Here is a 59,377-nt window from a genome sequence, read left to right on the forward strand (position 1 = left end):
CGTATAGTTTGAAATAAAAACTTCAACCTCCTGTATATTGCAAGTTATAGCATACATATGTGGTTATAATTATAGTTTGTTTATTTATCATACCACATTGAACTGTTAAAAAAATGAAATAAATCAACTAATATTGTTCAGAGTTAAAGCATTCTGCTCACGATCTGATCTTAACGATTACCATATGTTTGATTTTGGATAGTCAGAGAATATTTGATTTAATGTACATGTAGCAAAGTGTTTTATAAACAATGAATAATACTAGTAACAGATACTTCGTAGAAAGTCTCAAAAATGTATGTTGGACCACACCTTTATTTGCATACGACGTAGTCGCCTTGAATTAGATAGACTATGCGATATGCATGATCGACTGTGCTGCAGTGGGTTAGTGAGAGTGAATTACACTAGGGGAGGCGGGGAGGATAGGGAGGGGGAGGTGCATGAGGCGGGGGGATTTGCAGACAGGGTGGGCGATGGTGTGGGGCCAGACGGGAGAAGCTCGACGCACCTCGTTTCCGCACCGACGTCCTAACAGACATACATACAAACGTGCATTACATGCGGGGTGTGATTGCAATTTACAATGCCGTCAGTAATAGTAACTTTAGCTCGGTCGCGTGTTATTCCGCATTTCAAAGACACCGCGTCAGGGGAAACAACTTTTGACATGTCTGAGAAGCCTTGCATGATTATTCAAGTAGAAAAGGGACCAGATTTTTTGGAAAAAATATCTTTTAAACCAATCTTCAGAAGCATGAGATGTGCTTTTTACAATTTACCTTGTTTTAAAGTGAGTACCAAAATCGCAAAGTGGATAGCCGTCTCAATTTTGGAGTTCTGAATTCAAAAATGACATGCAGACACAAAGTGTCGAGTGACTGAGTTTCAATTGTCACTGCAGTGGGTTATAGGGTACCAATAGTAGGCACCTGCACTTTATACATGTTTGTTTGTTTCGTGGTAGTTAGATCATTTGATTAAAAAGTCTAACCTTTTATTAGTAAAATTCGTTAATACATTTTGAACAACCAAAGCATAAATATCTAAATCATTGATAACAGTAATATTATACTTGTGACAAAAAAATGGAAACTTTGCGTAAGTGGAATATGATACTCAATATTATGTAAAACCTCCACCTTTTAGAATAACAGCGCAAATAAGTTAAGTTGTGATTAAGTATACAGAAGAACGCCTTCATTACAATATTGTATTTGTAATCGAGTTAGATAGCGTGTCCCTGACCGTGCGGGCCTTGGGCGCGGCCGTCGACTCCCGCCACTTCTGCGGCCCTGGTACATCTCGTTACTACATTAAAATAACATATTAGCTTGGAATCGTACGCATCCCGCTATTAAATCAATACGAGACGGACAACTACGCTAAATTGTATTGATAAACTTTGAGGTCACAGTTCCTTTCCGATAGATATAGAAAATATCAGATAATAGTAAGAAAATAGAACATACTGTACAATACACAAAGCAACTTTAGCTGTTCGCTAAACAGCTGGATTTAATTAAGTTTCGCCACGTAGACACAAAACAACGGTGTGAATAAGCTTAAACTTATCATAAATAAAAAAAAATATTCAATTTATGTCAAAAACAACTTATTTAAAAGTGTCTAAAGATGGTTTATATTCAAATTAACGTTAACAGCAATTAAAAAACTCCTATAACTTACCAAGTTCATTAACTTGATTAGAAATTAAGATATCTTACAGTATAGGTACGTTAAAAGGTCTTATAATTATAACAATTTTGTATCTATAAAAGATTGTGCTTAGTTTGAAAACCTTGGATTAGGTATACATCTATTTTCCAATCGTCCCATCGATTCATCTTGCGTTCTGAACTAAGGCATTGTGAAATATGGTGGCATCGAACCGCCTCCTCCTGTGACTCACTACCTTGTTTATTAAAGAGGCTACGTCTCCGACCTACATAGTTAGGCGCCTTGCAACCTATATAGAATAACTTACATTCCTCCACATAATGCAGATTTCTATATGATTAAATTAAAATGACAACTTTGTAGTTCTATACCTAGTACAGCTAAAATTTAAAAATCTGTCCGTCAAATGTCAGTTGTCTTGCATCTTAATGGTACGAGAAACATATTACATACTTAAGTATATTATTAAATGACCTTCTAAGGACGTCTGACGACATCTGAGTATTACTTTAATACCAAATCCTTCAATGTTCATACTTTTATTTTGCCTACATTTCAAACGAGTTTTAAGTAAGAAGCGTCGTTAGCGTCATGTCATGATTCAGGTTTCGGAATATTGAATAATCTTACATCAGAGCTCATTTCTGTGCAGTTCATCGTATTACGATATTATTTATGTGTATGTCGAATAACCTTTAATAAATATTTGACATTGGAGGTGGAGAGTAAAGGCCGAGGTGCATGGCGCGGGCGGGGTGCGGCGGGGTCAAGCGCCGCGCGCGGGTCGTCGCCCGGCTCGGCTGCACTCCGCATCTGTATGCGGGGCCAGCAAACGGCAAAAATCTTGCAAGCCCGCACCCGCTGAATCTGAATTAATATAACGACAATTCCATTATCCCCAACTCTTATTTGGTTCCAATAGAAGAGAGCAAACGTTTTAGTGATCAGAAATCACTTATAGCGCTACTGTCAGACGATATTAACGCTAGATATTTTCATACTAAAATCAGTTGATCAGGGCACATGACTTGGCGTAAAGATTAATTTGAGTTGAATCAAACATATAAAATATTTTATTCTTAGATGTTGAAAGAACGTAACGTTGAGTACAATGTATCAGTAGATACAGGAATCGAAAGTTCTCTATGACCGGAATATGGAGTAATAAAAGTCTTGCAGTGAGGGAGGTAAGTGAAATAGCTCTGATATTAAACGTGCTTCGTAATTTTACTGGCCGTGTTATTATCGTTTTATAGTTAATAATATAGTAGTGCGCCTTCCGGAAAACTTGATCACGGGCTTGTAACTGTTAGCTTTAAAGCTGCATTTACCAATTGCTTGGCTAGACAGAACTCACGTTTAAGCTTTCTTTGCACTTCCTGTCGCTTCTGTGTTCCTGGTATGCTATATGAACCTTCTTTCCGAGAAATACTATATATAATAAATAGATCTTGTTTGTTATTAAATGAGAATGAGAGATTTTAAGTTTAAAGAGGATTTTTTTAACAAGTTTAACACATTTGATGGGTAGACTTTCCAGAAGGTTCTTAATATTTTTACTTTTTATAATTTACGTAAAACATAACGTTTTCTCTTTAATTTTAAAAGAAAACAAAACAATTACTTTAAAATAAATTGTAATGAAAAAAAAGTTCTTACTTCTTGTATAATCTGGTATGACTCATAGTAAATATGTAGGTCGAGCTATTTGGCTTAGAAGATGGGTACGGAATTCCCTGAATATATTGATCTAAAACACGTCATGGCTTTGGCTATGGACAGATAATTTCAGGGAAATCCAGTTTCGCCATGTGTAATGTGTGAAAAGCGATATTTAAAAATACTGATAACATTTTAATTTAATACCAGCGTTAGGTTAGAATTTTTTAATAAAATGATCTACCTCCTTTCATTCAAGTTGATGATTATTTTATAGTCATGTTTTGTCATCTTAGGCATAAACTTAAACATGTATGAAACGCAGTTGGCTATTATTGTTGCCTTATATCATCCCACTGCAGTGGCAATTGAAAGTCACTCGACACAACGTTAATTACGTCTCATCAGTGAAAACCTAATTTAGGGTACGATAATGTGTTTAAACATTTGTGTCAATAAGCCCAAAAAAATAAAAAGATATAATAAACGACATAAATGATAGTAAATAGTCTATGTGAATATACCCAGATATGTTCATTTATAATTAAAGTGAACGACGTGTGATCAGGCTAGTTCTACAGGGAGTAGATCGCGCGCTTTCGTAGCGGTCTCGTAGCGGGGCGCTACGAACGTTCTCTTGCGGGTCAGTGGCACTGTGCGGCCACTGCACTCGCCTTGCTTAGATACTTCTAACGCTGCAGTTTTTTTTTTATATTGCCAACATTCCCACCGAGCCGAGTTCAAACGACTCTTATATGTATTAACTTACAATAACACGTTTATAGAAACTTGAGTAAATTTGTACTTACTTGCATTTTAAAAAACGCAAAATCACTATTTTCTCCAATTTAAGGTTTAGCGGTTTTTATTCTAAGGTTCCTCACAAATAAAAAAAATATTCAAATACCTATGTCAATTTTTCATTCAAATATTTTTGTTGTTGTAAATTAAAAAGTCGACTTCTTAATTGGATAGTACTGCGATTATGAGCTGTAATGTAAATCTACAAAATACTTGGAAATTACACTAAATGATCTCAAATATCAGTCTTCGTTCGATTCTGATTCAGTTTGTTTGAATAAATTTTCGTTTTCTGAGTTATATTCTACATAATTAATCAATATTTCACATACATAAATATTTATAGAATTTAACAGAAAAATTATCGCAATCACGTCGTAGAAAAATACATGTAGTGTATAAGAGACAGATGCCTTGAAAACGTCTAGAAGCAATCATGAATCACTTTCGCAAACGAATGCGCACGCGCATTTGAATTGCATCTAAAGTGCAATGTCCTGTTGAACTTCACGCTACTAATTGTGTCGACAATATGCGCTACATCTGTACATAATCTGATTAAATAAATCTAATGATTACATTCATAACAATCTTCTAATGTCGGAACGGCTCCATATTTAAGTTCAAGTTCATCCAGCCACAGTAACATGATGCCCGATAAAAATAAACGACAGAAAAAATTATCCACTTATGTATGTATCGTTTATGTGACATTGTTCGACGTCGAGCAAGTTTTATTCGATCGAGTCCCATAAGGCGTATTTTTCCATCGGGAGTGGTACGAGTTCGCATTAATATTTTTTTGCGTTATCACGTTACAGGTAGGTCGTTAGTGCGTCGAGCGATGCACATGCGACTGGTATCTAAGCGGCCGCTCTGAAATAGTCGGGACGGGATCTATTTCCCGGGCAGCTGCGTGCGTTCGTTGCCCCGGCGCAGGGCGTTAGAAGTGCAACGATCTCTGCAATTATCGTCGCCCGCGCGCAACACTAAACTTGAACTGCAGGCCTACGACGTGCGCTTGCGCCGTGCACCGACCACCGTGCACCTCACCTTCACTGGTTAGAAAGCAACAACGATAGCGACACACGTCGATGCGCCACGTAACCGCCTCTACTAGTGCTAAGTAAAAGTGAGAGCATTATCTACTTTCGATGCAGTTTCATAATTACTAATGTAAACACAATAATGGCACGCTTTTAAATCAACAGACTGCATTTGTATGTCAAATGCACAAGAAACAGAAATACAAATAGGAGACAATATTCACTTACGTTTTATCTTTTAGTGATGGTGACATTAAAAAACAAAAGTGAGTAGCCTGTGTTCTTACAGACTATCATTCACGTCTATGCCAAATTTCATCGCGATCTGTTCAGCCGTTTAGGCTACAAGCTCTAGCAGACATCCATCCATCTTAACTTTCGCATTCATAATATTAGTAAGATTATGAATTATGTATGTCATGTCATAATCGCCGCAAGGGTAGAAGAATCAATTTACACTATACGTATTTGTTACTCACAGACTTTTGTGTGTCCAAAAAATTCTTGAATCATGTTTATCACAGTTGTGATTGAATATTTTGTCAACTATAATATGTGATAGTTTTACAACTGTAGATTATTGTCTTAAAGAAAAATATTTTATTATATAGGCCGTGTTATGACTTGTGAATGAATTCGGGTTGTGGTTGCATGTTTGCAGCCGTGAATGTAGCAGTACAGGGCGGACGATGGTTTACAAAACTATCTTTCTTTACTATAAATATGAATAAATATATAAAAAGGAATGAAAACCGGGCCAAAAATGATGCCTTGTTAATTTGTTGCCACAATTAATTTTATGTTTCCTGTTATTTTATTAACTAAACAACGTCGTCTATGATCAGGATTACGTAAAAACACAGTTTATTATTTTCTTCTATTATGAGAATACTAAAATAAAAATATTTAAACATAACAAAAAGTAAATGTTGTTTGATCTGATTATATTGGAACACAGTTGGAGAACGAACAAAAGAAATTAATGTATGTATACTAAAATGCTGTATTGTCACCAACGTGCATTCATTATCTGAACGTGGGAAGTGCAAAGAACGAAATGTTATTGAATGACCTTTCCGAAATAATAATCAAAAGCGAGTCATATGACGTACTGACTGATAATTCACACTGCAAAATGCACTTGCATATCATACCTCCTACGCTAACATACTGCCCTGGTAGCTCGTTGCATTAAAGTGCATTCTGTGCAACTGGACATTTTAGTCCTCTTGTACCGTGGTACATTGTACCATTTTTAAAACTAATTTACAGAAAATACGCAGTTTTGTTAATTTTATAAATAAAATTAAATAATGAGAACTACTAAGCATGTAATTAAGTATGTTTTGTTTTGTTAATAGAACAAAATTTTTTAAAATGTAAGAAAATCCTACTTCAAAATACAAGCTAGTTGTCAAACAAGTCAACTGTGTGTAATTTCACTACAAAACTACCAGGCGAGCTGAATCGACGAGGAGATTGCACGTAAGAAAATGCGCTTGGCATTCACATGCAGTTAGACAAAAATACAATTTACTCTCATGTGAAAAAGGGACGGCTTGCGACTTGTGTATGTGTGAGTACAAGCGGCAGTGACGTCTGTTGCCTGTGTATTTATAGTGAGGACATATTCATTGGTCACGAACTTTGTGGTAGTGAACTCATTACGATACTGTTTTCAAAAACATGATAGTATAGTAAATTTATTGTTTGGTTTAAGTGATATTACATCTTTTGATTAAGAATCAAAAGATCTGTAAAGTGAAGGAAATTTCTAAAGACTTAATTTAACAATACACTTGCATTTTGAAATACAGGATAGAATTATAAGAGAGAAGCTATCACGGTTCCTTGATACTTTGTCCCGGACATAATTTTGATGTTTCCGCTTGACATTACACACCTGTGTAATGACCCGTTGGCCACAGCAATGCGCGGCGTGACGCAGGTCGTTTGTTGAGGCGTCACAGAACGAGACCGCTTCGCAGTTTCTGTTACTCTGGTACCAAAGGTTCGATACTATCGAACCCTTTTCTGGTCCTTAAATTGTAATTTTTAAAAGAAGCAATTTTAAACTGTTTAATATTTTTTTGCCTTAAAACAACTACTGTCTGTACAAACGTGATAGAATAATTTAGTTTATTGCTGTGTATACTATCTAATACTTATTCCGGAATATTTCAAGCTTGTTGGTACAAAATTAAAATTACTTCAAAAAGCCCTGTGTTTATTTAATAAAAAACAAAACCGACTTCCAAACAAAATACACTAAATACAAAACATACACTAAAAACAAAACATTCTCAAAAAAACAGTACACTAAAAAGTAACGAAATAATTCCTTGAAAATAGTAAACCTACCTTATTGTAACTGTTATGTCTATATTGTACAATTATTATTACTTTGATGTCGGTGTCAGCCGAGGTATGCAGTGATATTTCTACGTAAGGATTTCAACATTTTTACCATAACAATTGACAATTGAAAGTATAATAACAATTAAGTAATTAATCTAAATTGACTTTTAGTACTAAGGCTTTTTAATAAAAAATAAATTTTTAACACTATGCTTTGATTACTGACATTTAACAAAGAAGTTTGTTTACGCTTTTTTATATTGAAATATATCAGGAAGTTGTTACAATGTGATACTTTTTACGATTTAAGTAGGTTAACACGAGCTGCACTTAAAATATTTTTCTGTATTTTTTTAATGTCAAGTTCATGAATGTGGAACAAACCTACAATAAAAACGATCTTTGGGCAAAATTAAAAAAAGAAGTTAGTAACGCCACAGGTCTTCTAAATTCATAAAGTTTTTTAATTTTATAGCCACAAAAAAGGTCTTATTTTTTTTTTGTTGAACTATGCACATAACTTTTGTATTACATTGTTAAAACTGAACTTCAGTTTTTACTTTAGAAATTGCACGGTGCGTTGTCATTTTGTTATCCCGTTAGGGCGTGGTCGATCCTCATTCTTGGCGACCTATTCGTATACATACAACACTTTAATAATATAATGCTTAATGCACTATTTATGTTATTTATATGAACTACGTAGTAATTTATAAATATACATTTTTTTACACAAACCATTAACAAACATATTAGAAACATAACTTCTTTAATATTCATAGATTTAACATGAATAAAATCGTTATGCCGACTTATGTTAGATTAGCATAAATCTACGAAAATATATGTCTACATTATAAACCTAGTTTTAGAATCAGAGTGCGGTGAGGGAGGGAGGGTATCAGCGTCGGCCGTGACAGTTCCGGGTGCATCCCGGCTGCTCCCGGCGCGGTGCGGCATCGATCGGCCGTGACCATGGCAACGCGCGCGGTGCGTGGGTCAGGGCCGAGATCAGCCGCGCACCACCACTCGATACCAAACGATACACAACTACGTCTATATTATTACTGCTCGCTCTATATTTAACACAATATGTATTTATCTGGCTTGGGATATATTAAATCGTACATTTTAATTCAAAGTACCTAATAGTTCACAGTACTTGTATTTCCCATTGGTATTAACCTTTTTATGGAAGGTTCCTTAAAATAGCTATTATAAAGGGATTACTTAATTAATTTGTTCTCCCTGAAGCGTAAAGATTGCTCTAACTAAAGATCGTTTGCAAATCGTGCAAAAGTTACCGTTAGGTTTCAAACATATTTTTGATTTTATTTCAGGCGAGTTTTCATTTTACCAATATTTTAACGATCGTCGTAGTTATATGTCGAACTAGTGAGCGATTCCTTATCAATGACCTTCAGAAAATATGTTACCGGAAAATATGCAAATACAATCTCTTGTTTTAAAATTTTTATTTTCATATCTAAGTAACTATGAATTGGAAATTTGTAAAGGGAATAATTGTTACTGTAGTCTAAGGCTTATTAAAAAATTAAATACATGATGTGACATGACAAGACAGTCCAACGAGAAATCTTTCAAAGCATTTTTGTCACCGACGGGGAGGCAGGCTGTGAACCATTGTACTTTTGGCTTACTGGACCAGATAAATTTGTCGTACTATAAACAAACTGTGAGGATTGTATTTAATAGGTGTGATGACGCGGTGTGGCCGTGAGATCAATAGACGTAATTCCTGGCGGACCTTCGCGTGTGATAACAATTTACGAAAATAAGACGTTTCTGCGCAATAAGCCTACATTATTTGTAGGACGAATGTATTAGGTCAATGACAATAAGTATTGAACACTTACTTAAAAAAAAATCTATCACCTGAAAAAAAAACGAAATTAATAATGTTTTTTGATGTATTAAGTTTACTATATGTCTTTGACTTTTATTTCGATGGCTTAATATGAAATGGACTTTTAAAATCAAAATATATGTTGGTTAAAACTAATCGTAACGTGTGGCAGAGTATTCTCACGGAAAGCTTAGTACAAATATTTTTTTCATATTATTCAAGGTTATATAAAGTAAATGTTAAATGCGGTAAATGTGGTGTTAATATAAGGCTTAGTTTGACGGTTGTCGTGTTATTATTATAGGTTTAATCAAGCCCTGAATCTGGCTTTGAATTACGAATGTCCGTGACCTCTACGCGGTCACAGTCGAGGGTAGCTCGGGGTTGTGCCGGGGAGAGGGTCGGTCGCGCTCGCTGCTCAACATCGATATTGTTGCCATACCTACTACTCAATTTAATATTCAGTAAATGTAAAATGCATTCGAATTAAATTGTATCGTTTACCTAATTATTGCGTTCCAATTGTTAAAACTGATTCCGCAATTAACCTTACAAATAATAACCTACAAAACAAACATTTACTATTTTTTGTTTTATTTATTCACTTGACTTCCGTAGTTTATTGACAGATTATTATATGTGTGGGCAGATGATCGAATAACGTCATTTAAGTATAAAAAACTGTTGGGGTAATTCCGCTTTTTAAGGATTTCTTGTTTGATTTTATCAGAGTTTTGTATAGAACACTTCGATGAGTGAACAAGCGAAGTGTGCGGTCATAAAAGGAGTTAATTGCTTGTTATGAAACAGTTTAAGCATAGCAAACGTTGCGAATGACGCGCCGCGACCTCTAGCAAGGTTGCTGGTAGACACTTCCCTGTGTATTCAATCGCTTATAGCACTGCTTGTACGAGATATATTTGCACTGTTTATGTTACACCGTATCATACCACGTATGCGGAAGTTATACGGAAATGTATTCGCAAATTTCCGTTTATACATCAAAAAGCCTCGTAATAGCTGTTCTGGTTATATTATTTAAGATTTTGTGCTCTAAAATGAGTGATACGCACCCTAAATATAACTTCCCTACTAGATTTGCGATGTATTAAAAGAGGGCTATCTTAAGGGTGGATGTAAAGACAAGTGCGCATGCGTAGAGCAATAGAGTATGGAAAAATCGGAACCAGTTACTTCACCTATCTGCGAACCCCTTTGAGGAACGGACAATCTTATATTTTCTTAAATTTATTGATTCTTTTAAGATTTTAATATGTTTTTGTTTGTAATAAATTAATGTTAAAATGCATTATCTGTGAAATTTCATAAAAAAGCAACGAAACACAAAAAACAGTTAATGATTTGTAGAGCTTGAAAAGACTATAGAAATTACGTTAAAGTAAATTTGAAATAACTCTTGCGAAGGAATAAATCGGTAGTTTATTCTAAACAATTTCCCTTTAGTAAACTGTGAACATGTCGTAAATAAAATAATTGTTAGATTAAAAAATCTCCGCTAATTATTGACACGTGACTTTCGATTTTAATTGACCGCTCCTTTATCACTATCGAAATGTCCTACTAATATCGGACGATTTACTTTTAGATAATTGATATGTCAATGACAACTTTGTATTCCTAATAATACATTTTAAATAAGGATTATTTGTTTAAGAATTTTTAGATAAGAAATCGATAAATGTTGACATAATAAAGAGACGTTTCTGAATTTCGTATCTTTTTTATAAGTATCGATAAATAATTATGATTTTTTTTGGGAGATTAAACAGTAATCCAATTTGTTAATACATACTAGTATTTTACAGTATAGTTTTCATTAATTTCATTATTTTATTTCATTTACATTTGTGTTTCATTCTTAACTTTTTCATAAACGTAATAATCTTAAATTCTGTAATCGTTTATTGAAAAACGTATCCGATTTATTAAAAATTCGACGCGTAAATTCATTGGTGGTATTATAGTTGTACTATCTTAATATATTTAGATATATATCGCGTAATATATGAATATCAGCAGGAAGTAATTTGCTCTTACAGAAGGTTAAAGTGATAACGCGGTGTAGTCGACAGTTGACTTGGCGTATAAGCGGATTAATCTATACTCACAATGTACATTATTACGCCATCGATAAATAAGTAAAAGCTTTTATGATAAAATATAACCTAGAAACTAATTTTTGATTGTACCATGTATATTTCGGAGAAGAATATTAAGAGTCCGTTCACACTTTTGATTAAAATATCGCGTAACTGTTTAATCTTGCTTTGATTCCTATGATTGAATTGACTGCGAAACAAACGACAAACAACGCAGTTGTGCGATAGTTTAGTGAAAAGTGTCCGCCCGCTCTAACGGATGAGTTTTCAAAGTTGGTCAAATAGTTTATGCGACAAGAGGTCAATTTGTCACGGTCAGAGTATTTTTTTTACTTTATCCGTGTCGTAATGTTTCAGATAAAATATCTAAGACAAGGAAACTGGGCTAGCTCCTCAAATGTGAAAGCATGTACCTTTGCTTCGATATTATTCGTTATATTTGCTTGAAACCCGTTCCCGTTTGGCATCATTAGAAGAAGATTAAAAAGTGATTCCTCCTCTAAGCTGGGTATTACCATAGAGTGGCCGGAGGTTTGTTTATTTTTGTTACAAAGGTCGAGTTAAAACTGTTTATGATCGTGACGACAATTTCCCGACATGATAGTTTGTTTGGCACATTTATCCCCTTTCTCATATTCGTCAGCAATTATAACTACAATAAAATGAATCAGGATTATTATTGTAAGACTGTAAATTCGTGCATTGGCATTAATAAAAAAAAATGACAATCGATTTTTGTCCTATGCAAATTAAAGTCAATTGATTTTATTCGCAGTTATTATTAAGGAAGACAAATGCTAATGTGGACCAGTGGTCACTTCGCTAATTTATCGAAGTCGGGTGGCAGTTTGCAACTTTCTACTTAAAAAAGGTAAACTTGTATTGTTGCAAATATATCTAACGCTTAAATTTGTAACACTCAAACCTGTTTATTTGCATTGTTATGGTAGCAGTTAAAATGTAGGCGTGCCGTTGTTCTGGTGATATATCAACGTTATCACGTGAGTCAGATGGTTCAGTGAGGAACGTGACCTGAGCTCTGCAATCGGGGTGCAAGGGGTCGCGCGCACCTGCGCCCGCGCCGCTGACATTGCCAGATAAGATAGTGCTATTATTTTGTCACTGTTGTCGGTCCAATGTCACAGTGACCTTAATGACATCGAATGACGCGCCGTCATAAGCGTTCGTCGTACTGACCTTGTGATATTTATCTAATCTACAATGCGCGAAAAAATTGTTAGCACGTTTATATTTTCGTATGTACACGATATCGGGTTTGACTTGTAATGTGAGGAAAACTTTGTTTTTTATTTACACCGCTAATAGAAACTAAGAATCAGTGTTTTTTATTACACTGTTTATAATATAAAGATCTCATGAATTTGTTGACTGATATTTTTAGTTTTTTTCTTTAATAGATTCTAATGAGATAAACAGTAAATTACAAAACGTATTGACAATTTTTCTTTGTATCATGATTAAATAAAGTTCATAATCGTTGAAGACGTCGTGAAATTGTCTTCAAGTTTTATCTCTTTCATATATCAATTCTTTTATTCTACCATTTCTTTTAATTACCATCATCATTATGTTTGTATTTCAAAATAAATTGGCAGATATGGTGTTTTCCAAACTGTGCCATTTTTGTAGCCATTGCTACATAGACGACTCTTACCATTTTATAAAACGCTCTGTGCAGGATACTGGCACGTGAGCCTCTGATTGATAGACAATAAAATAATTGATTTGGGAATAGAGATAGAATCGTAGTTATAAGAAAGTTATATTGGTAACTAGAAATACGTAGAAGCTGATATGTTGCTGGTCTTTCAATATTTCGGTTGCAAAGAGGTTTAAAAAAAGTTGTAAAAAAGTGAAATAGTAATAATTTCTAATATCGGTAAATATCAGTCCATCTTTTTTTATAGTGGTTGGCGGCGAATTGCGGTATTCGCCAAAATAGCGAAGTGCTGCCCATAGATATGCCGATGCGACCTACCTTTAATCGATAAAGGATCTGTGTCAAATTAAATCAATTCTACATGGATACATAAGTTTACAATTTGTATATGTATAGATAATCTTTTACGTAATATACACAGATTGCATGTTGATGTTTTTTTTGCTCGGTATTATTTACGTTGATACAGACTATGTTTACATTTGTAGACAACCAATGACCTAACATCGATAACCGGGCACATACAGTTATTTAGCTTTAAACATTATATTAATTTATTAAGTCTAAATTAGAATAAGGATTAATACGTATCATTGACAAGATAAAACTACTAAAACTTTATAAAACATTGTTTTAGTGTGTGTAATATTTGTTTACATTAAAATTTAATAATGGGCCTGAGATCGGAGTAATTTGTATCGTTAGTTAACAAATACGACCTTGATGAGGCGTCGCCATCACCCGGAAATTGCTATGTAACTATAAACGCTGTTACAATTTTCCGAAGCAGGAAGTATAAATCCACGACGGCCAAGGTGAAGTAAAATTGTATTCAATCACCACACCGCGCTATAATTATGACAAACGCATCGCGAAGGTCATCGCACCGCACTCACATACCATGCAAAATTGTAACAGACGACATGGACTCTTATAAGTTGTCAACTTTAGAAAATACCGTTTTTAAATCAGTTAATCATACATTTCTATTTAATTTTTTATGTTGGTAAATATTGTAAACAATTATTTTATAACCACACTTTATTTACCGATATACCTTATGTCAACACAAAAAATACATGAAGGCGTTGCAAGAGCCAAGTTTTAATTGTTTTTAAAGAATACCATAAATTCAAAAAACAAATAAGACTTACCTAAATCTGGAATGGAGCTGGTGGGCTCCTCGAAGGGAGGGGGTTTGTGTAGGCGTGGAGCAGGAGGCGGCGGAGGACGCATGCACTGGATGACGGAGTGCGGCGCCGGCGCTTGCAGCAGCACTGGTGCCCGGAACTCCTTGCCTGGTGGAGCCGGCAGCTCTAGACGCTCCATCCGCCTCGCGTTTACCAGCTCAGCCTCGTACGCCATCTCGCCGGCCTCGCGCTTCGGAGACATTTTCGGGTAACACTGCATATTTATATACCAAGTCTCTATCTTAACAAATGTTCAAACACTTAAGTCAATTTACAAATCGCGCATTAAAAGTACATTTCGGTGTAACGCGGCGCAAAGAGTGGCGGGACGTAGTCGAAGCGCGTGTTTCAGTGCGGCGCGCGCCGCTCCACTCGCGGACCGTTCGCTCGCCGCGGCCAACTTTCTCTCACTGGCGTGGCGGAGGCCGCGGGCGGACGAAAGTGAATCTGCAGCGCCGCCGCCCCCGCCGCGCACCCCATGCCCCCCGCCCGCCCGCGCGTCGCAGGTAGTGCACCGCCGCCGCCCGCCCAGACGACACCGCTGCCTGCACCCGACCCTCGATTTTAACCTTACCCTATGACCTCTGGAGTGCAATGATTCTACAGTACCTGGATTTAAAATTTCAGCCATTTCAACTGTAGTTCACGAAAAAATCTTTTTTTTACCTCTAAAAGTTTTTTGATTCAATTAGTTACATATTTCCTACGTGACAAAAGGGCCTTGAAAAATGTCGTCCTTAGTCAAATTGGTTAGTTCTTGATAAAGGTTTAATGTAATTTGTATTGCGTGACTTAACTACTAGGTAACGGAATATTATAACTATATCTTAGCACTAAACGAATTTATTTGAGAATTAACCTAACTTCTAGGTTTAATTGGTATTCGTGTTTAAGTTTAGGTCAAGTTCCACGTTCTTTTACTTCACCTTGAATAATTTAAACATTATTCTGTAACAGTTGACCGTGCAAACGTAATAGTGAGAATATGATGAGTGTGCAGTATTGCGTAACCTTCACACAGTTCCCGGTCTTCCGCTGTTAGTGCGCATTAAATCACGGACTGCGTGCGCTCCGCTAAGTTCCGAAAACATCGCACGCACTTACGTGACAATATCTATGGCATACCTACCCACATTATAATAATAAACCTTTTCATTGAATCTAAGTTAGCCAAGAAATAACTAAAACGATAAGTTTTAAATGGTATTAGTAGATATGCGAAAGAAAATATATTAACTATGCAAAATTAATAATAAGTTGCCATATTAGAAAAGTAATTAATGTATTAATACCTGAAACATACTTAAATGTTATCAATTGCGAAAACTATATCAAAACAACCCTCTCAAAGTCGGTCAATGTTAATGTCGGTATATCGCCTTGTAAAAAGGCTTATCACTTCCGTGAGACATCGATAGGTGGCGTGCAATCGATTGTCCGTGGGCTTCGGCGTCGGGGCACGCGCGTCGATACCCGCCGATAACCATCTCACAGATAGCACACCTACTGCCACCCTATCTGCTCTGTGCCAAAGTTAACAACTGCTTCTAACAGGAGATAGTGCACGGAATGTTCACAACCAACACGTCTCATTGCACGGATTTTCTTTTTATTCTACGAATTCGAGACACATTTTAATCATTAATCGTACACGTATCTAGATTTATGATTCATATACCTGTCAATATTTATTAAGGTAAAGTTTTAATCTTTGGGTATGAGTTAATTATTGCTCTGATATTTGACATTCAAGTACTTTAAGTAATTTTATTCAAATTATTAATATGCGAACATATTAAAAGCTATGGGTGGTAATTTTTAAGTTGGCGGGTGCGAGTAGGAGGGGGTCGGCAGCGTACAGGGCGTGCGGGGCGTGAGAGGCGCGGGGCGGGCGGTGCAGTCGCAGGGTGCGCCGGGGTCACTGCCACTGCCATCGCACCGCCACCTCACGGCCGACCGCCGATCGCCGACCGTCTATTTTGGCGACAGACACCGATGAACCCGACTATGAACCCCTAACTTCAACCTAGATGAATTTCAAACAATGCTTCCAAGTAACCGACACCCTTTGTTCGACTGAACAGTGGTAATAGCTTTCTAAAGATTGGTTAAATTTTCTGCAAGCAACCATCAACTTCAAGATGTACTTTACGAAACCTACATAAAAATTAGTGTAAGATAATTTAAATTGTAAAAATAGCATGAATACTTTAAATTAATAATATAAAATTGTATTATAACAAATTTTCACATTAATAAGCTTTATGAATTAATACTTCTTTCGAAAAAAATCTCATCTGTAAGACTCTCAAAAACAATGACGAGTTTAATCTAGTTAATCTTTGGGTCAACAAACGTAATTAGTTATTTTGAGAGAAGCAAAACAAAGCGTGATATTCCGTCATCTAGTTACTTCTCATTTAGACTTTTTAACGCAAAGCACAAATATATGATTTTCAAATCTTTTGTAGCACGCCATAGTAATAACTACTTATCTAAAGTTATCTACTAAATAAGTGTACCCCATATTACAACCGTAACCCACAAGTAAGCCTTACTATCTCGTTTTTAAGGAGCGTGAGTAGGTGATTTGTGCCTTTCATTTATATTCATGATCTTAGTACTTCTATCTGCTATGTATGTGCCATTAGTAAAACATTCATCAGACTTCTTCCTAAAATCACAAAACGCATTGCGTAGCTATTGATATTCGTTTATAGCGGCCGTTCGGCAGTGAAAGTCGGATGGCGCGCCGAGGGCACCGGGACACGGCGGGCGCGACGGGAGCGGCAGGCGCGGCGACCGGCGAGGGTGCAAGGAGGCGGCGGAACGCATGCGCGCCTGCACGCTAATGCAGCAGGATACAGCACTCACTCACACCGAACATCGAAATACTGCAATCTATAATTTTTTTAATACCATAATGTGGCAAACAAGCAAGTGGCCAACTAAATCCACTAAAATGACGAAGCGACTGCTGACATACATCCGCAATTGCAGATGCGTTGCCTACTCTTAATCGACGGAGGATATTTGTCCTTCCTATGCATCTCTTCCACCGCCAAATCCACTTTACCTTCCCATCCTTTTCTTATAAGAAAAGGGTGGAAAGGGCAAGGAATTAAAATAAGGCCTTCGGCACGCATTCTCCACATTCAATTTTGTTCTTTGCTTAACAGAAAGATCTGATGTTATGCAAAAAACACCTTTAAAATCAGTACCAAATCCATGCTAAAAGAAATTTCCTCTTATCCTTTGTTATTGAAGAAGAATTATAAATAAAAAGAAATTCATTTTAGAATCAGCGGAATATTCTGTAGTCACGGTATTTTTTCTGTCAAACAAGTCTATTTATTCAACAGGTGCCATTGAAATATAACTTAGTTATATTTTAACTGTTTCTCCACCGTTCATAATTACGTCTTTTATGTTGTTTTTTGGCGATAACACTTTAATACATTTGTTATTATTTTAAATTGAAAAGACTGACGTAACGGATTTTATTTTGTTTTTTGATCTTTCAACTCTGGTCATTATGTGTTTGGTGGTAGACCTTGAAGTAGATGGAATGAATGTAAAAAGTAAATTGAATTTAAATATCTGATATCACATCCTTAATCATTTGATGAACGTATTCCTTGATTTAAGTAGCTATTATGTAGCTTTATAAAATACTTCATGTTTGGAGTTACATGATAAGTACTATTAGGTACTGCATAAAACAATAATGGTAGAATATGTTGCATAACGTTCGGTGTGAGTGCAGCCGCCCGCGCCGTCGCGACTCCAGCCGATCGATATGCACCGGCGAGACATTTATTTTCTTCCCCTGGATACAATATGAGTCTCCTGAACCAAGGATAAACGAAACCTTTTTGAAATATTTCGCTGTGTCACAACACAATTGTGTTATATCAAATAAAAGTTGCAATTAATGTTGTTTTAATTGTAATGTAGATTCCGTCTTTATAAATTCATTGTCAATAATACTGTTTAACATTGTAGTAAACATTGGCAATGAATAATTAAAAACAAACACGTAAAACGTAAATTTACATAGCAACCGGTTACATTCGTTGTTAAAATAATGATTAAAAAGAACCTAAGCATTAACATGCATTTTTTACTTCATAAATACTAGTTAGTACAACAAACTAACTACAATCGCTACAATATTTATGCGTATACTCGTAGTTACTAATCCAATGAGATTCGGATTAAACGACTGAAACGGTTTACTTAGAATCGCTTTGCTACCTTACCTTTTCAATTCTATTATTAAATTGTTAATGAGCCATGTCTGTACTTACGTTCATCGAACCCAAATACTCAGTCTACTTGAGTTCATTTGGAAGTTGCTTTGCTCGTTTCAAATTGAACTTATTGATTAGAAAAGTTCTAGACGTATTGTTTATATCTGTGAGTTTATTGCACTATAGCGTAGACGTTGATCTTAAGTACTAATTGGGAAAAGTCACACATAGATAAAGATGAAATATACATTTACAAGAATAAAAAATTAACCAATGGACAGTGATTTGACATTATTAATCTGCAGGCTGTAATTAGTCTCTGGCTTTTAAATGGTAATAAAACGATATTGCTTAAATGCGTCATGGTATTTTTACAATAGCGATGATCTAAGTGAGTTTAGTTGGTTTGTGAAAACAATAAGTAACAGCATGATCACGTTACCCTTACTTTAGTACTAAAGTATGTCTTAATTTACACTTATTGTACGATATTATTTGTTTCAATTGTATCATTTTGTTCATTTAATTATGTAGGTTAAAATAATATCATTGCATGGCAGTTGAATAATAAAACGGCCATACCGTAGAGTTCAATTTAACCGAAAATATAGTCCGCGAGTGTTTCGACCCCGCGGGCCTTGAAGACTGCAGTAGTGGAATGCCCTTGCAAGGGTATCTCAATGTCGGACTTTAGGTGCAAGTCGTCGCCCTCTTGCGCTGCGCTCCCTTGCCCTCCTCCCTCCTGCGGACCTCACCCCGCGCGCCTCCGCCCCGTATTCACAACACTTTTTCAAGAATGCAATTGTGTAAATAAACAATGGCGTCAACCGCAATCAATGAATTAAAATTATGCGTCTCTTGTGTTCAAAATAAAGAAAATACAATATAACTAATCGAAAACGTAAATAACAATGAAAAAAATATAATTATTTGGAATGTATGTATATGTTACTCCACGTTGTAAAACGTCGATTAAAAAAGATATTTGAGATACGTCAGCAAAAATTTAAAAAACATTCGAGTTTATTACGTAACATAACCAGATACATTAGTTGTTTTCATTGCATGTATTTTCATTTTTTCATCTATCGTGCGGTTGGAAAAGGTTTGAAAATAGGTGCTAACATCAGTGTTACCGTCAAAATATTTCCATCCCACGATGTTTTCTTTGTACGTGGAAAACAGCAAATTTCAATAAAAACTGGCTAGCTTAGTTATATATTACTAGCTTCTACAAGAAATAATGACTTAATTATTTCAATATTGTGTTGGACACTGTTGATTCAGTTTTTACTGCTTTTTTTCTAGTTCGACTCTATTTTTCCAACGAAAATGGACTCATGATTTTATGTCAACTGCGAAACCGTAAATTATCGTAAGTGTTATATTGCTGTTAAAATTGCAAATTCTGAGCACATTACTTAAATTAATATTAAAACAGTAATACAAATTGAAAAGTAAGCAGGTTATGTTAGGTAGGCAGGGTGGAGGATGGGGTCTTGAAGTGGGGGGGGACATTCAGCACGCGTCGAGGCCGGCTGTCGTTGACACGGCCCGAGGACGAGCAATCCAAGGTCGATTTCCCAAAACTGCCTCAATAATGTGCCTTCTCGCTCCTCCTAACTCAGTTTATTTAACGCACCCGCTGCTCATACTTTGAGGAAACTTACGCACCAAGTACATTTAGGTTACTTTGAATTAATTTGTACATAAATGTAACTACACTGATCATAGAAATGGTGGTAATTAAAAAAGAATTAAATAATTAAATATCTGTCTTTTTGGTGACTTGTGAGGAGTAGAAATATTTAGAAAACACAAAAATCTATGTTATTTAAAACCTTTCAAATCAATTCCATGAAAAAAATTATTAACCGCATGCGTGTTAACGGAGGTCAACGAAATTTCGTCCTGAAATTGACATTACATTAAACAGGGCACCGTTTTAAACCTTGAACGGTAAGAGAAACAGGTACTAACCTTGAGATTTAAAGCATGGTTCTCATGGTATGTTTATTTATACTTTCTTTTAATTTTTCGGATTGAGATTAAATATTTCGAGTCAGTTTAAAAAAATTGAATGGATAAACGTTAACTTGCTCTGAAGCATTAAACGACGAGCTCCTGAAAAACAGTGAATCTCAAATTAAATAGTAAACTAAATGGATTCAATAACCGAAAACTCAAAAGGCCCATGTCGTCGGAATTTGTGTTCACAATTCAATGATCAATCAATCATTAAAATGAATAATGTTTATTAGGAAATATTAAGAAAACATCTATTTATAACAATAAGTGGTTCGATAGATGAGACATAAGGAAGGTTCTTCGCACTCAGGGTTCAAGGCGAGCCCAGTGACTATAACTCGTAACCATTATCGCTAACGACCTTACGCGGGGAACACACAACGGACTTCGTACGTATATATTCGTATGTATTTGTAACACATTGTGGTTTTATATATTGTTAAACAATTCAATGTCAATGATAACGTTATAACGAACTCATTTTTTCATTCCAACAGCTGAGTCGATGACTACTTCGAAGGAGTAATTCATTATAATTTGTGAATTTTTCGAAGACAAAGAAACAAGTGATAATCACCTCGTTTCAGGTCAATAGCAAATTCCAGAAAGTGGCTAAGGGGGTTGCGGTAGTCTGGCGCCCCCTGCCGACGTGGGGGTGGCGCGAGGGTTACGGTGCATCGTACGAAAGGGCAACTGCAGATAACGCTGGCGGGAGCCAGACAGTCAACGTCCCGATGCACTCCGGGCGCTACGCCCCTCGCCCCCCGCCTGCCCCCGCGCCCCTCTCTCCCTCGGGAACCCGTATCCGGCGCGGCGCGGCGAGCTCCGCACCACCGTTTTTGCAACGCTCCCATCGGCCGCTCTTGACGAACCTTGATTCGTTCGACTAATGAAAACGATTACCCGCCGCATACTCGAGACAATCAGACACCGAGACACGTATTTTTTCCCACTCAAATCATTTCTACTTCATTCTTATTCTACTTACACATAGAGATAATGCGCCATTTTTATAATACAAATAGGTCATTGACAGTATTTCAATTGTAATGAAACCACAGCCGAAATTAATGGAAATGAGCTGATCCCAAGATATAGACCATGTATGTAATTATGAAGTAAAATAACAAACCTTACTCCAATTTTAAGCTTAGGAAAAAACACAAAATACTTATAACTATGCTATGTTTATTTTTATCAATAGTAAAACATATAGTTAGTTATCCTTGTTTTCTTGTTAGCCAGGTTTTAACATTTGTATTTCTATCATCCTATCGCCTAAGAACTAAGAAAAGTTTATTGCACAGAAGTCCAGTTACGATTGTATTGGATTTACAAAAAAAGCCAAAAATTAAAATACAGTAGAACCTCGATAAGTTAAAGTGCAAGGGAAAAACAAAATATTTTAAGTTATAGAGGTTTTAAGTTATCAAGGGTCTATGTTATAGAGCTTTTGGGCTCTGATAGGAAACATATTATTTTTTGAAGTTATAGAGATTTTTAAGTTACCAAGGTTGGAGTTATCGATGTTCTACTGTAAATTCATATACTAGCTGTTCCCGTGCGGCTTCATCCGCACGATTCCGCATTCACTCATAATTGTTTTTTACAAATTATTCAGCTCCTAAATTAAATAGCGTGAATACTAAAGCCTATAGCGTGTCGTAAGTGTAGGTCAGCTTTTTATAAAAAAAAAATCAAAAACATGCTATAAAGTAATAAAGAAGTGTGTTTTTACCCTTAATTATATTAGTATATATATAGATAAGTATAGATATATTTTGTTATTCGCATTTTATCCATTATTATTTCATGCTCAAGATTATGTTGGGAAAATTGGCTATTTGTAAAATTGAACTCAATGCCATCTCTGAGCCAAGCCTTGCATTATCCTGAATCTCAAAACTCAACCCTTCTCGTATACCTATATACTATGTCTATAACATTGTGTTGGACTGCTGTATTTAAGGACTCTCTAATTTAAGTGTAATTACATTTTTTTAAATGTCTTTTGTCTTTATAACATCACTGTAGAATATAGTAAGAATACGCACACATAAAAATATTTCTGTTTCATGTAGTTTGGATAATTGTAGTCTAAAAGAAGAAAAAAACTAAAACCGTAAAGTAATTCTGTTTATTAGTTCCAAAATATGTGAAGTGTAATTTTTTTATCGTCCGTAATAACATGAATTGATTTAAAAACATGTTTGGAAGTAAACAATCTTAGTTGTTTTTGTGTTTCGGCTTAGCTGTTTTTGTACAGGATATTAAACAATTCCGTGTTACATTCAAAGGTCAGTTGGTCCCTCGTTAAGTCAACTAAAGTTATTATGTTAATTACCACTCGGCAGCAAATTATGGATTGACCTATTTATTGTATCACAAAAAGAAAATGTACAATGATGAACAATACGTTTGATATTTTATTACAATGTTAATTTTGAATATATCACATATTTTATTCATTAACCTTTGATCTCCTTAGAATAAAGCAATTGTTGCACATAAAATCATATTAAAACAAATGCGGAAACGCCGATAAATTAAATAAAACTACCAGAATTACAAATCCGGTCTAGAGGACGGAAATAACGTACATGCTAGTTCAGACTTATTACCAATGAAACTTATTAAATTGTACATTTTAGCAATTTTCCATATAAAATTCTATTAACCTTAAACGGTTATCAAAAGATGTAGATTAATAACAATTTCTTATTTAAATATGTCGCAAAATTAACGGTTAATAAATTATAACATGGGCACAAACCAAACAAAATTACATTGTAAAAGTAAGGAAACCTGAACGCTAGCTATGGGCGATAGCGGGAAGCGCGGCGCGAAGCGGGGCGCAGAGCTTCGCGGAGGCTGCGCGGCGCGTGTCAAGGCCACGTCCTCGACCGTGACCGCCGCGCAGCCCCCGCCAGCCCCGCAGCACCCCGCTACACCCCGCTACGCCCGTACTTCGAGGCATTTATACGATTAATAAAAACCTTTTAAATTATAGTTTTATACTTAAGCTATATTGCTAGTTACAACCTTTTTGAACTGTTACTTTTTTCAAAATGTATTGTAAAAAGTGTCGTGTTAAAAGTGCAAGTTTCGATTATGGTTCAAGAAATCTAAAAAAAAATCAAACTTGCATTTAATAAATGAACAATTCTACGTCTGTAAACAGTACATGCAACAAAGTTCTATCAGCATCTTACAATTACAACCCTCAATGAAAATGAATCGAGACCATATGTACATACATAATGTATCGATTTTTGTGATATTAATACACTCCCTTGACCTAATGACAGTTACAGTAGGCTAGAGGGAAGAATCCCAGGGTCGTATCGAGCCGAGGTCGAGGTTAATTATTTCGTTATGTAAACTACTTACTTATATTTTCAAGACCTGTATTTTTACATTAGATTAATTTATTTAGACACAAAAATAAATTAGCATGTTCGCTTTATCCTCAAACAAAAACATTCTGGCTTGTAATTTACATAATTTTAAATGAATACAATATACTAAATTATTTAGGACTATCGATCCGCCCCACTTCTCCTACGGGGCAAAGAATACGTGTGTTTTATATGTGTTCTGTGATACTTATACCCTTCTCGTTGACGTCCCCTTTATAATATAGCCTATGGTACTCAGTGATAACGATATCAAATAGCGAAAGATTTTTTGAAAACAGTAGATTAGTTTTGGATCCCATTGATTGCAAACAAACAAACAAAAATCTCCTTGCAATATTAGCATAGATTAGATCCAGGGTTTTTGTTGGCTTTTTAGAAGAATTTTTTTTTTGATACCGAATTACTCCATATTCCAATATTTTATGTCGATATTTATTGTCCATATGTTTAAGCTTTTTGTTTGCGTAAATTTTTCTGGAAGAAGTTATTGGTTTTGAGACATTTCGGTAATGCTCTTGTGGTGCTATAGTCCAATTAAATTATTGGTATCACAACAATAAATGATTTGCGAGAGATCTTCACCGTTAGTTTATAAAAAAACTAGGTAACTATATTGTAAAACATTAATTGCTGTCAAATTGTGAACGACCCCTTGCTTCTTGTTACCCCAGATGTGTGATCCACAATCTATTTTTATTGACATATACTTACACGTTTACCATGATTTTTTTTATTTATAATTTAGTAAAACCGCATTGGCTGCCAGAGATTTTCCATTTAGCACGTTCGTGTTATATCTGTCCAACGTTATCATCAATCATACCGTATCTGTTCATACATGTTCTTACGCGTTTTAATTGATTTGTATTGATCATTGACAAAATTTAGTCTAAGAAATGTAAACCTCTCAGTGGCAAGCGTATCGAAGCAGATTTATGGATGTATAGAGTAGGGCAAAATAAAAATTCGTGAACTCTCTGTACCCTTCTGAAAAACCTGCGTGAGTGTCAAATAACAGTCTCTTTATGTACATAAGTATGTATATAAGAAAGCGTACCAAGCAACAGTAATTCGGTTACTATTTTATTAGGGAGATAAGATCGCAATGTTCACCCGAGGTGTTTCGCCTACGCTGTAATACACGTGTCGTAGCGCGGCCTTCAGTTAGCTGAGGTCACGCGTCCCTACGCGTCCTCCAACAACCCCGAAATACGACCCAGGGCCATCGAACTTCGACAAAATCTTCCAGGGTACTCGGCCCTGACCTTTTCACGCGCAGGCGCTCTACTCCTCACCCAGTACCCTGACCTTGTTACAAATAGATCTAAGGCATTTTGCGGCCTAATATAAAATTTGTATTCAATGTTGCCAGCTACACTTTATTAACTTTCACAATTTGTTCTCTATCTCGTAATTTTTCTTTAATGATCAATGATGGATATTAGCCTTGCATTGACATTTTATCATTATTTATTTGTTAATCTGCTATATCAATTTACACTGAATAATTTTAAGCTATTTATTTATTGGAAAGGTACACCAATTGCATGTTCAAAGTTAACAACCAGATTAATATACCGTATACAATGAAAAGAAGCAAAAGAACATACAGATGACAGGCGTACACAGCGCTCACAAAAAATTGATGTTTTACTTTTTCAATAACGAACGTTGAATAACGTTAATTACAACTAATATAAGCTATTGATTGAACTCAAAACTGTATTGTATTGTAAGTAAATCACTAGTAGTATTAACTTAGTTTACATGCATTGTCTAAGTCCAACGAAGATATAAGAATTGATGTGCGCGGCCCCAGTCCCGCTTCTATTCGCATCAGCATCACACAATTATGAAACACTGGTAGAGCATGTAACAACAACATGTGATTCACGAATTGCCCACTTGACCGGTGTTATATCACAACTACACAAAAGACAACGTCAAGTGGAAATAATTACACGCCTCGTCTCATATGTTTGTATCTTGGGCGAAAATTTAGTCCCTTCTTTCCCTTTTCTTTTCTTATACGGATAGGATAGAAAGGAGGCGTGGATTTTTTTTTTTAAATATGCTTCTTCTTTGAGTACACTTCTCTGTCGTTTAGGTAGACATCTGCATGCAGCAACCAAATGGGCAGCGGTCACTTCACTATGTTCGCGAATTCAGGCCACCAGAATTCTTGCTTGCCCTTTTTCTATTTCATACTATAAAAAAACGATCATTGAATAACTTTCATGACATAACGCTAGTCGCTATTCGATTGTGGTTAGGGATTCGGGATTTGGCACAATTAAAAAAATGTATCGAGTCAATTATTTCACTAATCTGTAAACCTAAGACCAACATATTGAAGAAAGGAGTACGTTAAATAAGCGTTCTAATGTTGCTAATGCAACTAGGAATAGAGATTCCTACCCCTTGTCTTAAAGCCATGAGCGCTAAAAAATAATACTGCGCCTGCATGTTTTTACACTACCACGTTTTCAACATTGAAAAAAAAACCTTGTAACTACTGCTTATGTTTTGAAAACATTTTTATGTATTATAAAATAAAATTTCAGATAAAAAAGGGCATAATTTCTCTACCCTTAGTAAAATGAATGCATGCAATATTTATAAATTCTGATCAAAGGGAAGCAAGTTTAAGAACAAAGCATCTCATTTGAGACTTTCTCAAACAGTACACGAAGATAGGTAATACAGCAGTTCAGTGGCAAAAAACGTAGGTGGGCGAACGCAGGCTGTGGTGCAGGGGAAGCGAACATTAACCCTTTCTGCAGTTCATTCGCCGTCTAGCCTCACCCCCTGTGCCGCCCACGTCGGCCGCCGCCCCGGCTGCATGGTGCCGCTTGCCATTTCCAACTGCAACCCAACACTTTTTCATTTATCTACAACCGATTACTTTTACCCTTTAATGCTGAAAGTTGCCAATAACTTTATGCAGGCGCTTAGTTGAACGACTTTTAGTTTTAAACTGTATACCACCAATTTTAGACATAGGTTTTGAATTTATTACTTTTATGAATACATATAATCTGATAATTCTTTAAATATTAATGAAATTCTAAAACTTGATATAACTGTAATCAAACAACATACGAAATCACAAAAATTGTAACTTCAAGCAAAATTATTTTCAAGGTTTAGGAATTTTATCGATAATATTACGAATACAGATTTTATGTAAGTATGATTTAGATAGTGTTATTCATTTAATCAAGACAGTAATGATTTATTCATGATTTTCTCATTGAATACACAACACTTCTATTTGTTAATGTGACCTTTAATTTGATAACTTGCTAATTTTAGCAGTTTTCTTTATGATTATAACTAGCTGTTGCTCGCGACTTCGTCCACGTGAAATTAAGAAATAATAAAAATATAGCCTATGTTACTCACCGATAAATTGCCTTTCTAACAGTGAAAGAATTTTAAAAGTCGTCGCTGTAGTTTATGAGTTACTTTAATACATACAAAAATACAAATATTTCCTCTTTATGAAAAGTAAGTGTAAATGAATATATTGGTTGATCCGTATTGCAACTCGTATGCATAAAAAGCATGGTTTTTACCTATGTAACAGGCACAGACACTACGCCGCTGTAATTAGTGCGAGCGAACGCTACATCAGAGACGGGCCCTCAGACCTCTCGTATCTTCAAGTGGCCCTACTGCCTGCGACACCAAGCTGAATGATATCGTCATTACCATCTTTCCTTCAACTTTATTTACTAGCTATGCTTTACCTAAAAAAATAATCGTAGGTTTTCAGAATTTACTTGTAGTTATGTATACTGAAATGCGTAGAAGAGTCTGACTACTGTTCGTTTGTATATTTTTGTTAAGAGAATTATTGACTGGTTTTATAAATTTTTCATACATATCATACTTTTTGCACGTTTCCCCATTTCTTTGTCGTAACTCCCAGAAATTAGAAAATTCAAATTTGTTGGTATTCTAATTCGTACTTCATCAAAATTTAGCCGTTAAGGCGATATGGTCTAACATCCATCCGTACATCTATCTAAACTTTTCGCATTTATCATATTAGTAAGATTATCACATATCATGTTGCATAAATTCTTTCATAATCTTTTGCAAAATTTTTAGTCTGTGCCGTTTTGACTATACTCTTTGGTTAAAATTACTCTATGGTTGCGCGACACGACTGATTGTCAAGTCAAGCGCTTCTGTCAATCAACATAGCAAATTTATTAGATTTCCGTAATTATAATTGTATATGTTTTTACTCAAGATAATCTAAACAATGCCGAAAAATAAAGGAAAAGGAGGTAAAAACAGAAGGAGGGGGAAGAATGAAAACGAAACTGAAAAACGCGAGTTGGTCTTCAAAGAAGACGGACAAGAGTACGCCCAAGTCACAAAGATGCTCGGTAATGGCCGCTTGGAGGCCATGTGCTTTGATGGCATAAAACGTCTATGTCATATTCGAGGGAAATTAAGAAAAAAGGTATGGATAAACCAAGGAGATATTATACTAATCGGTCTACGAGATTATCAAGATGCCAAAGCAGATGTCATCCTGAAATATACTCCCGATGAGGCAAGAAATCTTAAAACGTATGGAGAGTTCCCAGAAACAGTACGCATCAATGAGACTGTTGTCTATTCTGTTGACGGTCTGGACGAGGACATTGAATTTGGAGACGAAGTCAGTTCAGAAGATGAAGCTGATGCAGTAGATGCTATATAATACCATTCTTATGTATACATCTACCGTAAGTTTATGTAAATTTATTTTCTGTTATTAAAATAAATTGCCTATAAGTCTTGTTCACAAAATTATTGTGTTACGCATATTAGCAAATTGTCTAGTTTTATGGGACAAGCGCTATATTCAAACTTAGATGATTCAATAACATATCTAAGATTTCTAGTATCATTTATTTTAAAGACTACTAATCTCGGACACCTATCACAATAGATATACAAAGGAAACCAAGCACAACATTCCTTAAATTTCTTATGGATCATCTTTAAAGAATATAAAAATAAGGAATGTATATAATTAAATTATAGTAAAAAACCTGTTTGTTTTATTTTTAAAAGCAATACAGTATTTTTTACTTTTCTGATCTTTTTATTTTGGGTTATTTATTAGGTGTATGAGTGCATTGTACATAACATACCCTTGTAAAGTGCTTTTCTTTAGGACAGTGACATGTTCAAAATGAAGCTCCACCAGTAGTGGCCAACTTGATTCTTGTGTTTGTATTTGTTTTAATGTAACACTTTTTAAAAATTCCAGTATATGTGCAACTCCATTGTGCCCTTTTATGATACTTTTAATTTATAATAAGTTTAAGCAGATATGTGTTTACAAATTAATTTCACAAACATAAAGCAAACTAAGGGATGGTTTATTGGTCCTTTGGGCTTCTATAAAAATGTGTTTTGAATATGATAACTTTTAGTCATCTAACCCTTTGTTAAATCCTTTTTCCCGTATCCATATTTATTATTAAATGATGGCATTAAGTTAAAATTAAAACCACATTTGTTGGATAAATGGAACATACTTCTCTTTGATACTTTTTAATGTAAGTTATTCATAAGGTGATGTTGCCACTTGGACAGATATTTTTCTTGCAGACTACCTGTTAACTTAGTTTAAATTCTCACATGCACTTTACAGTATCTGTTAAAAAAGTAAAAAAATCAATAATTAAATTGTTTAAACATTTGTGAGACATTCCGCTACTGGAAAATAGATGTGAGTGATAGTCGTTTGATATTTAGTTATAACTCAGTGATAATTTAGTGCTGAAAAGGAGAATTAGATGGTCTATTAAAAGGTTATTAGCTACATATTAATAATTATTTATTTCTCTTGTGTTATGGATATTTAATTAATTTTTATACATATTTTAATTTCAGAGATGTCATTCTGGGCTGATTAGCGACTATTGAGAAACAACTGAATAGGTCCTGTATGGTGCATACATGTTCAATTGATATGTATGATCAAATCTAGCTTGGTTTCTAAGAAAACTTTGCTGACAATCAAACAAAGCAGCTCAATTTCCGCCACTACTATTGTATTACTTTTTTCATTTCTACCAATATCCCTTTTTGACCAACTTCCCAAAAGAAGGAGGTACTCAGTTTGTCTATATGTTTTTTTTTTTGTATATAATATTTATGTAATGTAAGTTTTTAATAAATTTGAAAAACTAATCTATACAACAATTATTTATAACTTTATTGGATACTTAACAATTTTATAGACATATCTGAAAGTAAAAATGTAATCCAATCTCTGTATTTAATGTAATAGAATAAAAGGGTAAAATATATGCTGCATACAACATCAAATTATTAGTATTCTAAAAGTAAGCTGATGTTTATGAGAGTGAAGTCATTTCTGAAGAAGGGTAGATAAAAAGCAATTTTGTTTATGGTTAGATCTTGTAAACAGGTATTTAATGGTAAAGAGCCTCTAACAAACTCAATAAGCTTTATCTCATTTCTACATTTGTTACTGAACGATCGTAACTGTTGTCTCTTTGAAATTTGCCCAGTTGTAGCAAATAGCACTAATTTTACTAATTCACAAATTAGTTATGATTGAGATGCCGTGATACCTCGAAAATGTTCATCAATTGTGATTGGAGGCAGGCCTTTTGGAGAAAATTTACATGTCAGTTGCCGATTAGACGACTGTGTTTGGTTATGTGCTAAAAATGCGCTAGTTACGAAGAATGGCACAGTCCAAGATTTACACCTATACTAATTTCGAAAAACAGTTCCCATCTTATCACACTAATCCGATGAGAAGTTCGGAGCCTACTCTAAGTTAGGAGTCTTAAGGCCTTAATCAATCCATATGGATTGGACATATGTCCCTGAGGCATTCGGAGCCTACCGTAAGTAAGGGGTGACTAGGTCATAGTCAACCACGCTGGCCACTGCGTGTTGGTTGACTTCACATATATCTGAATTTCTTCTCCAATGTGTACAGTTTGCATCACGATGTTTTCCTTCACCGTAAGAACGTCGGGTAAATTATGTACATATGAAATTCGCAAATCACACCCAAGATTACAAGTCAAGTGCTTACACTGAGGGTTGTTTGACTTCACACAAATCTCAGCATTTTTCACGTGCAGGTTGCATCGCAATATTTTCTTTTGCCGTAAGAACGCCGAGAAAATGTAAGTGAAATTCTAAAATCGGACAACACATTGATATGTAACGGGATTTGAACCCAGGTCCTGCAGAATACAAGTAAAGTGTTAACACCTGAGCTGCCAACACACTTTTAGTGTCTCTAGATATAATTGCTTTTGTTACGATAAGGAATGAATATATTTTGTTGGTCGATAGCCAAGGTCTAGCAAAAGATTTATATAATTGTAAATGCAAAGTTCAAATGGCTACACACACCAACAACTTTAGCAAATAGTATTGTTTTATTTTGAAGATTTAACTGATTGAATAAAAAATAAGTGGTCTATCTATTAAATAAAGAACACTCAAAAAGAAATTCCTCATAATTATGGATCAAACGAAGTTAATTGTAAGTATTAAAATAAAGTGGCATTATCAACACAAATGTGATCAACTACAGTTTCAAACCGTATGATCTCGGAGGACTGAAATAATTTATTGTCTTAAAGTATGACTATTTCAGTATTTAATAATGAATAACATAATTATTGGTTTTGTTTTCTTAATATGAAGCATCTTTACCATGTACTCATGGACTTTCATCCATTATCTTCTTGCGCACTTACACATGGACATGGATTTTATGCCTGTTTTACATTAAAGCAGTAGTTTTGATTGGTCTCAATCAGAAAAAGTATTAAATTCAGTTAATTATTTTTAGTGTATCTGTGGTTCCATGCGAAAAGGAGGGCAATCGTTTTTTTCTGTGCTTTAGAATGTTGCCAACTTGTACCTTAGTAGTCGCCATATTGGATTTTGTTGTGCTTCGGTCGAAAACATTGTGAGCACGTGGATTGTTAGATTTTAATTTTGGGCTAAATTTTTTAGTTAATAATACCATTTGGTGAAGTCATTTGCTTTGTTATTAATTCGGCGTTTTATAGTGCAATCGTTTTTATTTGGATACCAACGTAAGTTTATAGTAAACGTGTCTACCGGCAACTAATCTTTCTGGTTAAGATTCAGATCACGGGTCCAACCTCTACATCAAATATTTTTTTGGTTGTGATTTAGTTACTTTTAAGTAAATAGGTGATCTAATTAGACAATACTTTTTTGACAGCTTATTCTAGTCTGAATTGACATTCCTAAAATTGCGTAACTTTTCATTTTACAATTTCGTGTGCGCTTACGTGTTGTCCGTGAAGGTTTTTACAGCTCGTGACCCTCGCCGGACAACATATTACGTACACGTTGAAAAGACCAAAAGCACATGGTTTCCATTACGCTTATTGGCTTTGAGAAAGTGCTGTGTACGTGTCTTATAACTGTCAAGCACTAATCGTGATTGTAGCGATTGTAGATTTAATTAGTCCACACCTGAAACGTGCAAGTTGTTTCTTAACTTTCATAATTTTTATTCGTAGCGGTTAAAAATGGTTATTTTTTTGTTACTTTATTCTATAAAATAATCTTATCTTCCTAGTTCTATTTTTGTTATTGATAAACTACATTAACCTAATTTTGTATGTTCACAAAAAACATGTGACTTTTGTTATTGTAGTAAGTGGGACTTTCCTAAAAGCCTAAAACAGTGATTAATTAATTTAGAACAATTTGTGTTTGTATTTTGGTTTAAGTTATTTATTAGTCGGTTTTTATTTTTTGTTTCAAATCCACTTTCTAAAATGCCGATTTCCTAACCTCAATTTTTTTTGAATCGCAGATTGTTTTTAGTATTATACTACTTTAAAATATTGAGTAGTAGATGTTTTTTATTTAGAAGTAGATGTTTTTAAAGTTCGTGAGTGTTTTGAAAAGTTTAGAATATTATTTTTGTAATTAAAGTTACGATATAATTATTATCACATGCTTTCAATAAATATTGGGAGATGGGTAATATTTGACATAATTTTGTAATTTCTTTTTAATTTCCATTTAGGTTTCTGGTAAAAGTGGCTCGATACAATGGCACCTTGTCGTCAGCTGCTTATGTGGTCAGTGCCATCAATAGCAGTGTTAATTGGCATATTTTGGTTCAAGAAAAAGAGAGAATATGCCAAATCTGACCCAGGAGGAAGAGAAAGAATAAAAAGTTTAAAAGAGGAATTAGCAGAAGTGTTAAATGCTCAGGCTGAATTGAACAGGACATCTCCTCTGGGTAAGGCTGAACGATCAATAATTAAATCTGCTCCAATAGACATAATCCCAAAAGGTAGCGGATCACAAAGATCTTCTTTTGAACTGACCGATGAAGAGGTTGACTTAGAAATAGAGAAGATAATAAGAAAGAAATCTCTTGAAAAAGATAAGAAATTATCAGTGGAAGTAGGGAAACAGTATATTAATAACAGTTCATATGTTTCTTCAAATTTGAATCATACCCCTGTTGCAGTGAAAGAATCTATAGCACATACATTTTCACCACTACAAACAGAAATGTCTTGCAACAAAGGTGATATGACACTGGACTCAAAAGTCAGTGTTCCTGATGTTAACATCATAGAAAAACAACATTCAGAAGATGAGTCTGTGACAGAACTTTTGCATCAAGATAGTACAAATTTTGATAATAACAAAACTGAAGATATTTCCACTGAAGATGGAGATATGGTCAATGACCATGATGATCTTAATATTAACAATAATTTAAATGATAATAATATTAATGAACCTAGTGAAAGTAATGAAAGCAATAATACTTACTCATCACAGACTAGAAGAATTTCAGAGAGGGATTCGGCAAATCATAGTCCCGTAGATCCTTTGTTAGCTAGTCCTTCAATGTGTCATTTTTCAGATAGTCACAGCGAGGTTTGTAATAAATTCTTAATTAAAACAATATACTAATTTTTATTTCTATTGTGTCATTATAATTTTGTATTTTTAGGGATCAAGTGATAGTGGTAAAGGATGTTCAGAAGCAGCTAGTCCACCCCCGGCCAATTTAAATATGGTTCCTTCGGATTCTGGCCTTAGAATACATCAGTTTATAATTCCTCAGACCCTTGTTGGTCTATTAATAGGCAAACACGGATCATTTGTTAACCAAATTAAAGCTAAAACTGGCGCAAGTGTTTATGTAAGAAGACATCCAGATTCTGTTAAACAGAAAATTTGTGCAGTAGAAGGTAACAAGTGTTTTAAGGTTATTTTTATTAGATTTAAAATGTATCTCCTCTATATTGTCTTTTATTGTATTTCAGGGACTCAAAATGAAATTGAGGCAGCTATAGATATGATAAAAGAAAAATTCCCAGAAAAGAGATTCCCCAATTTTTCAATTCAAGAAATTAGTGCAGAACTATATCAAAGACTAGCACCTTTTATACCAGAATTTCTTCAAGTAAGTTATATTATATAAGCATATTGCCAAAAGTTACTTAGAATATTAAATTAGTAAGACTTGTCAATGAAAATTCAGTTGTTTCATACTACATATATCAAAAATCTAAAATAATACAGTATATAAGGAAACAATCCAGTATATACAAATTATGTATACACACTCTTTTGTATGCATGTCTGTCTTGGCACTTTAGTATAAGGTAAGAAAACTTAATATTTGCCGTTTTAAGTATTGACAATGTTTTGATAACTTTTTTTTTTTTTGTTTAATATAAATGTCAGTTATTAAATAAAATATTAATCTGTCATTTTTAGTGTCTTGACATAAAACAAAGTTTTTAGCTTTTTGAATTTTTGAATTCCTGAAAAAAATAATTAAAACATCAATTACTATATTTTTTTTTATTTATTAAACTGTAAATATGTATACTCCATAGGTGCAGAAAATTTAAAATAACCATCTTTAGAATGAAAATATTTTTTAACATACACTTTATTTATTTTCTGTTCAAACGTCATTAAGCAATTATAAGAATTACTAAAAATATTAATTTAACAGTTGCAGCTTGTGGAATCTGTGAACAATGACACCATAATGACGTGCCTGGTGAGCGCGGGACACTTCTTCCTGCAGCAGCCGCTGCACCCCACCTTCCCGTCGCTGCACGCGCTGCACCGTCTCATGGCCGCCACGTACCAGAACCCGGACGTGCCCTCCCTGCCGCGCCCGGTGAAAGGTACCCCACCCCACCCTGCCACACATTGCCACACATTACCGCACTCTGCCCTTGACATTTGAGAACGCTTTAAATCTTACCATTATGTAAACGTGTTAACATTCCTATGCATATATTTGCATTGTCGAAATATTGCAAGTTTTACGAGATTTTTGTCTTTTCATGTTCTTTCAACTTTATTTTTTGTTTATTACAGTGTTTTAAAATTTAATTAAACAAAATAGTGGATAAATTTCAATATAAATTTATTATAATTTTTGTTTTGAAAAATAAAATGTAATAGGTTTATCACATGTTTTTATTTACTAAATAAATTTATTAACACATTGAAAATATTTATTCACACAGACACCTAATTTAAAAAAAAGTGCAATTGATTAGTATTATGCATTTTATTCCTAAATAGTAATATTTGAAGATAGCAATAATTTTTGTTTTGTGAAGAGGATGTTATATTCGACAAATACAAATGTACTTCGCAGTAGTTATATAAATAAGTCTATAGAGTATCTAATAAATTGTAAATATTGTAATTGTTTTGTATATTTAAATTAAATGTATATGATTAAGTAAGGTTTATAATATCTGCAGAGGGGTCGATCTGCGCAGCGCCCACAGAGAACAACTGGTACCGCGCACAAGTTATATCTACGTCGGAGGAAAACGACACGTCTGTGGTGAAGCTGGTCGACTTTGGAGGTTACCTCACCGTTGACAATGACCAGCTCAAGCAGATACGTTCAGACTTCATGACTCTGCCTTTCCAGGCTACAGAAGCCCTTTTAGCATTTGTCAAACCCGCCAACAATGGTTAGTATTCATTTATATTTTATCAGCTTTTGTCCACAACTTTATATAATTATAAAAAACTTAATAAGTAGGCAGACGTTCCTCCAGAGTTTGTTCCTATGTATATCATACCTTTCCTTCTAATACATATTATACCTATTAATTGGCATTTATACATTAGTAAGAAGTAAGAAAAAAGGACAAAGAACAGCAAGTTGAATAGTCAAAATAATCCAACTATTAGAGACATCTGCAATGTAACAGGAATAACAGATCTCTTGCACCAGCTATCAAAAGGTGTACACTCTTTTCTTGAAGGTCCCTAAGTGCACTTGGTGGACTTGAAATAAAGTTGAGTTTTGTTTCTAACAACTGTCTATGTTACTGTCTGTTGTTTTTATATAACCTAGTTTCAAGAAGGTATCAAATGATTTAAATTTATCTTATCTTAACATGATTTATGTTTACACAAGTTTCGTTTACCTTACAAAAAATGTCGGTTTTTAGAGATACCAGAAAATGTTGTGTATGAATCATTTGTTTTTAACAAATTTAATTGCCGATCCAATAATAAAAAAACTTCGTGATACTGAGAATGGTCTCATACTACTTTTATTCCAAAAGCGTGATGTTTACGATCAGTTTAAATTTCATATTGCGATAATTTTTGATTACCTTTATTAATATGTTAAATAAAAAACCCGTATTCCTAATTTCTTAATTTTTCGTCCATAAAATTAAACACATTTCAAATAATACAGAAAATCAAGTTCTGAAGTACCCAAAATTTAAATCCTTATATTATTCTGTTTATGGGCTATTCCTGAGCAAACCATAATAAGGCTCTCTTAACAGATATGTTTTTGGTTCTCTTAACAGATTTATTTTTTGTTTGTTAACACATACATAATAAAAATGTGCAGAGGAGGATTGGAGCAGCGAGGCGCTGCGCATAATGGCGGGCCTGACGGCGGGCCAGCTGCTGCACGCGCAGGTCGCCGGCTACGACGAGGCCGGCCTGCCGCTCGTGCATCTCTACCTTACACTCAACCCACAGGTATGACTTCCCTTAGTGAACCTCCATACACTCGCCCTACAAATGTATCTACCTATAATGCAATATGATTGAGTAATTGAGTAAAATGGTCCATTACAATGGAGTGCATAAGATTACCATAAGTATATATTTCCAATTAATGAACCTTCACCTTACAGTCAACCTGCAGGTGTATATTCCAATATTGTCTGTCACTCATCTCACTTCACTCATGTCTTGCTAATGTCATCTTTCTCATCCTTCAACTAAATATCTCTCATTGTAATTTTTTCAACAGTTCATTTGTTCTAGTTTTTCTTTTTGATAATGTCGCCATAGCTAAAAATATACATTAATACTCAAATTGATAGACAATGGATCTTTTTAAGAATTGCAATTTTAAGTATAATGAGTTACGAGTGGCCATGATGAGAGTAGACTTTGAGCGTGTAATGATGTGGAATGTGTCAATGCAGCAAGTAATATTCCTGAACCGCGAGCTGGTGGAGCGCGGGCTGGCGGAGTGGGACGTGCCGGCGGACTCGTGAGCGCGGGCGCATTCTCCACTATCTTAAGAAACGCAGTTTCCAATGTGAGTTGTCACTGTCTTACGTTCCTCCGTTCAAACACCAACTGGATAATGTTTAAATTATTTAATGATTTTTACGACTGGTAATGTTAGTTGTGTTTTGACACGACCTGTAACAAAATATACTTATTTTACACGTCAACTTGTTTCAGTTTTAATTTTATTAGCTTAAATTCAGATGCTGCTATGATCTTTATTGTAAGGTTTGAAGAAATTCTTCCTCGCGGCTTTTATCTAAAATCATCTATAATTTGCAATAATGTTGCTTTAGGATACGTAAGTTAATTTTAGATCACAAATTGGCTCGTTCATTTTTAATTCTATAATTATATTTCTAATGATTTCTGAATGGTCAGGATGCTCATTGTAATACTGCCCGGTGCATTTCTGTGTAATGTTGAAGACATATTTATGAAGAGAACTATTCAACTTTGAATGATTACATTAATTTGTATTTTAACCATGTGCTTTAAGACTGCTTAAATTGTGCCTTTTAAAGTGATATCCGTTACTGCAGCCTTAATACAATATACGAATTAAACCGCTAAAATATACAAACCACAATATTCTGATGGAAATTGCAATAAATATGTTACGTATAATCGACTGTTATAATAAATATAGTTATTGTAGATTATTTGTATAATACCTATGTAAAATAAGAAAGTAGAAGTATAATGTTGCGTGTTTGCCTTAGTGAAGATGTAGTTCAAATTGTGTAAAAGTGGCGGAACATCCATACATTCAGAAACAATGACGATTGAATTTGACTTGTATGAAGGTAAACAAAGTTACGTGTACGATGACCGAAATAAACTTGTTAATGCATTTGTGCATATTAATAAAAAACAATTATTGTGAAAAACTAAAGTTTTAAAGTACTCAATGTCTTGTGGGAAAGATGTACACATGAAATAAATAATAAATTGACTGTCATATTTATTCTGTCATTAAACTCTCAAATGTATTTTGGTTGTATGGAAGCTCCGTCCGCTGGTTGTAGTCTGGTTACGAATTTGACAAAGATTTTCATGTCTTCATTCAACAGTTCCATCCTCAATTTACCTTTGATAATTGTTATCTACTAGAAATCTAGAGCTTGTTACGAGTTAGCTTTTGCTCTTTAAAGTTGTTATCACTTAAATGTTTAGAAAGTAAAAACTATTTTCATACCACAAATGTATCAGCTTTGATCTACAGTGACAATGATAGTGCATTGACAATCTTTGAGCAAATTAGTTATAATGAGCATTTCAATATTCCTGACTTAATGTAAATAATATTAAGTAATAAGTAGTGATCTAAACAGTTTTGATTTTTTAGTTTGAAATTCAGTATTTTTTAAGGTTAGGTGTTCTTTTCATAGAGATTTATGATAATGTAGTGTACTTGTTGGAAGCTACACTTAGCTTAAGATACAAGTATAATTTTGTAGTTTTGTAGGTATTTTTGAGAAGCTATGTGTTTTTTTTTTGTTTATTTATAATCAAGTCCACCAACTTTGGTTTTCACGGCCGTAGCTGTTGGTAATCAGTTGGTTTACTGTATACCTGCTCTCCTTTTGCATTTTGTTGACGTCGATTGTACATATACTAATATATTTGCGGTTAAATAAATTATCGTTTTAAAAAATCAGTTTGATTATTTGACACAGAAATTCCTACTTAAATCCCAGCCATCAATTCAATATAATTAGCCATGTATGTGCAAAATGTAGAGGCGTTTAGTATCAGGTATTTTGGCTGAAGACTAGTCACTTTCCCCTCCCTAATCCTTTTTCCTATGCTTTCTTATTCAAAAAATATTTTTTGGATTATCCCTATGTTTAGAATAGTTGCATTTATTCAAAAATAGTACAAAATCAAACACAAAACATATATGAAATGGTTTATTGAGATAGATAATATAAAAAATTAGAATATCCTCATTTTCTTAGTCTAATCCCAGTCCACTTAAATAGAACATACTAACAACGCGGAAATGTACACAACAATAACAATCACGATTACCTTTTTAACATAGTTATTCCTTTCAGGACTCGTCAATATATTAATTATATTTATAATGATAAATTTCACTTCATGTCAATTTTAATAAAAAATATGTTATCGTTTTTTGTACGTCATTTTATAAAATTTATTTTAACAGCATATTTGTACAATTAAAACATTAAAAAAATATATAAATCTTACTTTGAAAAAGTAGTCATTTCAATACAATTACTGCTTGAAGCTGTCATATTCTACATATTCTAATATGTATTATTTGGATAATGTCCTTAAGTAGATAAATTAAACTAACATGTAGCCTGAATCTAACTCCATACATCAGACGAATATTTCTTCATAGACTCAAGTTTCTTCAAGAACTGAATCGCCTCCGCCTCGGAGCGGCCTCCCTTCTGCTGGATCGCTCGCAGCACGATGTTGCGCACGTCCACAGCCATGTACTTAGCGTCACTGTTGTAAAAACAACCAATCATTAAATTCAATTGAATCATCACTCACAGTAAACAACAAAAAAAACTTTAATAATTTACATACCCGCAAATGTAGAAATGGCCATTTCGGTTGCCAATTATATCCCAAAGTTCATCCATGTTGTTCTCGAGAAGATGAGTCACATAAACTTTCTTCTCTTGGTCTCGTGAGAAGGCAACATTCAACTTAACATCGCCGTTCCTTTCATATTCTTCGAGTTCCTGTAATTTAATAGTTAATTTGAGTTTCACTGTAACTAAATGATATTAAAACAAAAAAAATAAGGTATTTACCTCCTGGTAAATGTAATCTTGGTCGCGATGCCTGCAGCCAAAGTAGAGTACGGTGGAGCCGACCTCCTTGCCGCTGGCGCGGGCGTGCGCGCGCTCCTGCAGGAAGCCGCGGAACGGCGCCAGCCCCGTGCCCGGACCCACCATCACAATCGGCGTCTGAGTTTGCAACGGCAGCCTGGAAACAGACAAAATATTCATTAAATATACACACATACAAGTATCCACATTTCCAAATATCTAATTGGACTCGAAATATCTCAAGAGTTGCAGACGTAATTATAAGCAAAAAAGAAAACTAAAGGCTAATGTTAAAAAAATGAAGGTTTATAATGAAAAAAGTATTAGTACCTAAATTGAGACTTTCTGATGTAGACAGGAACTCTTGGGAGCGGTTTGCCCTCCTCAGGCTTGTGGTGAGCGAGCCAGGTGGTGGCCACGCCCTTGTTGGTGCGCCCCGTCGGCGTCTTGTACTCCACCACCACCGCCGTTATGTGCACTGTCTCCGGGTGCAGCTACAATACAAACAAAAGACCATGCTTTATTGTATTATTTTTCTTCTTTTAAATAGAACATTAAACAGGAATCAAATCATACAAGCACTTTGTTGTACTGTCTGTTAATGAAAGATAATATACAAGTGCCCATTAACTTGGTAATTATCATAATAAAGAGTTGCATAAGAACTTGCTACATTGCATCTAATTTGTAATATCGTTATATAAGAGATAGAAAAATATTAATGTTTGAAGAACAATACTGAACAAAAAAGATCCTGTAATAGTTAGAATCAAGACAAAGCCTAGGTTTTTATACTATTGAAGAAATTTTTGAAAGTTGGTTAACCATTGGTTGTCAAGTTTAGTTTGTTTGTATAAAACATTTTTCAATAGTTCTGACTAATTAAAAGCTTTTTAGTGACGTACCTTAGGGCTGGAAGATATGGAGTAGTAGCGCGGCTGCAGACGAGGCAGCAGTTCACAGACGTGGTCCAGTGTGGGCTTGCAAGATTTCAGGTCTTCCAGGATGTGCACTATGTTCCTGCATGCGTCCACTACGAAACTCTGGTACAAAGCTTTGCCTTCCGCTGAATTTGTTGACATGAGCAACAGCTTGTTCTTGTCCTAAAATTTTGTTTATTTAAATAAAACGAAACATTTTCTTAATTAATAATAAATGGTAAATTTGAATTTGTATTTTTTTAATTATAGAAATATACCACTTAATTTTAGATAGGGTTGCCAAATAGGAAAAAGCTAAGTTACTGTTGATAGTAGACTAATGATGAGATATTTTTTTCTCTCGAAAGTAAATGTTTGTGGTTTAGTTTTAAATTTCGACCAATAATTACTTAAAAAAAATATTCAGTAAAATGTACTTGAATGTCAAATAACACACCTCCTCATCAGTACAGTACTCTGCAAGTTCTCTGAGTACATGAGTACGGGGCAAAGCTGTGATTTCTACGTAATGAGATAAAGCCGTGCGATACGATGTCGGACAGGGGAAGGGATTCTTTTTGCTGCTCTCTTCATCAGTGTTGATTAAAGAGAATATATCATCAAGATTTGCACCAGTCAAATCACCAAGACGGTTGACTAAATCATTGTCATTGATCGGGTAGATTGCCACATGGTCACCTGGAAGGCAAAGCATTAAATATTAGGATGAAAAATATTTTAGAAAAAAAAACATATCGACGAATTGAATACCTCCTTCTTTTGGGAAGTCGGTCAAAAAAAGGCAAAATTGCATTTTTCTAAACAATATCGATTGAAAAAAATTGTTAAAGATAACTTTTAACATTGATTTATGCATGTGTCTAGTACATGCATTAGCCTTGATCCTATGTAATTGTTGCGCATAAAAAAATATGGTAACTCTTAACTACAACTAACTTACCAGCTTCATATCGCATTTTTGAATTTGAAATGTCAAGTTCCACATGAAGACATGACCTGCCACCACCTTTGTGCATCTCTTTATTAACTACTATTTGTGCTAAGAAGGGATTCTTAGCATCATAAGGTCTGCAATGTAAATATTTCTAATTAGCAACACAATTCAAATAGAGTAATTTAAACATGTTGTTTAAAACTACATTCTTTTACTGTTTGTGTAAAAAAATGTTAAATGGGGCTTACGGTTTCTGTACTTGTAGTGAATGCAGTCTAGCAATTTCACCCTTGAATATTTGGTTTGGAGTAAACTCGTCTGGTTCATGTGTCACCAAACGGAACTGCCTTGTCAGCTCTTCTTCCCCTGTGCTCTGAATGTTGAACTTCTCACAGACTGCAGGCCAAAACTTTTCTTTCCATGTAATAAAGTCATCTTCGATGCTAGAATTGTAACAAAATTGAATTAACATAAATAAATTACGATTGATAAGTTCAAGAGAATTTTCACTGACCATCCCTTAAGCATAATTTAAGGGGTCCCTAATAAGAATTCCAATTTCACAAATGTTTAGGTGTCACCTAAGTTCATATGTTTGCTTTATATCTAGGGACACCTTTCTAAGAATCTTTTAAAACAAGCATCAAAGGTTATAAAGAAGTGGATCATTATAGCCAAGTGTGTATGCACCTACATTAAATTTATCCAATATATATCTGAGTGTTTGACTACCTTTTTCCTTGGCAAGATAGGTCAATACAAAAAAAACTTCATAGTAAACTGAAGCAATGAACAGTCATACTAAAATACTTACTTTGCATCATCATCACCTAGTCCAAGTTCAAAAACTCTGTTACCACCAAGTTCCTCCAGACGCTTGTCAAGAAATATGGCCACTTTATTGTAATGCTCGTAGGTCTTATTGCCTAAACCAAACACCTGCAAATTATATGATTAATTAAAAAATAATAATACTCAGCAAAACTATTGATAAAATATTGGTTAGCATATTAATTTTGCGAGCAATTTATACTGAGTGTCCGCACATGACTTATGGCCAAGCCTTTTAAACTGAAGGTACTTGAATAATCGAAAATAATGTACTGAAGTTTTGGGGTTAGAATAGCTTTTCCATTTACCACAACAACATAAAATACTCCCAGAATTACATACCGAATGGCGAAGTTTAAACAATGGTAATATAATCTTTTTATGCGAAATTAAATATGTGATGTAACGCGGTAAAAACTTTTCAGTAATATTAAAAAGGGAAACAAACATTCTAAACCTTGGTTCACTGATAAACACACTGAATTAGCAACTTATTTATACACATTTTCTAGTATTACACATATCATAAAAATGTGTCCCTATTTTAATTCCTTTACTTTTTTAATCGAATATTTATATCAGACCGACTTTATATTTGAAAATGTCACCAATGATCTGTCACATTCGTTATCAAAGATTGACAATTAATGTCAAAGTCCAACCATAGAGAATGAAATCATTGGAAACGTCAAAGATTAAATACTGTTTACGAAGACGATTACGAAATAAAAAATATATTTTAAGATGTGCATTAAGCTACTATTCTTACTCAGGTAGTTATTTTATTGAAAACTGAGATTCGATATTTTAAAATAAGGGTAGCTAAATATCTTATAAGTTTTTCATGTTTACTGCTCTGAATAGAAATACGGTAAAACATTTCTAGAAATAGCAATCAATTCAAATCTGATTCACATTACATTACACATCCGCCGTTATTATCACGCAAGTGTTTGTTTTATCTTTAAGATAACAATTACGCGTGTGCCTATAAAATTACCTAACGACGACACTGCTACATGTACTTTTCAAAGTACAGACACTAGTGTGATGTAAAGTTTTCATTTCTTTATAATTTATCAATTGATAAAATAAATAACGAAATATTGACCAAATAGCTTAAACATGACCGTTCAATCTTATAAATTAACTGTATAATTATATGATTTTTTAAATGTTATTAAAACTTTATAGCATAGTTTATGTTTTTTTTTTATAATTTCAACAGAAACGATAATATTTACGATTAAAAAGCAACCAAATGAAGGCCATGGGGTTGACCTGTTGCGTTGATTGAAATAACCTCTGGCGATAAATGGATCGGACGACTTGATGATTTGTCGACCTTTAAATGAAAATTACGACGCACAGTTTTTGCTAAGAATCGTTCATACCTTGATTGCCATGAATTATTTTATAAGAAAACTTAAGTATAAGATGATATATTGTCGTTATTAAATAAAGTAATAAAAAAAATATTAAAACTAAGCAATTAGGCCATTTTATAGGTAATTTACGACACAAGGATGTGAAGTTATTGAGATACATACCGCGAAGTTAAGCCCTTCTAGATTCGGATCTTCGTTTTTCAGCCAATCGAAGAATTCCATAGCATTGTCGGTTGGATCGCCTTCACCGTATGTCGCCATGCAGAAGACAGCCAACGAATTGGGTATTTCCGGTAACTTCGTAAGTTCTTCCTACAGATTATGTAAGAATATGTTGTATTATATGTAAATAATTTAAATGAATTTCATTACTTAGTTTCACGTACCATTTGACATTCTTCGGGGTCAGCGACCATGCCCTTCATTTTGTACCGGGCGCCCTCTTTAGCAAGCCGACCGGCAAATTCCTCTCCGGTACCAGTTTGGGACCCATAGAATACAACGAGACTTCGTCCCGAAGATTGCAGTTTTTTTATGAACGAATTCTCTACTATTTGTAAAGAAGCAGCTGGTCTGTAAAGAAATATAGAAATAAATTCACTAAGTTCTCATGGTTAACAAATTTCAATATCTACATTTTTTTTTATTTCTAGAAACCAATAGAAGTGAATCAATTTATGGAAATACTTCTTTTAATAATAGTCAGTCAACTTGCTAAACTTTTAACTGCTACAGTCTAAGTTTTAACTCGCGCATAACAACTCGTTTTCGCAAGGTTAATCAGATGATGCGATCTTGGTTGTATTGTATACTGACCTATTGAAACTTTTGTAGATCCTAATATGATCTACATTTGACCACAAAAGTCTACATGAGAGTGATATTTGTGGGCCAGTTAAAGCAATCTTTGCCTTTACTGATTTTTTCGAACCAGTGATAAATAGTATTTTGAATGGACCATTCCAAATTATTAAATCTTTACTTCGATTTATTCTTTGCATAATTAATATATTTTAGTATTTAATGTACATAGTTATGTAACAATTTATACCTCAATGATATTGCAACACGTATACTATTATTGGCCACAAGCTAATAAAGATATCTGAACTTTACAATTCATGATGACACAGTGATAATATCACCATACGACAAGAATATACTAGACTGATTAATTCGATATTGCGATTGTTGAGATTCATAACATTCGCAAGTCATGTAAAATGTCTTTAACAGTGAGTTTCAACTGTTGTAACACAGAATATTGCCATCTCGTTCTCTCATTTCAAATCTGAAGTTTAGTTTTTTAACAAATTAAAACATACGACAAAGTTATCGGTGAAAAATATATGCAAATCAGCTTCGATAAGCTGTGATAAAATTGCTGATATTGTATTTTGCTGACTTTGAAACAAAGAATAATATGAGGGCTTAATTAGAATTTGTACAATAAATCCAAAATTGCAACTAACAATGACTCGACGAACAAGATTATAAGAAGATTAAAGTCCAAACGAACGTTATTTAGCATGTATAAACTACGTGTAAACGTTACGAAGCGTTTATTTCAAGGCCCTCGTTATTATAATTAATTATTAAAATAAACCGTTACTATTAGGTAATAAGTATTCGTATTTGTTATAGCACATTACTGTAATCTCATACTGATTAAGTGTTTTAGTTATTTCAAGATGGCGAGGGTCGAGATATCAATGCCAGTGTAGTCTGCGAATTTATTTTTCTTTCCTTTCTGCCTTCGTCTTTTTAAATTGCTTTTGGTTTATATTTACAACACAAAATTTACACAATAACATTAGAAATAAGTAACAGGTATGTTTTGTTGGATTTTTTTTATATTGCCTGTCTGCAGATATAAATATGTTTGAATAAAAAAATGATAATGCTTATCACATTACGGGGCAATCGAGCTACTTCGCAACGAAGTCTCTTGTAATAACAAAAAAATCAGATTTCATTATTTCGAGCTCGAATACCCCTGAGAGTCTAGTAACCTTCACCTTTATAATCATCACAGATAATACAATAACCATATATTTATGTAAGGATGTGTATACTAATTTCAACAAAATTTTAAAATATTGGTAAGCATTGTAAATAATGACTATAAAAAGATAACGGATTCCTATTTTCGTTACATTTATATTTTAATGTATATTTAATTGAAAGGATTATTCGAAATCCGAAAAATATTTTTTCAAATAGATATATACGTACGTACTTTTAAAAAAGCGCTCACACGTACATCTACAAGTTGACCTTTTTAAATGTATATGCGCGATTACATTGTACATAGTATATATAAAAACTATTCAGATTTTTGTCTGTTCTTGTTTGGATTCACAAATTAAAACTAACAAAGTATTCGAATATACGTGATTCATTTAAAATCAGACACGAACACAAATAACTTTACGATTCAAAACGTAGGTACGAAATGAATTATTTAACAGTGGTCTCTGCTAGCGCTGTACCATTTATAGAAAAATTGCTCGTTTCTTGAAACGAACTGCACTCCGCATCTTCCTTACAAATAACTAAGATTTTGATAATAAAAATAACGACTGATATTTGTATGCAACGTGTTGTTCCTTGACCATAATATTAAATACGTTATTGAGTCCTACATCAAGTCGTCGTTACACATTTAAAAAAATACTTCGTCGACGAAAGTAGCTTTAAAGGCAGAACACCAGCAATGAACTCTACTGTACATTAATAAATGTGCCAGCTAACTGTTATGCTGAATGCACAAACAGCGTTGTGACTAGCTGACTTCTCAAGACAAGATAAACAGAGTTAATAAATACGAGCTCGTAGGTTGGTCAATGCACCGAACCTTCGTGATAACGGTTTTATTCTACACCGCCATACTTAACCTACATAATTGCGACGTAGGACGACCTCATTTTTTTACTTTTGGATTAAACATTTTAGCTTCCAGTCAGATGGTTCAGCGGATTACCAGATGAGGCCGTATTTATATTGTGATCACTAAAAAATGAGTAGTAATTAGTTTTCTTTTTACAGCGATTGAGAACGTGGGAACATCGAGTATTATCATAAATTAAACTTAATTGAAAATGGCCTATTTACTCTTATCAAAGAATATTATAAAGTATGTTATTGATTGAATTAGAATAACAACTAACTTAGAAACTTTAACGTTATACTAAAAATATGCCACGTTTTATTATCATAGTTATGAAATAGTGTGGGTTCTTATGCCTCATGTCATATATTAAATGTCAGCAGAGTTTGGACGATTGTATTGCTGACGTAGCGTCATTGTAACATTTCTACTTGGTAATAAGAATTATAGGTAACGTGTTCGAGCCACGCACATTTAAATGTGTTTCGGTTGGTTTAATTGTCAATACAATTAATTTAATTATAATGCCATTATGTTTTACCAATAACATCGTCGTCTATCAAAACCATGATATAAAAACTTTATTTATAAATAGAGGTAAACCATCATAATTAATTATTAATTTTACAGTCCATTGCCTGTGTTGATTTTGAAATAGCTCTTACAAAAATATTATCGTCATTGTTTTTTTCAGATAGAAAGATTTGACAGGATATAACAGTGTCTTGGCAGTAGAAATAGAATTAATTCAGCATGTTTGTATCATATAATGACCAAATAAATGATTAAATGTACTTCATTTTTGGCAGAATGCTTATTTTATCCTTTATGGTCCGATTGTGAAAAAAAAACAAATACGCCATACTTTCTGGGTTTACCAGTAATACAGGAAAAGGCACATTAACACCTTTACATGGATTTTGCAGTTACTAATGCCTCACATATATACTTCTAAATATATGATACGATACATAACATATTCGCCCTTTTTACTTAAAAAAGTTTCGTTATCATCTGAAAGTAACAGATGTTGGTAAGAGATCATACGCGTTAAATAATTATCACTTATAACTAACGCTATGTTCTAATGATAAGCTGACAAAATAATACTTTAGATAAGACCGGAATAACAACGGGATCGTAAAAGTTTATCAGAAATCCTGTCAATCATTATTTTGGGATGATATTCCAGGAAATTATCTAAAACGTGACAATGTTTCTGACGAGCAAAAGATTTGTTTTGTATTTGATAATCTATTGGTCGAAATTCGACCCGAACATATAATCAGAGCCTTTTTTTTATTTTTAGTACACTTCTGCACATGTACAATAACTGCTTCACGTAATATGTAGTTATTTAACTGCCACATTTAGAACTTATTGCAAGTATATACTTCAGCAGTCGCTTTAGCGTAGGCTGTAACATATACACTACGAGCCGTAATTAGTGATTTGATGGATATGAGGGAGATTGTGGAAGATGTTAGAAGTTACATGCTAGCATCGAAAAATCAATAATCAATTAAAACTACTTCCAATACGGCCATAACAGCTACCTCACTCTAGTCCAAGCCTAGAATTTTATCGAGTTGTTGTTGTTGTTGGCGATCACAAAAACGGCTCAACGGTGACAAAATGAGTTTCCTTCACAAAAACAGAAAATGAAGTCACTGATTAATAGAACATTATTTATTTATTGAAATACGCAAATATCAAAGGGCAAAATGTAAGTAAACAGAGTTCAACAATTAAATATTCTCACTTGTTGGTATAAGGCCACGCGCCGGCCTTATTCAAACGACACGGAAAACAGTTTCGCGTAATATTCTTGAAAATGTTTTACAACGTTGGAAGTAGTGATGGCCGTTGTCTACGTCACAGTACAATATAACTGGTTTACAATGCAAGTTTGTTATTAATGTAAATACAGTGTCTTGATTTTTCTTGCATCATGAATGACAGAATTGTAGATATAGCTAGTAAAGCGTATTAAATTAGTTACCGTGAGTTTCCAGTTCACTGCTGAAATACCTGTACTAACAATAAATTCAAAACCTACGGCAAATGTAAAGGTTACATAATACTTGTCAAGTAACTTGTAAGTTTTATTACTGTTTGCAAAATGTACAAGTTAAAGGATTCTATAGAAAAAAGATAACAAGATCGTTACAATGCGAATCACAAAATTTATACACAGTTGTATATCTTTATAACTCTACTAGCTTTAGCCCGCGACTCCATCCGCATGAAATAAAATTTATTTGATTTTAAATGTAACGTAGTATGTTGAAACGTGTCTAGTAAATTGTGTAGTTCAACAAGGCCATTATCGCTATCATCTCTAGCCATTAGCATATAGATAGTGAAACGATTATATTCAACCAGACTTGTGATAACATTCAAATATAAAGTTATAATAATTTGCCTTTATCCTTATCAATGTCGATTTAGTACGCATGGCAGGAAGAGGTTGGATGCGGAAGGCGTAGGTCCGTATACTGTGGAAGGCATTGGGGAGCCTATATTCAGCAGTGGGCAGAAAATCTGATCAAAATGACTATTAATGGAGATATAGTATATAGTACATACAGTTTCGACCGTTCTTACCTTCAATCAACAATACTATATTATATATACGCTCGTAGTTTTGTGTGGAAAAAGGTAATAAAATGTTGATGATTGCAGTAAATATAAATGTGATAGACGCCAGCAAGAACTTCAGTTGCACGAATGGGTCGGTTCACTCTGAAAGTATCAAAACCAACAGAGAAGACAGGCGGGAATTGGAAGCAATTCGACAACTCGATAATTTTATTCCCCTTCCCACCTTTTCTTACAAGGGAAGGATGGGAAGGGGAATAATCCTCTTTATGCGTGTCCTCTCCGTCATTTAAAGGTGGCAACGCATCTACAATAGTGGATGTCTATACAGCGGTCGCCTCGCTTTTTCTGCGATTATAGGCGACCTCTTGCAAGTTTGTTACCTTATGGTATAAATTGCATAGTCTTAATTTTTGCATTATTTACTTATTATAATGGATATAAATATTTATAATCATTATCAAGGAAGTTGTAATGACAAAGCAAGGTTAACAAAATATTATTTTTATCAGTCGTTACGTGACTTCTACTATTGCGACGAAATGCTTTAAATAATTGTATAGTAGTGACTATGCTAAAAAAAAATGTTGTTATGTACTAAAGATCTGTTTTTAACTTCTTAGACAAGATTATTGTTTTGTCTAAATTAGAGGTAATTGAAACATTACAAAAACTAATATTATAAACAACAGTTACATCACAACCATCCGTAACAGTTAGGACGCGCAACATTTACGGGCAATGAAACAAAAATATTTATATTATCAATCTGAAGCGCATAATGAATAATAGTATAGATTCATAGTTGGGGAGGAAGTTCTTAGAAAAATAGTTACATTAATAGAAGCGGAATAATACTCGAAGTATGACGTACGTACGTATCCGATTATAATAATAGGCCAAAAACGGGTTAGCGTAGTGCGAAAACCGCTTTTGGACTACAGTTTCTTCACCGTAGTCCTGCAGTGGATTTCTAATGTGTAAATCTACACATCATTATTAAGGATTATTCCCAACTGTCATCCCGCTCTGTCCCCACACGAGGACAGATGAGGATAAAAAGGTTCATCTGTCCCACCTTTTGCGATGAGGGCACGGTTGGAACTTATTTTATTTCACACCTGTTTTATCTGTCACCTTATTGGTGATAGTGAGACTAAAAGGTGGGACGGATGAAAAATTTTATTCTCACGCAGGGACAGAGCGGGGTGACGGTTGGGAATACTCTATTATTAAGTATACACGCAGTGACAAGGCTACGTTTACAAACGTTTGCGTGATAGTGATCTTGAAGAAATATCTAGTAATCACTTCCTTAACAGATTTCCACAGGGTATTTAAAACAAAAACCGTGCTTATGAAGTGTCTATGAAGCAAATATTGCTTTCATAAACTTTAATTTAATAAGTATGTCTTATAGAAAAAAACCTTTGATGTTTATTTTAATTGTTAATTTAAAAGTTATTATCGAGGTGTCGATGTATCTATTATTTCGCCGCCATTGTTAAAATAAGGACTTTAAAATTAGTATTTTTGAAAGCAAAAAGAACTAACTATTACATTATAAGATTAACTTATTAAGTACATAGTAACAACCAAGGTAGTTTTTTTGTAAATGACAGTGATTGGTATGAACAGCTGATTATGTATTTAATTTATGAAAACGTGCAATAACATTTTCACTTGTCAGTCAGCATAATACACTGTAAACATTATGCACTACAGGTGAATACCACCTGTTAGTTCCACTCTTACGACAATATGTATACTGTAAAGAAAACAATAAGTATTAAATTTTGTTGCAGAAAATTGAACCGTGTAGTAAACTAGCTGTTGTTTATGACTACGTCCGCGTGGAACTAAAAGATATAGTATATAATACTCAGTAGTTACGTAGCCTTTCGAGGGTGCAAGAATTATTAAAATGGGTATTTTTTTAGGTTATTACAATACATGCAAAATACAAATCTTTCCTTTTTGACCGACTTCCCAAAAGAAGGAAGTAATCAATCGTCTGTATGTTTTTTTTATTATAATATCAATTCAGTTTTTTTAAAAAACTTTGAGTGATATAATAAAAGGTAGGTACATTTTTTACGTGAAAGTTGCGACAGTACGAATTCGTGGAAAAACGATATTGGCAGTTTCAAAACGGTTTGTTTGTCGGACTGGGAACGTACGTATGAATGAGCTGGTCGCGGGTTTGTCGATTTTTCAATCATCAAAAATGGTATAATTATGTTTTTTATAACTTTTTATTGCACTATTCTTGTTGTTATTGCAATTGCAGTGAAATAATAAAAAGATCTTTAAGTTATTCAAACAAAAACAGTTTCAAGTTCATTTTACAAAGTTCGTCCCTTAAAATTATACAAAATGTATGCCGATCAACATAATATAACAGTATAAGAACGGAAACCGTTATCCGTAAGTAATTCCGCTAGGCCTTGATTTGTGTCATATAGCATACAGGTAAAAAAATCTCTCGTTTTAAACGCGGACGTTTAATTTCTTAATAGGATTCTACTGCTTTTGTTGAAAAAAAAGTTTTTTAAATAACAGCAATATTAAAAACACGAACATCCATTTGAGGAATGTAGAGTTATCCTTATTGTCTCTTCAATGTGGATGAATATCGCTTATAAAATCGACGGAGAAAAAAGCTTTTTTAAAAACATCCACTTCGATGTCTTTTTGACTACCTTATTTAATGTTTACTTCTCTTTAATAGCTGATTCATTATTATACTGTCTCGATTGGGGAATCCCGTAGACTCCCAATATGGACGTGAAACAGTAATATGTATGCATTTGTTTCTGAATTTCCCCAGATAAGAGACCTATACCTCCTACCCCATTTAAACTTTTCCTTTTTGTACATTGTTTTTATAAATTAAAACATATCGTAAAAAAAAACAAATCTGTTATTTGCATCTAAATCGTTCGTTAAAATTATCCTTAAAGCCCATAAAATATGGAACACTTTGTATTTTAGACATTAATGACAAACTTTTTTTTAAAACCACTATAAATCGAACAGTTTGCGAGACCGAGTCTGTTACTTTATTTGAACAAAATGTAAATATACTTTTTTTAGTTTTGAAGAGATTTTTTACAACTTAACCTCCGATATATGCAGCAAAGACGTGAGAAGGTCAAGATATACTGACAATAAAATTCCATTAATTAATGAAGTAGTACCTGAGCGAATATTTATAATGTAAAAAAAATGACCTTCAATGTACAATTTTAAAAATCTAATAGTTTAAATAACTTATATAATCATATTAAATCATGTAAAGGGAGATGATAAATATATAGAACTTTATCTTTAGTAAAATGAAAACTATTTTTTTTTTACTTTTTGGTGTTTCCTGATCGAATCCATAAAAGCAATCGGTGGGCCGATCGGCCCGACGGGAAACTCTCATGGGTGCGCTTGACTACGCGATTAATTTATTAATCGCGTAGTCAAGCGCACGCGCGATTTTAAGTGACACAAATTATTTGTTTCAATATACCTATCTGAATGTTTATTTTAATATTGATTGATATTCAAAACGTACCTATCATAATCCTAATCGCTAAAGTGCGGAATTGATTTCCCAGTAGGTTGCTTTATAGTAAATACCTATGCTACGTGGCGCCGATATACAATATATAATGTATTTAAAATACATTGGAAAGATAATAATGATTACTTCGATATTACAAGGTTATCACTTTGATATGCTTTGTTTCTTTTGTACCCAATGTCATAATTAAATAATTTTAATTATTCGGTCCTAAAATGTATCAAACTAAGGGGTAACTAATTTTTTTCAACAATATACTATGCTCTCATGTACAGTCGCGGAAATTCGCAGTATTGCACTTATAGAAAAACTGTCTTGTTCCCTTAAATTAAACTCTGCCTCTTATAACTTATTAGGTAGCAGTGAGTCCAAACTTTTGTGACGGGATATCATACTTAACGGATATACGGATGGATATTTGAGAGTTTGTAGCCTAAACGGGTACACGGATCCCAGTGAAATTTGGTATAGATGTAGAGGATAGTCTGGAAGAACACGTAGGCTATTTATTTACTTTTGATTTTTTTTAATCCATACGAGCGGAGTAGCGGGCGCAAGCTGGTTACATATATCATAAACGCTTTTTTTAATTAACAAAACCAATCAGACAAAGATTTACTTGCGTCATAGTAATATCATATCTATAATATCCTACAACTAATCCAAACGATAAAAAAATGTAGAAATAATATATTACATATTTGTTTTTAACTGTGGGTTTTTCCATCAAAGGATTTTTAATCTGTGTAAATGCAAAATCTATGTGTAAGTTAGCTACTTCCATGACAATGTTTGCATATCAAATACATTCCGATTTTAACAGTATTTAGTAATTAAATGATAAATTACACTTGAGGGCTAATTGCAGCTAACGTCATGTACCTATATACGTATGTTATGTATTTCGCGACATTATGTACAAATACACGAACGTCAGGTCGACCGTTTGCAAATAAAACAAAATTGCATCACAATGCAATAATATAATGACAAACAAATTCCAATTAGCAACGAGTTTACTTGTTGCTATTTGTGTATTATTGAGTAATCAAAATTATACATAATTTCTACGAAGTACCGAAACTTAACAGGGGCTTATTACGTATAATAAAAACCAATGAGCAGAAAACGAGTTTCTATGATTTAACATACTAATTCTATTCTTTAATCAAAAGAACTTCTGATCTAGACCACATAGGAAAACTTTCCTTTGTACAAAACACTCAATAATTCTTAAAAGCAATGTAACATAACCTGTTAACATTTAACATATTCTGTATTTTATAGAGGTAATACAAAGTATGTACAAAACTTACTGTATTGAATATTTACTAAGTAGAATTTCGTCCTTCTTATTGTCTTTCTTGGAACTATATAACCACCAAACAGCTGCCCCCAATAAGAGAATCAGCATAATAATGTCAAATGTGCTAAATAGCGATCCAGTAACCGCGGCAGTCGCAGCTGCTTCTTTTAATATATCATGTGCGTTTTCCGACATTTTGTTATTTTGTCCACGGTACCTTTGAGCTAATTATTCACTTAAGCGGTTATACAAGGTCACAAAGATTTAAAAAGAAATACGCGACGAGAGTTACCGTGGCACATTTGCTTGAAAGACGTCATGCGCGGCCTACTGTTAAATTCACACTGATGAATTGATCGCAAAGTGTTGCCGTTTTCTGGATTGTGATATACCTATTATCTGAACTATTATACGAGTAGGCTTGTTGATTTGATTTGGCTATCAACAAATCTAGCTATATTTATCAATTAGAATTAAAATTCCATAAAATAGATAATTGTCGGATGATCTCATAAAGCACAACAGTTGTTTTCCCCCTTTTGTGGTTTAAAGAATGGCATTATTTAAAAAGAAAATAATTTGGGCACAATCAATAATTATTATGACTAAGTCAATTTATTTTATTCATCGCTATTTCATAAAATCGTACAAATTACTACGACAATTCTGCTTTTCAGCGCTAGTCATTTCGAAATTTCGAATTTACTAGTGCAAATAAATTCTATACTTTTTCTAACATATTTCAACTTTACAATTAAAAATTTCCCTATTAATAGGAAAAATAGCGGAAAGAAGGTATCACTGGTAGACATAAATGATAATCATATGAATGAGCGCAAAGAGCAGTGATACTTTAGCGTATTCAGTCCAGTAGCCGAGCAGATCCGAACATAGCCGAATGTATACCCTGCAGAATGTTTTGCGTGCAAACTGCTGTCTGGTAACTGGTACCTAATAATGACACCATATCAACGGTAGTACTATCCATGACCCACGGGCAGTTTTAAATACGTAATATAACAATAGGTATACAACATAACATGTAGACCATAAGTTTCTTATTTGCTTAGCACGAAAATAACTTGTCAATACAAAAGTGACCTATATGTCGCCATTTCATTTGCAATTCTAAGACAAATGTTTTTCTTTCCAGTCAGTAATTCTAAATCGGTATGATGTAACACTTTTATTTGTTACAAGATAACTTAGCACGGATTAAGATTAATTTCAACAACCTTTAATTTCGTCGTCGCGATTAGGGAGCTTGGGACCATTGAATTGGCAAATTTATTACGTATTTTTATTTACTTTCAGTTTAACGTAAAAAATATTCCTAGAAAAACGATTCTTTGCATCGTTTTCTGTCTATTAATTATGGTATAAAAGTCAAAACAATTTTTTTCTGCCATAGCTTAGTGGTGATTTTTTTGTTACCGAGGTCTAACTGAACTTTCACTAGAAGGTTACTCAGGATAAAACAGTACTCAGAAGGTTAAAAAAGACGCTTGATCGTGTACACGCCATAAACTCGAGACTTACTTATACTATCTGATTAGAGCAATCATTTAGTTATGCTGAACATTTGTCGCCCTCCGGAACGAAACTCAGTAATGCTTGCTCGAATTGACGACAGGAATAAATGATCTGTCGTGATGTTAATATTTTAGACGGACGCCACTCATCCAGTAGGAAATATTCTGTGATCGACAACCGCTAGCGCAGAATTTCAAATCGAGCATAAAATTGAGGTCGATGTTCCCGACAAAGGTTGACGACCCTAAGCTAGGGTTACCGTTCTGATCCGCAGCAAAAAATGCATATTGAAATGCATACAAAGCAAAGTTTTAGTTCAGAACTCGACGGCATAAAAAACCGAGTTCCGAGCCGAGAACTTTGAACCGAGAAAGATCAAAACGGAGTTTTTTCTGCTTTTCAAATAAACAATGATATCTTGTAAAATCAGCACATTTCAGCGAGATCATGGATTTGATATGAGGGCTTCAATTTAAGATAATGCAAAATGAGTAAGCTTAAAAACACAAAATATCAAAAAATATTAAATTGACGTTGCTAAAAACCACTTGCAGTGCACAGTTGCTAGCAAATGCCTTATGGAAGGATGAGTAGAACAGACTGAGGATAATGTACTTTTTCCATTCGTTTCAACTTTTTTCCCCTGACTGTAGATAATTCTACGTCTGCTTTCTTTCAATCAGCTTGCTAGGCTCAGATCGTACTAGAATTCTACGTTTGAACAAAGCATTTGTCACATTTAAGCGAGATATCTATACAATACATATTTTTTCAACTACGTGTAACTTCAGTGAACGATAACAAACGCTATATTATTTTGACTAGTCATTACAAGTCATGCTTTTCGTAAGATGATATAAAATTACTACATTTTAATAGACTTCGTTACTTAACACGTGTATAAAAAAATATATCGTTATCTTTCTTTGTTCAAAGGTAATGAGTGGGATGACAATATGCATTAGTGCAGAACTTCGACATAAGCATGACACCGTGTAATCTAAACAATTACCTATCTAATATTTTGCCACATTATCAAAATTGAGATAACAATTAGTTATAGCAATGTCATTAACAATTTGAATAATCAGTCTAATGATTTTTGTATTAAAGATCTTTAGTTGGACCGTATTTTGCTCACTTTGTTGATAACTTTCAAGAATTGTACTCATAGATAGATGTGGTACCTACAGATGGAGCGTTTCATACAAGTTTGACTTTTAAAAGTCACAAATTATCGAAACTTACAGTATTTTAATGATAGGCACTTTACTTTCAAGATTTACGTATTTAAATCATTTAAATATAAGTAAATTTTAAGATTTTCCAAATAGGTGGGATAGTAAATCACACAATATTTCGGACTTCTACTATAAGTAAGTAGTTGGAAATCTTGGAATTTAATTCGTAATTTTACACTACCTGTGACTATTTTATTGAAACGATTTCAATACTGTTTAAAAACAGAAAATTTTACACTAATTAATACAAATATTATACAACGTGAACGAAATTAACCCTTGACCTGCGTAACACTACATCGATCAACTTGGCATTGGCGTAATCGTACGTTTACGCATTTTGACGAATTGTTTTAATTTAAAAATGAAATCGATGCACTTACGTCAACGGGAACTACTTTATTTCGAAACTACATTATTATTCAATTGGATGGAATTAGGGATACCGTAACCGAGCAGCGAGTACGTTGACTTCGGGAGAGTTTATCTTGTCACCTATATCCATACTGATCATAGTTTTGTAAGATATACAGTTCAGTCGCTGTTTGGAAGAATAGTATTTTAATTGAAATGTTTTGTACTAGAGTTTTTGTAATCCACAACTACGTGTGGATATCGCATCATCGTTGAATTACAGGCTCTAAAGAAAAAAATATTATTCCGGAAACAAAATAGTGCTTGAATAAGACGGACTGGACTTTTTTTTCGTACTGTTAACGACTACAATCACTGGCTTAGATTATAAATAATATCGCTTCATAATAGCTTCCTTAACTGTAGAGTATCACATATTTGGACGAACGTCGCAATTAGAAATCAAGTGACCACACTTGAGTAGGTTAAGTGTTCGATTTGTACACATTGGTCACATCATATGTGCAGTACCTGCTCAATACATCACAGCATTATAGCTATATAGTTAAGACAAACCAATCTTATTAATATTATAAATCGGATATTTTTTACACGGATGTTTGTTAAAAGGTATCTCCAGAACGTAAATTTATCACAGAGAATGATTATAATCTCTAAGAACACATACAATTGTTACTTTTTTCAAATCGCACGCAATCAAAGCCGCGGGCAAAGGTTAGTATCTTTATATTTTCAAATTTAGAATGCTATTTAGTAGCGTGTATTTTTTTTACATAGAAAGGAACAAACGAACATCAAGATTCCAAGGACATCGTCAACACCAGGAGAGGTGCAGGCGCCTTGCTGGACTTATATAGGTGCATTTTATACACGATGTCCGGGAAAGACGTGTACAAAGGAGTACTACAGACTCCTTGGTTGAAAATATGACGATTTAATCCAACTTACCTTTATCCAAAGATGCTTCGTTTAGGCGCTAGAGGGCTTTAAACTGCGGATATTGTTTAACATTTGTCCATATATGTCGAAAACTCTTTAATAGATTAAATTCACATTGAAACCATAGTTTTGGATTGTTAACCTACAACTTTTTGTGGAACATACCTTTGTCATCAAGTCATCAGGGGGCTCGAAAACTGAAACGTCATCATCATCATCATCCACTTGCCCTTATCCCTTATGGAGGGTCGGCACAGTATGTGCTGCTCTTCCATACATCTCTATCAGCCGTCAT

The 59,377-nt window shown here is 34.0% G+C and overlaps 4 protein-coding genes across 7 annotated transcripts in view; 2 read left to right on the forward strand and 2 right to left on the reverse strand.

Annotated features, from left to right (window-relative positions):
* Positions 1-14,818, reverse strand: part of LOC106109149 (retinoic acid receptor RXR-like) — a 71,248-nt gene extending 56,430 nt beyond the window's left edge. The window contains exon 1 of the mRNA XM_013290554.1: positions 14,367-14,818. Within this exon, the coding sequence (XP_013146008.1) occupies positions 14,367-14,622 (256 nt within the window). The 5' untranslated portion in view covers positions 14,623-14,818. The remainder of the gene's footprint in view (positions 1-14,366) is intronic.
* A 13,436-nt stretch (positions 14,819-28,254) lies between these two features.
* Positions 28,255-30,258, forward strand: LOC106109182 (eukaryotic translation initiation factor 1A, X-chromosomal). The gene is made up of 2 exons (XM_013290588.1): positions 28,255-28,847; positions 30,007-30,258. Exon 1 carries the CDS (start codon positions 28,376-28,378, stop codon positions 28,820-28,822), a length of 447 nt encoding a protein of 148 aa, XP_013146042.1. The 5' UTR covers positions 28,255-28,375; the 3' UTR covers positions 28,823-28,847; positions 30,007-30,258.
* A 1,772-nt stretch (positions 30,259-32,030) lies between these two features.
* LOC106109324 (A-kinase anchor protein 1, mitochondrial) lies at positions 32,031-39,370 on the forward strand. 3 transcript variants are annotated; one of them, XM_013290779.1, is made up of 9 exons: positions 32,032-32,210; positions 33,182-33,400; positions 33,635-34,053; positions 34,130-34,370; positions 34,446-34,585; positions 35,147-35,324; positions 35,916-36,134; positions 37,037-37,170; positions 37,626-39,370. In XM_013290779.1, the coding sequence occupies exons 2-9, from the start codon at positions 33,208-33,210 to the stop codon at positions 37,695-37,697; spliced, it is 1,596 nt and encodes a 531-aa protein (XP_013146233.1). In that variant the 5' UTR covers positions 32,032-32,210; positions 33,182-33,207; the 3' UTR covers positions 37,698-39,370. The 3 variants fall into 3 exon arrangements, with proteins under 3 accessions (XP_013146231.1, XP_013146233.1, XP_013146232.1); XM_013290777.1 differs by having other exon boundaries at positions 32,031-32,210; positions 33,182-34,053; XM_013290778.1 differs by lacking the exon at positions 32,032-32,210 and adding an exon at positions 32,571-32,678 and having other exon boundaries at positions 33,182-34,053.
* A 243-nt stretch (positions 39,371-39,613) lies between these two features.
* Positions 39,614-55,351, reverse strand: LOC106109323 (NADPH--cytochrome P450 reductase). 2 transcript variants are annotated; one of them, XM_013290775.1, is made up of 12 exons: positions 55,005-55,351; positions 45,010-45,196; positions 44,786-44,935; positions 43,219-43,343; positions 42,653-42,847; positions 42,411-42,538; positions 41,907-42,148; positions 41,435-41,632; positions 40,860-41,023; positions 40,512-40,686; positions 40,282-40,439; positions 39,616-40,197 (listed from the first exon to the last, which is right to left on the reverse strand). In XM_013290775.1, the coding sequence occupies exons 1-12, from the start codon at positions 55,187-55,189 to the stop codon at positions 40,053-40,055; spliced, it is 2,052 nt and encodes a 683-aa protein (XP_013146229.1). In that variant the 5' UTR covers positions 55,190-55,351; the 3' UTR covers positions 39,616-40,052. The 2 variants fall into 2 exon arrangements, with proteins under 2 accessions (XP_013146230.1, XP_013146229.1); XM_013290776.1 differs by lacking the exons at positions 44,786-44,935; positions 45,010-45,196; positions 55,005-55,351 and adding an exon at positions 43,578-43,736 and having other exon boundaries at positions 39,614-40,197.
* Positions 55,352-59,377: the final 4,026 nt, after the last annotated feature.

Source organism: Papilio polytes, unplaced genomic scaffold (genome assembly GCF_000836215.1).
Source record: "Papilio polytes unplaced genomic scaffold, Ppol_1.0 DF821289.1, whole genome shotgun sequence".
Taxonomy (NCBI): Eukaryota; Metazoa; Arthropoda; class Insecta; order Lepidoptera; family Papilionidae; genus Papilio; species Papilio polytes.

Coding starts and splice junctions, on each gene's coding strand:
- LOC106109182 (XM_013290588.1), top strand. CDS start 28,376: ATGCCGAAAAATAAAGGAAAAGGAGGTAAAAACAGAAGGAGGGGGAAG.
- LOC106109324 (XM_013290777.1), top strand. CDS start 33,208: ATGGCACCTTGTCGTCAGCTGCTTATGTGGTCAGTGCCATCAATAGCA. Junction 34,054..34,129: donor TTTCAGATAGTCACAGCGAG/GTTTGTAATAAA, acceptor TTGTATTTTTAG/GGATCAAGTGATAGTGGTAA. Junction 35,325..35,915: donor CCTGCCGCGCCCGGTGAAAG/GTACCCCACCCC, acceptor TAATATCTGCAG/AGGGGTCGATCTGCGCAGCG.
- LOC106109323 (XM_013290775.1), bottom strand. CDS start 55,189: ATGTCGGAAAACGCACATGATATATTAAAAGAAGCAGCTGCGACTGCC. Junction 44,936..45,009: donor ACCCCGAAGAATGTCAAATG/GTACGTGAAACT, acceptor CATAATCTGTAG/GAAGAACTTACGAAGTTACC. Junction 40,198..40,281: donor GGCCATTTCTACATTTGCGG/GTATGTAAATTA, acceptor TTTTTACAACAG/TGACGCTAAGTACATGGCTG.